Source organism: Rhamphochromis longiceps, linkage group LG22, assembly GCF_057381845.1.
Source record: "Rhamphochromis longiceps isolate RC_006_pf linkage group LG22, R_longiceps_female_GT1.1, whole genome shotgun sequence".
In the NCBI taxonomy this organism is placed as follows: domain Eukaryota; kingdom Metazoa; phylum Chordata; class Actinopteri; order Cichliformes; family Cichlidae; genus Rhamphochromis; species Rhamphochromis longiceps.
Window position 1 is genome coordinate 2,425,636 of NC_140577.1, and position 72,089 is coordinate 2,497,724.

Consider the following 72,089-nt stretch of genomic DNA (forward strand, 5'->3'; position numbering starts at 1 on the left):
CACTCCTCAACAAACACTCGTAGATTACTTAATTTAATAGACTACTCATACGATAAAAACATCGAAACCATAATATTATCTCTAGATGCAGAAAAAGCATTTGACAGAGTTAATTGGAAATTTTTATTCGCAACTTTACACAAATTTGGTTTTGGAAACTCTTTCATAAACTGGATAAGAATATTATACAATTCCCCAACGGCTCGTATCAGAACAAATGACCAGACATCCTCCAGCTTCTGTCTCCTGAGGGGCACCAGACAGGGATGCCCACTCTCCCCTTCACTTTTTGCAATTTTTATCGAACCTCTAGCAGCAGCATTTAGACAGGCTACAACAATTAAGGGCAAAAAATGTAAGAACATAGAACATAAAATCAGTCTCTATGCGGATGATGTGTTGCTTTTTCTGCAAAACACACAAACCAACCTCTCTGAGGTAATTACTTTAATAAACTGGTTTTCAAGAGTTTCAGATTATTCAATTAACTGGCCAAAATCTACAGTTCTCCCCATTAACTGCTCCTTCCATAATTCTTCCTCTGCCCCACTGCAATCCGGAAATATTAAATATTTAGGTATTAATGTCTCTCCTAAGCTTTCAGACTTAACTAAACTAAACCACATCCCACTTCTAAAGAAAGTAGAAGGCGATCTGACTAGATGGAAATCTTTACCCATATCACTCATGGGAAGGGTCGCCACTATAAAAATGATGATCTTGCCAAAAATAAATTACTTATTTTTGATGATCCCTAACAAACCATCACAAGATTGGTTCAGATCTCTGGATTCATATATTTCCAAATTCCTTTGGAAAGATAAACCCCCGCGTATTAGCTTAAAAACGCTACACAGAACCAAGGATAGAGGAGGATTAGATCTGCCTAATTTTCACCAATACTTCTTAGCCAACAGGCTTCAGTTCATCTCAGAATGGTTAAAACATACCTTCTTAGTTGAGCCCTGGCTAGATGTTGAACAGGCACTATGCAAGGATCTAGAGATTTCAGACCTACCATTTATTAGCTCAAACATCAAAAGACATGAATGCTTTAAAAGTATCAACATCAGCTTTTCTCTAACAGCATGGTGGGAGTTTCTAAAAATAACGGAGTCTTCATTAATCCCATGCAAACGTACACCTATCTGGAATAACCCTGACATATTACAAAACAATAATATGATTAATTTCCCAGAATGGAGTTGTAAAGGAATTAAATACTTAGAACATATATTAGAGGGAACAGAATTTATTCCATTTGACAGACTAGTTGAACAATATGGGATCAACAAGACAAGGTTTTTAGAATATCAACAAATTAAATCCATAGTAAAAAAGAAATTTAACCTCAGTCAAGTTGAATTACAAACACCACTAAGTGCGGCACATTTTCTTACTCTTAAATCCCCCAAATTATTATCTAAAATATACAGAACACTTTCTAAATTAGATGAATCAATATCCCTTCCTACTGCAAAGTGGGAAGCAGATTTATCAGTCAACCTAGACCAAAACTTCTGGTCTCAGATTTGCTTAAAAACTTTTAAATTAATTAAAAATCCCAGTCTGCAATTAATACAATACAAAATACTTCATAGAGTGCACTATACAGGTCATCGGATGTTCAAGATGGGCTTTACATCTTCCAACAACTGCTCACACTGTCAAGGCAATACACCAGACAATTACATCCACGCTCTTTGGTTCTGTCCACCAGTGCAAAAGTTTTGGCGCGAGATATGTGAAGACTTATCAAAGTGTCTGAAATGTAACATTCCAACTTCCCCCTTAGTGTGTTTGTTGGGCAGCTTAGATAATGTCACTTCAGAAAAGAATATAGCCCATATGATTTTCACTGCCCTATGCATAGCCAAGAAAACAGTCCTCATGAACTGGAAAAATAAAAATAATCTTAATTCTAACCAATATAGAAATTATCTATTAGATTACATTAGTCTTGATACAGCCTCTGCCACCACATTAGATCAATTGCTCTGGGCCCCTTTTATCAGCTCCATCACCTAGTGGGGGTGGGGGGTCATAGTTTGGTCCCGCCTTCACTGTTGTGATTGGTGAGGGGGTAGGGACAGGCTTAGGGCGTCGGGGGGTTCCCCGGAGGCATCTTCCTTGGGGGGCTCAACCCGGGGTAGCGGTCACGTCCGGTTGGGGGCTCTGTTGGCTCTCAGGTGACTGTTTCCTCGCGGCTGCGTGCAGCGGGGCTAGGGGAGGGTCTGTGCTGACGGACGTGGGTTACTGACCTGGCAACCTGGCTGCCCCTGGGTGGGTCCGGAATGGGCGTGAGGTTCTGGGGGCGCTCCGTCTCTGGGCTGGGGCCCGGGCCGGGCCTCGGGGGCTTGGGTCCTGGTTGGTGTGTTGCCGGGGTTGTGGGCGGGTGGGTGCATGGGGGCCCGGCCCTGGAGCAGGGTGCCGCCGGTGCGTCGAGCCGCCTGGGGGGCTCTTCAACTGGTGGGGGAGATTGTCACATCTTGCAGGAGCTTTCTTCTCTTCAGGAACTCTCTGCAGGAGGGGGAGATACAGGAGAGGTGGAGGAAGATCTCAGCCTGGGCGTTTACCGTCTTATGTAGTCTGGAAGATGTGTGGATGGTGGGGTGGGTGCAGTTTTCTCTGTGGTGGGGTTGGGTGGACTGTCCAGGGCTCTGTGGAGCCGGGGGGCGCTACTGCACTGGGCCCCGGTCTGATGGGCCTGGGCCCCCCTTCCCTGGCGGGTCGCAGAGGGTGGGAGTGCCTACTGGGGTCAGCGGGGGAGCTGGCCCCAGGGACGGGTTACCTGCCCCTCCCTTCCTTCCCTCCCCATCTCCAGCTGCCTCCCTCTTCCCGCTCCTCCACAACCACCCACACATGCAGGGCCTTGGAGTGGGGGTATGTCACCAGGGTGCAGAGGAGGCTACCCCCCCCCCCCCTGTCCCCTTCTGGCTGCCTCTGCCTCAATTTTATCCCACAACTTAGACATTCACATTATTCACACTCTCATTACACATACATATAGGATCTTGGGGGTGGGCACAATCACGGAGTCCAAATCACCATCAGGGTGTACACCTCACCCCTGACGTCGTTGCCCACCTCTCAATTTTAAATACACTTAGTCATTGAGGGCTAGCAGGAGGGACTATGCGCTTACCTGCTGCTCCTTGGCAGGTAGCTCCATGCCCTCCTGGGTTTTAATTGCACCTTAGAACACATATGCATCAACACTACAATGAGCGGGTGGAGGGAGGTTTGGAGTCTTCTCCCACCCCCGTTCTCTGCGGCCTGCTGGAGCGGGAGGGCTAGTAGGAGGAGTTGGCCGTCCGACTGCGGTCTGGGGTGTGGGGCCTCCCTGCTGCTGCGGAGTCGGGGTGGTCTGCCTCTCCCCACCGCAGGGAAAAGGGTAACACCACCTGGGTCTGGGTGCAATTCCCCCCTCCAGGGGCGGGGGCACCTAGACCCGGTTTGTAGAGTACGCTTGGGGAGTGTGATTGTGTGTACAGCGTCTCTTTATGTCTGTCTCCACGTTGGTTGAGTGTGGAGTGAGTGCATATGAGAGCATGAGGGTGGGAATGGATGTTTGTGTCTGTGTGTGCCTGTATGTCTGTGTCTATATGTCAGGTTGGATATCAGACGCCACCTCTCTGGGGACACCTCAGGCCCTCCAAGGTTTGGAGGCCTATCTCCACCCACCACCACTTCCCCTGCCGGTGGCGGACTCCCTCAGGTGTCGGTGTGTTGGTGGTTCTTTGTGTCTGGGGGTGGGCGTCTGGGTACACACCGGCTCACTCCTTGGCGGCCGCTTGTCGGGGCCTGGGGCATGGGGCTCGCTCGGGCCCCTTTGGAGGTGGGGTGCCCCCGGCCTCTCGGCCTGGGGCTCGGTCACTCAGGCACAGCTGGGGGCCGGCGGAGCTCACGGGCGCGTCACTGCAACTCCCCCTGACTTCTGCTCCGCGGCTGCTGGGCGAGCCCTCATCTGGGACTCTCCTCAGCTCTTACTGGAACAGTGGCGCGGCTGCCCCTCTGTTGGTCTTCCATGGTCTCTTGTGTTCTGGGGGCCTCTGGATGTCTGGAGTTTTGATCTCCTCCATACCCGCTTCACACCCTGGAGGACGGGGCTGTGGCCCCCCCACACTCCCTAGCAGATCATTACATCGAGAAACCTTTGGAATGCAAGCATGCTGATCCACACAGGTATGCACACATGGGTATTCACAGACGCGGACTAAAGCTTTCTTGGCTGCTGCCTCAAAGCACACTGTGCGCTGTCTATCTTGCGTGCTGCACAATATCGTTTATTATTTAGTAACTATTGATATCTATGACTAGCTAGTTTATTGTGATGGTGCTTTGTTTTCTCTATTATTATGTTGCTCTTTGTTGTTTGCTGTCTCCTCTGTTTGTTTTTTTTGTTTGTTTTTTTTTTTTTTCTCCATACAGGTGACCCAGGAGTTCTTTTTTTTTTTTTCTCTCTCTTCCCCCCCCTTCTCACCGTCTCTTCTCCCCTTTGGTTTTCTTTCTTTCTCTCCCCCTCTCTCTCTCATTCATTCCCCCTGTCCTATTTATTAAAAAAAAAAAAAATGACAAAGGATGAACTGAAGCTCTGCCATCACGTAATGTCGCATACTGCTGTTTCTGATGTCATTTAGAGAAAAAAAAAAAAAAAAAAAAGCATCAAGGTTTCTGTGATGGCTCAACTTCAACTTTATTTTGCAAACAGATTTCCTTGTAATTTATTGCTCATGCTTCATGTTAGCCAATCAGTGTGCCCTCATGGATTATGTTTTACATGCACCTTTGTCCCCTAAATGATTAGAGCTGGGTCACATTACCTATGAAGAGCCCAGGCGTTCTTTCACCTGGGTGACTCAGCTGGAGGTGATCGGGCCCCAGCTTGTGTCCAAGCAGTGCACTACACCACGGTTCCCTTTTCTTGATCCACAGCCATCTGGAAGCTTTCCACTCCTGCAACCCTCTGATGCCAACAACTGTAAGTGTGTGGTACGGAGACCGACCCAGGAACCTCCTGTAGCCCATCTCAAGGGTTCATAGCAGATCCTCCACCCGTCAGAATTCTACAAGCTGCTGATATTTTGCCACCTTTAGCTCATGGGTGTCCTCAAAATGGTTCTCCGAGGGGGATTGCGAGTTCAAAGGTCAACAAGCCTGTAAAGCCTGTACAGGTCTTCAGCTAGTTCAGAGGTTTAAATCAGTATCTGGTAAATCTGGCGTTTGGCCTGTTGATTCCCTGTAGAGATCGCATCAGCTACTGTGTTCAAGACCTCGGTGGTGCCATATATTTCTCCCCTCTACCAGGGCTTTAGGGGAGCAACTCAAAATATGTGCTCACTCCAAAGCCTCCAAAGCCTGCCACATCTGTTCAGTCTTCACAGCAACACCTGCAGAGGAAACTCCAATGTCTGCTGAGGCTCCAAAAAGTAGCACCTCCCTGGTTCTGATGACCTTGAACTCCTCCGTTAGGCTGGTGAAGGGAATAACTTGTAGCTCCATTAACAGTAGAATCAGTTTGAGGTTCTCAGGGTTGGTGTATAAAGTGTGTACCTCTTACAACAGAGACAAGGGTTTACATCCAGCTTCCCATCTGCGGATACACCACAGGCACTTTGATTAGAGTCAGGAATGAGTCAAGAACTTTGTGTCTCTTGTCACGGTGAGTCTGCAGTAGCTTCAGTCATATTAATATGATTGTGTTTACTTTACATTTCTTACATTTTATTGCATGACTGGATATTTGTTTTTAATATAATAGCCGGTGTGAGTGTTTGGCTCATGGTTGGCACATAATTGGCACACAGCTTCTTTCTCTCTTTGCTTAAGTGGCTCAGTGGTATGCTTTTCTTAGCAGAATGACAGTCTTGTTTTCTGCTAGAAGGAGTTTTTCACAGGTTACATAAGCTGCATAATCATGCAGCTTATGTAACATCATTTAGATCACACTAGGTGTGTTTATGCATCTGCAGTAACCCCAGCCGGCTGGCTCCCTTCTCACATCACTCGTGAACAAGACCCCGAGATACTTAAACTCCTCCACTTGGGGCAGGGTCGCGTCCCTGACCTGGAGTGGGCACTCCGGGTCGCCTTCGGGTCAGGGAACGGGTCCTGACTGTCATCTGTGCTTATGCGCCGAGCGGCAGTTCAGGGTACCTAGCCTTCTTGCAGTCCCTGAGTGGGGCACTGGAGGACGCTCCTCCTGGGGACTCTGTCGTCCTACTGGGAGACTTCACTGCTCACGTGGGCAACGACAGTGAGACGCTACATCCAGATGAACAGAATAAACTTTGGGGGATACACACGATAATGTTTCATCTCCTTAATGCACGTGTAGTGTCTCTTCATTTTTCCCAACTAGCATTCTTGGAAATTACGCATTGTTCTATGTTAGGACACAGGTCAGCTGTTTTCTACTACCATACATTTGTAGGGTGGGCATGGGCAGTGTGAGGACCCAGGAGCGGACACAGACGTGGAGACAGCGCTGAACTTGAAACAAAAAGCGAGCCTTTATTTTGGCTGGATTAAAGGTGGCAAACAAAGCAGAAAGCTATGAATAGCTGACTATGATGAGTCTGTGCTGGAAAATGAAATAACTATAAAACGAATACATGAATGAGCAACATGAACATGACCAGCACGCCTGAAACCAGACACAACATGAACCCAAACACTGGGTTGCATGACCCAGACCATGACAATATTCAAGTGGTAACACGAGTCAGTCCCAGTTAAATATGAAATATGAGCTAATATGCTACTTAAAGCGAAAACGATAGCAAATCTCACAAAAGTGAGTAAGTTGAAGCTGGACTCCCTTAGGGTGGTGTCGGGAGGATGTTATCCAAGATAAGAACAATGCAGGATAACACCTCCTACCCACTCCATGACCTGCTTGCCAGTCACAGGAGAACGTTTAGTGAGAAACTGAGATTTCTCATGATGCACCACGGAACAGGACATGACGGCTGCCCCGTACTCCTCCATCGAAAGCACAGAACACACTGAAATAGTTACAACAGCCTGGCTTCTGCTCAATCAACAGCCTCCACAGGCTGATGACCTGTTACAGTTAGAGTCAAATGTGAGTCATACATATTTAATCTGTAATATTCTTGATATTTATGATTGATATTAGAGCTATTTGTAATATGTTGGAAATCTCACCTTCTTCTATGGGTGGGACCATTTTGATGCTTCAGTCTGTTTATTTCTCGCTACAGATAAGGTTATTCTACTGATCTTCATGTTTCTCTACACTGTAAACCAGAGAGATGACGCACATAAAACCCCCTCTGGACATCAGCCGAGTCCTGTTATCACACTGCATCATAGTTTCATGAGTGATTTATAATCAGGGGCACTTATGTAGAAATGCTTCTCAGTTAGGTTGACTCCTTTTCTGTAATATCCCGGCTCTCCTTGGACAGAGTTATATGTCATTTACAGGTTTTTGTTTTTTTCAAACACCTCTGTAATGGCACGATCTGATATCGTCGCGTTGGTGTTGATCCTGGAACAACAGATCATCCGCTCTAATGCATGTCAGAAGTTGGCACCAACACTTTTGTTTCACACTGAAAATGAAACATAAAAAATCTAAATGAAATTCCTGCCCCGAGAACTATAATGACCTGAGACGTTTGGCACCACAAAAGAAGAATATTGTTAAAGCAAGACTGTATGAAAGAATTTCCTTTTCCTTTGATTAGAGATAATTTCAATGGTAATGCGTCTCATTATATTTGACCTTTCTGCAGAAGCCTCGTGTGTTCTTTTGTCACTAGTTTAACTGGTTTTAGATTTCAACGAAAGAGCTTTGGTTTTATTTTAAAGGCCTTAAAAGGCAACGGTTATGCACTGTTAGAAATGGGAAGACATCCTATATGACAATGTTCGGATCGGAAATGTTTACTTTGTGAAAATTACTTCACAAAAAATAAAAGTTTCAAGGTTTGCGTGCGCTCAGGTACGTGCTTTGATAAAACTGTCGGCAAAATGTGAGTCAGCATTTCACATCATTACAAACGTCTTTAAAAGTCCATTAACAGCTGTAGTTGTAAAAGTAGTAATTAATTTTAATTCAATAAACCAATAAATTGTTTCAAGCTGTTATCAATCATTGATAACAAGAGAAATCAAAAGGCCTGACACTGAAGGTTTGCATCTCGATTCTGATCTTTACTCCGTGGCTTTATCTTTGTACCTCGCAGGCACTCCAGTAAGTTTTAAAATGTGAGCAAAGGAGCAGCAGCTGTGGCTCCACAAAGGAAAAACGCATGAACACGAGGTTATCTTTTCATTCTGACAATCATTTGCTTGCCCAGTTCTTGTACTTGGTCCAGAGGTCACTGCAAAGATATCTTTCTTTTATCCGCATAAAGTAACGTGCGTCTCTTTGTGTACGTCTGCCGGACGTCTCTCTGTCTCCGTGCAGTAAGAGACATATTCGAGTAGCTATGGATTGGATAAGCGAAGCAAAGAGAAACAAGAAGAAGATCATAGTGAGTACAGATTTTTGTTTTAATTATGTGGTAACTGGAGAATTTAACGAGACACATTGAAGGCCTTTGTGTCATTTTTACTCAAAATGTAAATGAAAGTTTATGATAATGAATTCTTACCAATGGCTGGAATGACACCAGCGAGCAGGCCTCCGATCAGCCTGATTTTAAACGTGTGCTCTGCTCTATGTCAACATTTAAACATTTCCAAAGCTTGCATTAAACAGGCATCTACCCAAAAACCTGTCACAACTTCATACGTGACTAACTGAATAATAACAAGCAGTTGTTCCTATCACACATGTTTGTCGAGAAGATTACAACAATTTCCAGACATTTGCGCACACGTATCGTCTGGGAAAGCTTTGAATGGGCGATTATGAGATCCAGCTGTTCACCTGATGATAAACACCCCTGTGTAAAGTCAGCGTGAAATAATGAATACAAGTCTGATTGATGGTAATTATTCCAACAATCAGTCCAGAAGCCATAGTCTGTAAAACTGCACGTCTCCTCAATTTAATGTTATAAACTGGTTGCTCTAAGGCACTGACTAAATGCAGCTGATAAGAGCGCCTATAAAATAAACTGCTACTTTTCTGTCATAAAGAAGAAACTGCAGTGGCATCTTGTAAGTAGAAGGTAATAAAAAAACACCACAGTGAACTGCAGCTGTATAAGTTTCTGTTGCACTCTCGTTTCTGTCATTAAGCCCTTTGCTGCTTATTTTACAACTCGTTTGGCAACAACAAACTGGAGAACGTGTTTCCACTCACCGATAGAGCCTGACCGTTCTGTGCTTTTGGTTGTGTTTGACTTCATAAGAAAGGATTTGTTGCTAGGTTCGCTTCATGTTTGCATTTGTGTCGCACAGATTGGTATCTTGGCTGTGTCGATTGTGACTCTAATCCTTGGCCTTGGACTCGGTCTCGGACTGGATTTGCAGAGATGTCAAAACCAAGGTACATTCACAAACAGCCACACACACAAACACGCAAACGTGTCTCTGCAGGCTCAGAAACTTCAAACACTTATATACAACAAATACTTTCTTAATAAATTGCATTATTTTCCCATATGGCTTCATCGTCATGACTCGGGTGAGCGTATGCTGACGATTTAGGTTCATTTAGAACCGTCAGAGTGAGTCAGGCACCAAATCAGCATCTCATGTCAGAGAGAATTAACTTCCTCCACTCATTTTAAAAACGTCATTTAAAAAGGAGAATGTCCTCCTACAAATGTTTTCCTGTGGATGAAAAAGGGATTTCTATTCCTCACAACTCATTAAGTTGTTATTTTTTCCTGTTTAAAGTTCATTTTTACCACTGAAGACCTGGCGGTGACTTATTTTGTGTCTTTTCCACAAATCTCAATTACTTAAAGGTCAAGTGAACATTTATTAAAGGGTGGAGCAACTTTGACATTTATGAAGCGCCTTGAGGCGACTTTTGTTGTGATTTGGCGCTATATAAATAAAATTGAATTGAATAGTACCTGATTGTACTTCTAACGGTCGAATAAGCTTTAGAAACGAAGATGAAAGATGAACTGAAGTGTTCACCTGTCAACAAACATTCTGGTCTGAATGTTGAAATGCTGAAAGCTTTACAGACAGAAATGCTGAAGCCTAAAGACTAATGTCAGTCATGTTACACTCGGTTCTGTGCCTTTGTCAGAGAAGGTGCTCTCCATTAAAAACACCAGGCTGTTTCCTCAGGGTCAGAGTTTTAGTCTGTACATTGTAACACTTCTTTTCCGAATGACTTGGCTGCCGGGAAATGTTACCGGTGGTGAATCCAGCCAATATTCTTTTTCACCCGCACAAAAAGATTTTTGGTTACATAACAGAATAAGCAGGGGAGCAGGGGCACTGCTGTTTTTAAGCCTGTAGAAACCAGAAACCTAGAAATGTCTCTAGGAGCTCAAACCATCTAGCAGCCGACCAGAAACAGCATCATAGATCCGGGCCTGGAAACACATACACAGCCTTTTATAAGCACTGGAGGATGCATTAGTGTTCCAAAAGTGATCATAATTCACAATAAACAATGCAAGAGTATCAAATGAACCACACAGGTTGATAGGACTGTGGTTGTTTTGTATTAAATGTGCATTGTTGCATACCAGCATGGCTAAAATCCAAGAACACAGCCAAAATACTCAAATAGTTTCACTGGACGCTTCCCCTACCCTGCAGAGAGCAGCACTATTTCCATTTGTCTTGTGCGGGAAGTTTTTGTCTTGATGTCTAATAGAAATCACATTTAGTGTCACAAGTAAACTGTACAGCTGACAATGTGACACATGAGTATATCTCATCTCATATCTCACCTGATGTCAATTTCCAAATCCCACAGAAATGCAGAAAAAAGCAAAAGCTTCGCAAAAAAACAAAGGTCTAAAGAAAAACAGTAGGCCAAATCCATGACCAATCTGGTGCATGTGACTGTTTCACTGTTTTTCAAGCTTTAATACTCATCAGCATGTGAATAAACTGACTCAAATGATCAGGAAATCAAGTTTCTCATGTGAAAATCAGCAAGACTTGCAAGAAACAAGTAGAGACAAGAACAGATGGAAAGCTTAACTTACTGAAAGGACAATCTGGAAGCTGAAGGGAAAATGGTCCAATTATGCAAAAATAAGTCCCTCTATTAAAATATGTGAGTCACATTGAGATCTCACGTCCATTGGATGACAGGGTGGGGATTATTAATGCTAACATCTCAGTGTATTGAGGTTATAATCACCTGATGTAAGGCGTCAAATTTCAAGAAAGAAGCTGTTATATTTGCAAACATTACTTATCGTAATCCTGGAGGACGTGAAGAAGTGTTGCCTGTGTATTCCCAGATTTAAAGGCCAGAACTGCGTGCAAAGAAAGAGCTGTCTAGCAGCTTATAGGCGTCACTGTGCTGTGAAAACCTAGCATCGACTTGTCTGAAATTTCACATGAAATGTTTTTTTCTTCCCATTAATCAACATGTGTGTCAGAACCAGGTGCGCTCTGATTCATGAGGCTACATCCTCCAGTCAGCAAGTAATTAAAAAAGATGCAAAACACATACTTTCAGACATCTGAGCAAACAATGAGGGGAAAACACTCTTTTGCTTTGCTGTTCAAAGTGCTGTTAATATGTTGGAAACCAGATGAGAACAGCCATCTGTAAAACATGGTGGAAGCTCTGGCAGGGTCTGGGCTGCAGCGATGTCGGGCTCAAAATTCATGAAATTACAAATGGATACCCACCCTTGATCCACCATGCAGTACAATCTGGGAAGAGTCTGATTGCGATCATTTTTATTTTTCACCATGATCTCAAACAGTAAAAGCATGCTTCAGTAGAATAGAGACACAGTGCAACACTAAGGGTCGTGAGTCCCGATCATCCTGACACAACACAACCAAAGGCAGCCAGCATCCAAAGCAGAGCTTTGGATGTTTCTCATGAAGCCTGGAGAACGATTCCTGAAGATACTTGAGGAAATTACAAGAAAACGTACCTACAAGAGTTCAGGCTATGTTGACTTTCAGGCTCGGTAGAAATGCACAACATTTCCAACGATGTCTGTGAAATGAAGCCGTGACAATATAACAATATTACGTAAATAAAACAGATTCCATTTCATGATCGGCTAGTTCATTTCACATATTTTGTGTAAACTGTAACTAACCCGAGAAGAGACCACGTTTCATTTGCTTTGGTGGAATTTGTCTGGCTCCTGTCTCATCCATTTTCACTGTGGTTATGCAGCCTCAGCTGCTAATTTAAGGTGGGACTCAGTTATTTCATGACTGCATAGATGAGCACTGCTGAGGCACTTCACAGTGCTTATTAGATCCAGAGTGTCATTGCTGTCAGGACAGATAACAGATTACTTACATGTAGACAGATGTTCTTCCCGTACTGTGGTGGAAAATCTTCAGTACATTGAGCTCATTATATGTCTGAGTATAAGAAAGCCATGATGGGAAATCCTTCCCTTGGTTGTTTTTGTAATGATGAGTCACCAGTTTAAGATCTGAAAATGTTCCGTTTGTTTTGAATGAAGAAGAAGTGTTATGCCCTTGAGTCAAAAGTCAGCGGTTGGTGTGTGTGCTGATTGAGCCACATAAGCAGAGTGATAAATAAGCTCAGAGTGAGACATCATTGCCACAAGAGATCTTTGTATCCTATGTGCGGAAATGGAGCGAGGGAGCGCTCTGTTCACTAACCTATCTTTGATGTACCCTTTCGTTTATGATGTCGTGAAAAAGTGCTCCGGCAGTTATTAAATAGGGACTAGTTCATGTCCACGCTAAGAGTGCTCTACATGTTCGTCTTTTTACATAAAAACAAGAAAGTCAAGCCTTGTGTGGAAGACCTCTTCTATTTGTTCGCTAGCTGTCTAACCTCACAGGGTCACGTGTCGTGAGGGCAGCATAAGAAGAACATAACGTCTTCTCCTTTATAAAGTTCAGCTTATCAGTTTTTTTGTTTTGCAGCTCTCTTTGTTTCCTTAAATGTCTCTTTTCATCTTCATTAATCGACTAACTCTCCGCTCCTGTTTTGTCTCTGTTGCAGTCACGCCCCTCACATCCTGCAGGAATAGATGTTATGAGCCTTTTGACAACGAGAAACCTGGCTGCAGATGTGATGAAAACTGCGTCGCCGCCAACAGCTGCTGCTTTGACCACTATGACATCTGCACTGCTCCTAGTGAGACTTTGTTTGTGACTTGGCTGTAGCTCAGGTGGCAGAGCAGGTCAGCCACTAATCAGAAGGTCGGTGGTTCGATCCCAGGCTGCCTCCTGGCTGCCAAATATCCTTGGGCAAGATACTAACCCCATGTTTGCCTGCTGGTGGTGGTCAGAGGGCCCGGTGACGCCAGTGTCTGGCAGCCTCGCCTCTGTCAGGGTGGCTGTGGCTACAATGTAGCTGCCATCACCAGTGTGTGAATGTGTGAATGACTGAATGTAGTGTGAAGCGCTTTGGGGTCCTTAGGGACTAGAAAAGCACTGTACAAATGCAGGCCATTTACTTACACGTCCTTCACTGCTCACCAGCTGAACTGAGTGTACTTCTGTACTTAACTCCATGACCGTTTCCTTCAGCTGAGCAGTGGGAATGCACAAACGTGCGCTGTGGCGAGAAGAGGCTGACGCAGAGCAGGTGCCACTGTTCAGATGACTGTCTTTCTGCTGGAGACTGCTGCACCAACTACAAACACGTCTGCCACGGTGAGGCTGCAGGGACATCGCACAGGGTGCAGACACAAAAGAAATCTGTAAAAGCCAGTAACGTTTCAGGAGACCTGTTTAGCCATGAGAAACACTTGTAGATCTTACTGTGAATAAACAGAGAAGCTTGATGAGAGAAGGCGATTTCTAAAACTGGTTTATTGTTAGAATTTCCTCTTAGGGTATGAGTGGCTCCCTCAGTGTAAACCCCTCTGTATACGTGGTTCATCTTAAGGACCTCTTAACTGGAGTGGTGTAAGAGTTTGAAAGCAGGGGTATATACAGCACATTAAAGCTGACCCAGTTCTGTAGCTTTTCTTGTAAACAATTGCTTTCTAGTTTAAACCCTAACCCACAGATATTTATCTAAGGAAAACATTTAGCAGCATTTAGAGGGAATTTTCTCTCATTACATCTCTAGAACCCTACGTGCACTTATTCTGCCAGCTTATACATACAGCTTGCAGCAAAAAAGGCAAAAACAACAGACGTTAGGAAGTGTATTCAAAAGTCCCGTACCATCAGATGTCACTGGAGACATAAACATTATGGTCTCGCCGCAGGAGAGAAACAGTGGGTTGAAGATACGTGCGATGACCTGTCAACCCCCACGTGTCCCGCAGGGTAAGAATTTATACCAAATATATTATAATCCCTTTGGAAATGCAATAAACTGAAGATTGATTGAAAACTGATTGAAATGATCTTTGATGAGCAACTCCATGCATGCTTTCCAAACAGCTGTATTTGTAACATAGCCTTTCAACGATTATAATTATTCTTATTATTTTAAATGAGGCCTTGCTATTTCTTATAATCGCAGATTGCATTTAGAAAAGTAAAAGTAACTACAATCTTTGGATGATAGGGAGTATCAAGCTAACCAACACAAGCTAGCGTAGCTATAAAGGTGTGTAGACAGTTTGGCTGTGAGCAGAGTGAAATGATCTGATCTGTGGTGGACACACAAAAGTATTCCTACTCATAAATCAGCCAATTTTTGTCCAGCTTGGTATGTTTATGTCAGTATTTAATGTTTCAGAGTTTCTGCTACATTTGATGGTTGTTTTCTCTCCTCACAGCTTTAAGCAGCCGCTGCTCCTTGTGTCTTTGGATGGCCTCAGGGCAGAGTATCTGCAGACATGGAGTGCACTCATCCCTGTCCTGGATAAACTCAGTCAGTGTCAACCTTCTGTTTTTAAAGAAACATGCTTACCCTCATACATGAACAAAACCTCTTACATGTCTGTTTATTGTAAGAAACGTGTGTCTATAAATCGCCTGCCTTTAGGCTGCCTTTGGGCTGTTTGATGACAAATTGAAAGCTAACATCATCATTCATAAGAAATCAAAGCTTTAAGATGAAACATGCCCAGTTATCTTATCAAAACAGATACATATTTAAATGCTTTCACACAAAGGCAGCTTCCACTGAATTTCCTGCTTATCAAATATAAATTAGTGTGTTCAGGGTTGCATCTTATGCTTAATGAAGTTATTCAGCCTGCAGGCAGGGCAATGACTCACATGGTCATATTAAAAGGAAGTCACATGGAGGAATTAATTTGGCACCATTCCTTATTTATTCACAGGAAGGTGTGGAACGTCAGCTCCATTCATGCAGTCCGCATTTCCCACAAAGACTTTTCCCAATCACTACTCCATTGTTACGGTACAGACGCACAGCACTCACACTGCTGCATACATTAATACGTCTTTTTTACAGTAAACAAACTTGATCTTTGTGTTTGTTAGACGTAGATAACGTGCATGAACACAAAATGCAGATTTTAAATAAAGATGTTTATTATTAAAGGCCCTGAGTGGAAAAGAGTTTGTCCCCTAAACATAACTGGTTGGGCCACGCTTAGCAGCAACAACTGCAATCAAGCGTTTACGATACCTGGCAGCGACTCTTTCACAGCTGTGGAGGAAGGTTGGCTGAATTGTTGTAATTCAATTCAGCTGTGTCCCTGGTCATGTGCCCGTTTGTCTGTTCTCTGTCTTCTGTCTTCACGTCTGCCCCCAGAGTCTAAGTGTTTTCTAGCGTTTCCTGGTCTCTGTGATATTTAGTTTCAGTTCATGCCTAAGTTTTGTATTCCCTGAGCTCTGGAGTTTCAGCAATCAAAGCTGTGGTCAAAGGAGCTTGCAAAGAAAAGCGTCTGGACTTCTTTAAGTAGTTTAAACCCACTGGGTTTAAATCTGGGACTCCCCACCATTTGACCGTAGAACTGAAGAAGCTTCTCGGATGAGAGGTGAAACGTCTTCAGGCAACTTAAAGAAGTCCAGACGCTTTTCTTTACAAGCTCCTTTGACTACGATGACCTGGATGACTGAGAACCTTCACAGAAATAAAAGCTGTGTTTGAGTTTGAGTCATCTCCAATTCCTGCATTTGGGTCCTTGCCACCACCGCATTTTACTGTTGGTATTCAATTCAATTCAATTCAATTTTATTTATATAGCGCCAAATCACAACATAAGTCGCCTCAAGACGCTTCATAGATACAGAGAAAAACCCAACAATCATATGACCCCCTATGAGCAGCACTTTGGCGACAGTGGGAAGGAAAAACTCCCTTTTAACAGGAAGAAACCTCCAGCAGAACCAGGCTCAGGGAGGGGCGGGGCCATCTGCTGCGACCGGTTGGGGTGAGAGAAGGAAGACAGGATAAAGACATGCTGTGGAAGAGAGACAGAGGTTAATAACAGATATGATTCAATGCAGAGAGGTCTGTTAATACATAGTGAGAGAGAAAGGTGACTGGAAAGGAAAAACTCAATGCATCATGGGAATCCCCGGCAGCCTACGTCTATTGCAGCATAACTAAGGGCGGATTCAGGGTCAGGGTCTGATGTTCCTTTTCTAAATTGAAGGGTTCCAAAAGTTATACCTCTATCTTGTCCATCCAGAGAGCATTTTTACAAAAATCTTGGGGCAAAACTGAGACGAGCCTTTGTTCCTTTGGCTCAGCAGTGGTTTTTGTCTTAGAAGTCTGCCATGCTGCCTATTTTTGCTCAGTCTCTTTCTTATGGTGAGGTCCTCACTGACCTTAACAGAGACATTGACGGCTGTATCTCAGGTGGTAGAGCAGGCCGCTAACCAGAAGGTCAGTGGTTCGATCCCAGTCTGCATGCCAAAGCAAGATACTAACCCCATGTTGCTCTCTGATGCACCCATCGGAGTACGACTGTTAGATAGTGGTGTGGTGTGATTGGTGAATGAATTACAAGTATAAAGCACAAGAACCAGTCCATTTGCTATTTTAGTTCTTTGGATGTTGTTCTGGGGTCTTAAATGATCTGAAACATTTAAGTGTTTGGCTCCTTTTTACACACCCTGCACATTTACGTCTGCCTGAGCATGTCCACACACACCCTCCCCAGCGTTGTACTACACTGTGTTATTCCTCAATATTTCTTGTTCTGGTGTCATTTTTATGCAATATTACTCAAAAACTTTACTGGGTCAATTTCTGTGAAAGCTCGGGGGCATCAACAAAGGAAGAACCACAAAGTTCTGGATCAAATCTGGGTCATTCTTCTCGGTCAGTTGCAGATTTTGGTGACTTGGCGCTGGGAAAATAAAAACAACTTTGTGACACCTTCAACCTAATAAATGAATAAAACAGCCACAGTGATCTGTTGTGGTAATAAAGCATTCTGTACTGACTCAGAATAGTGTGTAGTTTAAGAAACATGTTCAAGTTCAAGTTGGAGTTTCTTAAGTGCCAGTTCATCACTAGAATATAGTAATAAAACTATACTCTCTCTGAAATATAGAAGCATTTATTACGATTATACTTGACATTAAGGAGAGGAAAGTTACAAGAAATAGCCTGGAGTTTTCATCTCTCAGATTCCAGATAAAGGTCACTGGGATTTCTGCACCAGCCTGCTGCTGAGGCCCTCGCGATGCAGCAAACAACTCGTGACAGTAGACAACAGAACACGGATAGTTCCTCGTGCCTGATCCATATCTCACATGATAAAACACACCCAGTTCTTGCTGAAACTCTTACAAGGAGTTCCCTTTCAAAACAAGCTCGTTCATCTTCTTAGAAATCACGTAAGGGAATCCCGACTCCCACGCACTAGAAGTTTCCTTTCAAGGTCCATACAAAGCACATACTTGTGGTATGAAGACACATGACCCAGACTTAAGGATTACTCCTCTCTGTTACGAAACAAAGAATGCTCAAGTGTCCCGCAGGATGCTTTCATACAAGATTGATATATTCAGTTAAACTGAATTATTAATTATCTCCTCACTTCCTTCCTTTTCCTCCTCCCTCAGGGTCTCTACCCAGAGTCAAATGGTCTGATTGACAATACCATGTATGACCCGGTGTTCGATGCCACCTTCTCCCTGTCCAGTCCAGAGAAAAATAACCCCGACTGGTACCTTGGACAACCTGTGAGTCTTGATTTACACACACAAACTGAGCGACCTTTGGTCAAATTACATTTAAATTACATTTAAAAATTAAACGTTAAGGGGAAGGTGACCTTTTAAAGCAAATAAGATGAGAGTGAAGATCTTACAGGTTGAGATCATTTCTGTCAGTGTAATCTAATGCAAAAATGCCAAATAAAGTTTTTGGTTTTGGATTGTTTTGTTTTGTTTTGGGCTTTTTTGCTTCTGACAGTTTCACCTAAGGAAAAGTCCCCGGGCACTTGCACATTCCTGCTCTGCATTGCTGCATGCAGCAGTTGTATAATATGGAAGAAGCTTGTATGGCTCTGTTGGTTTAAGATGGTTAACATTGTTTTGATAATAAAGATTCCACTTTGACATGCTGCTTCTGAAAATGGACACAGAGCACATTCATTTAATGTCAGTGCAGCAGCGTAGAAACATTGCATCTTGTAGAAAGAGACACTGCAAGTAACTTTAATAACAATAATATCAACTCTTATAAACGTTGTTAAAAAGAAACTTCAGAATCAGCGTTGAGCATGTTTCAGTCAAGCTCATACGTCTTCTTTGTTTTTGGAGATTTGGCACACAGCAAAGTCCCACGGACTGAAGTCTGGGACTTTCTTCTGGCCTGGATCGGATGTGAAAATCGCCGACAGTTTTCCTGACATCTACGTACCTTATGACGGGTGAGACCATCGTTTCTAGTTTAAAAAAATCACTTTAGAACTGAATGATGCATGAGAGCCTCGCATCCCCCTGGAGAGTAGTTAACAAAATCCCTGAGACACAGATATTCAAAGTTTGCTGTGTAAAAAATTCCCCGTCTACTTTTCATCCGCTACTCCAGAAACAGCAGCTGAATGTCAAACACTTTGCTGTTCCGCCTCCTCTTTAACCTCCCTCAGTGGCCTATTGTGACTCCCAATGGATCATTTCATGGACAATCGGTGTGCCACCCCATTTGACCGTGCAGTAACTTAAGTATATGAAGCCAATGCAAAATGATACCATAGTAGGTTAATGAATATAAGACTTAGGCAACTGAAAAAATACATTTAAACTGTGTAGAAATATAGTAGCAGTAACTCGTCTTACACTGTGATCCCAGCTCTCTTGCTCGCACCACATCAGAGCTAAATCATATTGCATCAGGTCCCACTGTTTGATTTAAAAGCCATGGAAAATCTGCCAATCAAAACAGCAGCACCATGCTGGTTGCACTCGGTATTTTACAGTAACTTAACAGTGAATTCATAATTAGGCTTTTATGTAATCTGATTATTTAACCCTGGGAGTTGATCTTTGAGCCAAATCACATACTGGAGTCCATGAAGCAACATCAGTAAATGTGCAGTGTGTTGGAAATATTCCGATATGTTGCACGAGCTCTTATCAAGTAACTATTGTCATAAACACTCATGCAGGATGATGTACTTTATGGTTGGCTGGGAGACTTTGGCTCCAGAGAACAGATGGCGTCAGAGCTGATTGGCCCATGCTCTAAGTTAAACATCACATGTGAAATGTTTTCCCGCTATTTTCAACACTCTGGATGACGATTGTCGCCACATTGAAGCCTTTTTTGTCACGGTGTGGGAAATGATGGTTCACACAGCAACCACCATTCCCCCATTCTCTCACATCAATCCATGATTAGAATAGAATAGCATAGAATAGAATAGAATGTCTTTTATTGTCACTATACACCTGTACAATGAGATTCAGAGCATCTTCTACTCAGTGCAGACACGTGGGAGAAGAAAAGGGGCGGGCTGCACAGTTCTGCAGTACTTTATACATATGAACAGTCCCAATCCATTATCAACGATACAAATATCAGGGGAAAAACAGTATTATTGTCACGGTTCTGGGTCATGTTGACCCAGCTTTCTGTTTTTCATGCTTTGGTGTTTTTCTAGATTATGATTTGATTTATCAGTGATACTGTTTTGATTATGATTATTATTTAGTAGGCTTTGGTCAGTGTCTAGTCTGTCTCTCTCCGTCTAGTCCGTGTCTTAGTAAAGTGTGTTTTGTTTCCTGTTTTACTTTGAAGGTTCTTGTTCCTGTCTGATGTCAGTGTTCCGGCTTTGCCCTCCCTGTCTCATTAGGTCTTATTTCTCCCAGCTGTGTCCCCCTTCTGTCTCTAATTCCTTGATGACTCAGCGTATTTAAGCCCAGTGTGTCTTTGTGTCAGCGTCACGTCGTTAACGTCTGTTCACCCTCACTTTCTGTGTGTTCATGATTTCAAGTCCTCCTGCATCTCAGTTTAGAGTTTTGTTTGCTTTTGTGAGTTTTATTTTATGTTGAAGTTTTGTTCCAGCAATAAAGCTGCATTTTCAGTTGAAAGCTTGTTTCCTAAGAGTCCTGCATTTTGGGTCCACCACTCCTGCCTGCCTGCCACACAGCCGACCATGACAATTATATGTTTACAGTGTGGGTTTTGGCAGGTAAATTAAATATTGCAGAGTGGTGATGGTAGTTTGTATAGTCTGTGTATAGATTAGGGGGTGAAACTGTGTCATCAGTGCATGTGTGGGTTCAGGGTGGTTATGGCTTTTGGAAAGAAACTGTTCTTGAGTATTTGAGTCTCTGTGCTGATGCACCTGTAGCGCAAGTTTAACAGGTCAAAACCAGTGTGGGAGCTGTCCTTGATGATGTGTGCTACTCTGCTGAGGCCAATAAATAATTTTTCAGTTACTATTGCAAACAGGTGTATTTTAACCAAGACCTCACTAAGCACATACTAAACCAAAACAGTGAGTAAAAACAAGACTTAATAAAACCAACAGACCGATGGGAGGCGAACTGCAGTATCTGACTAATGAAACCTCTTACGTGTTACTGCCACCAGCGTCAGTGCAGTCAACGCACTGATGATGCAGACGTACACGACTAGTTTCAAAAGTGCTAAAGCTCACTGGTAATGTTGTAAGCACGTTCGTGAAATTAAAATATTTGGAAACTTGGATAGTCAACTTCACAGTGATACGGGCATGTTTTTCAAAATTGTGCATCAGCCAGGGTGGCTGTTCGTTAATGGTGTTCAGCAGGAGGGACTGTTCTGTGTTTACAGTGGTGGAATATACACAGCCGTGATGATCACTACTGTTAGCTCTCTCTGTAGAAAAACATCAATATCACTATTTTTACACTGACCTTCTACTTTCTATTTGTTTTTATTCTTTTAGTACCGTGCCGTTTGAAGAAAGAGTATTCACTGTGCTGAAGTGGCTGCAGCTGCCGGCTAATAAAAGGTTGTTTGTTTGTTTTTTCAAAACAAAGACTTCACAAAAGGAAGATAAAAAAATATAAATGTGAACTATGTTTGCTTTGACTCGATTCTAAGTAAAACAACTCTTTCCCGCCAGGCCGGATTTCTTTACGCTGTATCTGGAGGAGCCGGATAAATCTGGACACAGCTACGGTCCTGTGAGTGGAGGGGTAAGGTCACTCGACTCATTTAGATAAGAAAGAGATGAAGGGAGAGCTGCTCTGCTCTTTTGGTTCAAGAAACAAAACAAAAGCTTGTTATATTGGTGACTGACGTTTGTCGTTGCTAAATATTGCGGAAGTTCTGATAAAGCCCATGGGACAATGATTAAATGAATAATTGTAACATGTTTAAGTAGCACAGAGAAAGCTGACCTATGCCGCCTTTCTGGCACTGGCTGGAAATGCGAGAGCGATGTGCAGATGTTATTCTGTTGTAGCCCCTCTGGCCCAGTGCTGAAACAAGATCCTCATGTTGAAACTACTCGTGCATTATCCACACCAGTAAAACACCCTGCAGTGAATGATCACAGATAAGTGAGCATAATAACAAAACTCTAAAGTCCACTGACGAGGCTCATAAATCTCCATAAATATTTATGACACTTCTAATTAAACAATTAAAATTGCATCTGTCAAGTCAGGCTTTTGGGAGACCTTAATGGATCGCGTATACATCCATGTGGTGACTTTTGGGAACGGGCTAGACAACTGATGACAATAGCATCAAAAATATGGATTTAGTGGATCAGTCATAGGATTTGGCCATGCAGACAAATTATGAAAGAAAAAGCATATTTTTTAGGGACTGTGTGTTGGGTCTGGAGATAACGCTCAGCAGAGTTCTCCTGAATTTCATTTCAAATAGTTGTAATCATTAGATGTGGACGTGGTTGGTTTCAATGACAAAATAAAATCAACATGCAGATTTTAAAAGGGAATCAACCAGCTTTACTGGCTGAGTGAGTGATGGGGAAATGCCTGAAAAGCACGAGACTCACATGTGAAGAAGTGATTCATGCTTTCACTCATTAACGATGAGTGAAAAAGGAACGACACAGTAGACAATTTATAGTGTTCCTCTTGGAAGGACGGCTTGAAATAGAAACAAGGAAAACACATCAATGGCCAAGATTTGAATTACGTTTTTCTAACGAAGTTCGTCATTGCTCGGTCATGGATACTTCTCTTCCACTCTCGTATTACTTTGTTTTCAGTAATTTAACCTTTTCAGGCATAGTGGTCACTACAGTTACAGCTATTCAAAGGCTGTTTCCTGTGTCAGTGTTGATGGCACACATGCACATAAACCACTACATTGGACACTGATGAGTCACTCCATACCATGCCACCCACTGGCCGGTTAATGTTACTATAGGTGTATGATGTGCTTCATTGTTATTTAACCCTGTCATGCAGGAATTATGACAACCTCAATCAGGATTTTCTCGTTTTTATTCCTATTTTCATTCCTAAAGATGAATAAAAATTCTCAGACAGGTTGTCATAATTCCTGCATGACAGGTTTAAAGTACAACAACATCATTTGCGTCATATTTATTTGAACATTTAATTTGCTTTCTCCAGATTATTACATCACTCCAGGGTGTGGATAAGATCATTGGTCAGCTCATGAATGGACTGAAGCAAATTAATCTACACCGCTGTCTCAACATCATTATTGTGGCTGACCATGGTAACAAAGCACTCAGAGTGATGTGGCTCTGAAAACACGTCTGTCACATGTGTTCAAAGAAATCAGTGTCAATAGAAATGTTTACATGTGCTCTCTTTTTACCATGCATGTAGCTTTACAACAATCCTTGGCTTGCCTCATAAATTTTATAATGATTTAAGCAAATTTTATTTTTGGGAAAGTCCAACATGGCTACAAAGACCAGAGCATTTAAAACAGTACTGGGAAGTAAGAAGGCATCGTCTTCACCTGCCTTTATCCACTTTGATCTTACTTTATCTTTGTGGAATCTCTTCACTGGAATCTTACCACTACATAGGAAATAAAAGCAAACACACGTTCCAGCAATTGGACATTGATAATGCAGTAACACTACCACCATCTAGAACGGGATCATAATGCTTCATGAGTATTCCACATAAGGAATAAAGCATTCCAAAGTTTTTGTTCCACTGAAGAAATTAAGGCTGTAATGTAACAGCTGAATGTTGCTGCAGGTATGGAGGAAACAAGCTGTGAAAGAAAGGAAACAATGAAGGAACTCGTGGGCGATACCAGCATGTATGTGGTAACTGAGGGTCCCATTGGACGCATCAGAGCCAAGAGCAAAGACGCACTGTGTAAGTAAATGCAACAACAAAGTGCTCTGCTGCTTGTCTTTGATCACACAAAGAATGAGGAGGTGGGGTGAGTCGTTGATGATAGGTTTCACCAGCTTTTTGACGTTGTGAGCAACTATATGGTTCCTAAAGCATGTGAAATCTGCGAGATTACCTAGGTCTCTTTTGTGTTTGAACCTGGTCATACTTGAATGTTCTTGGGTTGCAGCCATATCAGTACAACATCAGGGCATGGCTGTTTCAGAGACAGTAAGGCTGTAAAAAGGCTTGATGCCTGATGCATCAAGCACAAAAGGCTTGGATGTCTATCAGTTAGTTTCACCTGTCCATGGCTGACCCAACATATCTGATTTACTCTTGATAAAATGCTTGTTTTTAGTTCTTAAATTTGGAAGATTATGATGACTTGATTTTTAGTTTCTATTGAAAATGCATCACACAACATTGTAGATGTAGATGCTCTCAGAGCTTTGCTAAAAGACAGACATTGAAAAAGAGGCAACGATGCCAAAAGGATAAAGAATCATACAATATGTTTCCACTCCTGCACAGACGAGTTGTGTCTCTCTAAGACTCTGTAGTTGTGTTGGGACACAATGCTGACTGAAAAAGAACAAATCTGTCGATTACAAAGCTATTTGTGATATCTCACTAACAAACATATCGCACAGGAAAATTCCTTCAACATGCCATTTAAATTTGAATTTTAAACGAAACACGATTTAATTGCCGTGCCTTGGCTTTGAACTTTCAGCAATGACATAAATGTTTCCCTTTCAACAGGGGACTCTGCTGGACTTGTTGCTAATATGACTGTGAGTATTTTTTTTTTTAATTTCTTACCAAAATGTACCGTGAGGAAAATAATTATTGATCCCTGCTGAAATGGACTGCCTTTTTATGGTAGTTTTTTCTTGACCCACTTCTTTGTTACCTTGGTGGTATTTTTGGGTCACTGTCGTGCTGGAACACCCATCTACGATTCATCTTCGTGGTTAAGGTTTTACAGTATATGACACCATCCGTTGATAGTCATTTTATATTTCTTCCATTTCTTAAAACTTAACACCAAGTGTTGTTACCCTCTCACAAAACCTTTTCTTAATGGTCTTAGAGCCCATTCATTACATTTTTGTGCAGGCTTACAATCTCGTCCCTCACATCCTTTGACATATCTTTGGTCAAAGGATGTGAGAAACATGATGTTGGAAAGGAAGAAACTGATTCCCTGGAGAAATGTGTTGCATATAACAAGTCGAGAGTTGTATGTAGTTATTTGTAGTCAAGTTGAGAGTTGAAGTAGCTGTAAGTGATTGACACAGTTAATTAATGGAAGCCAGAATTCTGGCTGGGTTATAGGCAAGCCAATACTTATTTCACTCAATGGTGAACAAATCATGTTATAATTTTTATGTCATTTCTTTCTTGTTTTTTTTGTGGGGGGAGGGCGGGGTTTTTTGCAAAGGCACATCAGCTCCATGTTCACAGACGGAAAATGAAGCATATCAAGAAAAGAACACTGTCCCAACTGTGAAACACGGGGGAGGCTCGGTTGTGTTCTGGGGCTGCTTTGCTGCATCTGGCACAGGGTGTCTTGGATCTGTGCAGGTACAATGAAGTCTCAAGACTATCAAGGGATTTTGGAGAGAAATGTGCTGGCCAGTGTCAGAAAGCTTGGTCTCAGTCGCAGGTCTGACAATAGGAAATTGACCCAAAACACAGCTTAAAACACCCAAGAATGGCTGAGAGGGAAACACTGGACTATTTAAAAGTGGCCTTCTCTGAGCCCTCACCTCAATCCTATTGAGCATCTTTGGAAGGAGCTGAAACATGCAGTCTGGGAAAGGTGCCCTTTAAACCAGAAACAGCTGGAGCAGTTTGCACATGACTGGTCCAAAATACCTGCTGAGAGGTGCAGAAGTCTCATGTTGTGTGTACCATCATTTTTGTCCAGGCCTGTTTCATGCATTTTTTAAAAATAATTCATTTGAAGCTTGGTTGAAAAGCAATGTCTGACTTTCATTGGTTAGGATTTATAGAATTCTCATTTATTATTACTTTTGTCAGATTAAAGTTATTTCTGTGACCATTGTTAGTTTTTCTTTCATTGACCGAAGGGTACCAACAAGTTTGTCCACGTCTGTATGCAACAAAAATGTTCCAGGATTGGATCACGAATGAGTGTCTTTCATGATTTCAGTGTAAGAAGCCAGACCAAAAAATCAAGCCGTACCTGAAGGCGAACCTACCAAAGCGCCTTCACTTTGCCAACAGTCGTCGCATTGAAGATGTCAGCATCCTGGTTGACACTAAATGGCTGTTTGAGAGGTATTTATGGTGCTACAGTCTTAGACATTCTCTGTAACGGTTGTAGCCATGTGCTTTAGAGTACAGGGATTCATAATGTTAGCCAGAAACAAAGTGCTTGTTCTATGGGTTTCAGACTTTTATAGTGTGTCAAACACAGTTTCCCTCAGTTTAATTTCTTCCAGAAGGGTATAAATGCTTTTCCCCATTTAATGGGCATGAAGTCATACTCTCTAAAGGTTTCTGGTACACTCTTGTAAGGCATAATATCCTGGCACTTGAGCTAAACTCTAGTGGGGTGTAATTTTGCCCCTTTATCGCTTCATGGGACTCAGTAATCATTTAGGTCTATATTCAGAAACTTATATGATTGATTACAACTGGCAAACTCTTCTTTCCTCATAGGGATCCAGGCTCTCTCACATTCTGCTCTGGTGGTAACCACGGCTATGACAATGACTTTGAGAGCATGCATGTAAGCTATTACTCTGTTCTGTGTTTCTAAATTGGAAAAACATTTTCCCAGTAACAACACTCACTTTCTTAATCTCTATTGTAGGCCATGTTTATCAGTTACGGCCCCAAGTTTCAGAAGGAAAAAGAGATTGAGCCTTTCTCCAATACTGAACTTTACAATCTAATGTGTGGTGAGTATTTTCCCCTCCGCAAATCATCACCACTGTACACCACTCGACCGTATCCACTCAAAATCTGCTGAACATAAGACACTCATAACAACTGCATATAAATAATAATAAAAATAAATAAATTAGAGCAATCTGGGCTCCAGCAAAACCCTGAATAGTTGAAAAGAGTTTCAGCTGATTTCACAAAGAGTAAAATCAGCTGAAATTTGTAGACAAACCATTTTTGTACACAGAACGTTTAGTGCTGTTGCAGTGCCACAAAATGTTATAGGACTCTCTATATAATAATATGAGATATAATGATCTATATAATAGTGGCTGGTCTACTGTTCTGTCACTGGGACAAAAACCGCATCGTTCTTCCTGAAGTTCAGCTAATGGATGACTCTCCTTTCCAGCACCCTGGGATAGACTTTCTCGGGGAGGCAAAGGAGTGTGATCCCCCTGTAGTTGGAGCACACTATCAGAGCCTACATGAGCATTGAGTCTCCCAGGAGGAGGACAGGGTCCCCCAGGTGGGGCGCCATCAAGCTCACCACCCAGGGACTCCAAGAATGCGGGGTACTCTAAATTGTCATTCAGCTCATAAGCATATACGACAGTCATCCCCCCTCCTGAATGTGCAGGGAACAAAAGATCATGCAGACTGGGACCTTGTTCAGCTTGCTGTTATTCATTCCTGCATTTTGAACTACAGTACATCTTATAAGAATGTGAAGTTTATGCTTCCAAAATCCAGGGCTATGAATTCTTAAATTTAGCTGATTTAGCACAGTTAACACACAGTATTATGGTTTTTGCGTATTAGTTTCTTTGGTGATTTTTTTTTTTTTTTGTTACTGTAAGAAAATCGTATCTTTAATCCTATAATTAAAGATATAAGTAAAGATAATGATTATGGTAATTCAACAGGAATTTGAATGACAACACGTCTGCTGCTCTGGTAATATTCAAAGTCTCCCGTATGGAATCTTTAAAAGCATCAATCAAGTGAAGAGTTATTAATTAGTGCCAGTTAACATCCAGTAGCACAACAGCCAATTGTTGATGCTTGTAATTTAACGGTTACACAGCAGACACTGATCCTTTGGCCGCAGGCATATTGGCTTCTGAGAGACAGGATAATAAGTCTGTTTGGATGTTAGGTTAGGTTTAACCCTTTAAAACTATTAGGGTTAGGAAAAGATTGTGGTTTGGGTTAAACCACAGCGCCTCACAACACCATTGATTAAGCAATGCATGTGGGAATAAAACATGTGGCCTTGTCTGTAAATATGACGTGAGAGCAGCTTTGTTGAGATTTGAATATTTGTTGCCCTGACAAGGGGAACAGACTGACTAATTGCACACATCAGGTACTCAACAAACATCAGGGGCACAAAAATAAATTCATGTTTGTTTAATGCAGATGTCCTCGAGGTTTCTCCTTCCAGCAATAATGGAACTCACGGCAGCATGAATCACGTATTGCAGCAGCCCTACTACACACCAGTGCACCCCGCTGAACAAAGTGAGCCCGCTCAGTGTCCACTGGTCAGCCTAAACCCTGAAGACAACCTGGGATGCTCCTGTGGTGAGGTGGTGGGTACATCACTGTCACTCAAAAGCATATATATAAAATGATATGATCATTATTATTCTGTGGGAATTAAGTCTGTGGAAAGCATCCTAACATTTTCAAAAATATGACAAGAAATACAGACTGCAGCTCAAGACTGGATGAAAGCAAACTTCCATGGTAACAGTCAAAGCAATAATAGTTCACAGAGCAGCTGTCTGCTTTTTTAGCAATGCACTTTCATGCAGTTGGGGAACACAAGAAAAAGCATCCAGACTTCTGGAGAAACGTTCTGAATGGGTTCTCACCTTTGGTGGATATAAAGGCATTATCCTGTTGTAGAAGCCACCAGCCTTTTTAGGGCTACTGTGATGCATCTACAATTTCCTTGTATTTCAAATCTGTTATTCACAAATTATTAGAGTCAAACTTGCTGCACCACAGCCCCTAAAGCATGATATATGGCCAACTTTTAGAAATACTTTTATCTGAATGGAAATCTGTTTTTCTATTTTGCCTACCACTGAATCCTGTCCGAGGTCTAGATTACTGCCAGCAGTCTACAAGTCTTGTTTCTGAGATGCTATGAAGTTACCATGAATTCAATCTTTGATGTGTTGTTGTGGTTTTGGTGGAAGTGATTTATTCTTTTAAAAAACCTCAATCTGTTTTCTATGACCAATATCCAACTAGTCACCAGTGTACTTGATTTGGTCTGCATGGTTTGTTGAAAATAGTGAAAGCTCCCACAACCAAACCTTGAATCACTGAAAGTAAAATTCTGTTTCTGTCATGAATCGCTGTGCGGCAGGCAGGAGAAGGACCCAGGATGCAGACTCACAGACACGGGGATAAACTTAAAGAACACAGCTTTAATGCTGGCACGGCAGAATACAGGAAATACAGAACTAACTGGGAAAAAGTAAACTAACATTCGCAGGAAGGCACAGGAAGATCCACACAACATGAGGGACGACGTCACGCTGAACAGAGGGAGACGCAGACAGAAACACACAGAGGGTTAACGAGGAAAGTGGGAACACATGGGGAACACAGGTGACACTGATAATCATAACGAGACAGGGCGGGGTGAACTGAACATGACATGTACGGGCGTGAGAGTCACAAAGTAAACAGGAAGTGCACAGAGGTTCAGACAGGAGGAGAGAGAGCACGGGGAAAACACAGACATAACGGGCTGGGAAAACATGAAACAACCACAAAGGGAAACGAGGGCTCATAAATACATAGAGGGCGCACAGGGGGAAGAGAGAGCACGGGGAGAACTTAGACATAATGGGCAGGGGAAACATGGAATAAAACATAAGGAGAGACGAGGGCTCACAGATACACAGAGGGGCACACAGGGGGTAAAAGCCATGAAGGGAAAACACTTAGGGAACAACACAACAGGGCAACTCAGAAAACATGGCCTAAGCAAGGAACAAAATACAAACATACAAGAAAACTAAGAACACTGGGCCAACATGGCCCAGGACCATGACAGTTTCACTTCCTCTGAGGTGCAAATGCCAAATCATCCACCAAGTTAGTTGGTGAGATTCAAATAACCGTCTGCTGTGACTAAAGGGAGGATTTCTGGATCAGCGCTCAAACTAGAAGTCTTGCTGGACTCTCTCACCAGCTGAAACCTCAATGCTGCTGACTAAGCATCTGCAGCGCATATTTAAAAATAATAGCTTACCACAACTAAAAGCTGCTACTGTTTTGAAAGAGGTATGACAAATGTTTGGAAAAAGTAAGAAATGGAAGCTCAGCAGTCATATGGTGGAAAAATCTTCGGGTTTTACAAGAAACCAGCAATAACAACATAGTCGTGCTCTTCAAGTTTGGGTGGCAAGGCAGCTCTAGTCACAGAGTAAAGATGTGTTTTCAGACAGGATTTAAAAATGTCAAGTGTTGGAGAGATCCTGCTTTGAAGAGGCAGACTGCTCCAAAGTTTAGCAAAAGGTCCGTTCTCCTCTGTTTCAGTCTGCTTCTCGGAACAACCACAAGCAATTAATCAGCTGACCTGGGCGTTGTACTTGGAGTATTTTTTGTTAAAAGATCAGAGAAGTACGAAGGAGCTGATCCATTTAAAGACTTATGTGGCTGTCACGAGTCGGGCTGCAGCATTCTGAACAAGCTGAAGACGAAAGATCGGAGCCTGGCTTATCAACAGATCGACACGTCCATCACAAAGATATTAACCATGTCTAAGGGCTGCGATTTGTAACTGCCAGCGGCTCAGTGTACTGATATTCGCGGTAGCTGTAGCTCAGATGGTAGAGCAGGTCACCAACTGGAAGGCTGGTACTCTGAGCCCAGTCTGCAAATATCCTTAGATATTAGAAACACTTAGAAACAGGGTAGAAAAAAAGTGCTCGTGCGAATGTACAAATTGTGTAAAGTGCTTTGAGTGGTCAGAGCAGGAACACATTATATAAGAACCAATCCCTTTACCACTACTATCTTTGAATCTTTGTTTCACCTTCCAATCATGTCAAAGTAGAAAAAAGTGTAGCAGCATTACAGGTTAGACTAAAGGAAAATGTTGTCTTCCCTCAGGATGAAACTGATATCAACAAACGACTGAATCTGAGTGCAGAGGAGGGTGAGACATTTCTACTCGCTCCCGACTCCACGATTCTCTTCTCTACTACGATCTTTTTTTTCTGGATTTTTGATTTACATGACAATTTTCTTCAAAGGGAGATCTGATCAAACTAATCACATTGGCATGTTTTACTTGCATGCCTCCACATTTTCTGCCTTGTTAAATTCCCCTGCATCTCAATGCTGCCTGTGAAGGTTCTCGGTCACCCGGGTCATCATAGTCTAAGGAGCTTGGTAAGAAAAGCTCCTGGACTGGGTGTTTCTTGAAAATGTAAAGGGCTTAAAGAAGTCCAGGAGCTTTTCTTACCAAGCTCTTTAATTTAAATTCTGATTTGACCCCTAACTGACTGGAAAAGCATAAAAACACAGTCTTAATGAAAATGCTCTTACTGGTGCAGACATCATGAAGACAATTATTCTTCATTTCTTTTTCAGCATCCGCTGCAGAAAAGAAGCACGCGCTTTTTGGTCGACCCCGGATGCTGCAACCTGACCAAAGTTATTGCATCCTCTACCAGGAGGGATTCATCAGCGCCTATAGCCACAAAGCCCTGATGCCCCTGTGGAGCTCTTTCACCATTGACAAGCCTGTAAGTCCATTGACTGGTGATAAGATGTAATGTTTTGGGTTGTTTTTTGGGGAGGAGGGTAGTTATCTGATTACAAGTTTAGGCTTCAGATTGATATAAAAGTTCAATGTGAAGACACATAGATAATCAGTAGCTCTATAAAACTCCATCACTCTTTGAAAAATCTTATATGACAAAAAAGAATTACTGACTCACAGTGAATAAGATTTATGCAGTTTCCACATGAATCATGGATGGTGTGAACATATGAGGAGCTTGCAGCATTTGAAATTTCCGACTCATTCCAAGGGGGGGTTTAGAGGAAATGTGTCTGATTATTGTTTCCAACTATTCACTCTTATAGAATAAAAATCTGGATACACTCACCATTTTATAATTGTGATTATTTTAGGATTAGGATGAGATTTTAGCTGATGTTTCTAAAATGTGAAACCGCCCTAAACTAAATATTTAATATTTTAATGTGTGAACTATTGAATAGTTAGTTATGAACAAGTGCTAAGTGCACACTAGTAGTCCTCTAAAGACATCCAAATTTAATTATGTATTTACCATCTCAACACATAATTTGGCGGGTAGTTATTTATTAGTTGTTGCGGCAATAATCATCACAGTCTTGACCTATCAGGTTATAAGCTGTGAATCACGTTGTTAAGTGTTACTGCTTGTTTTGTTTGGGCATATTTCTTACCTTAAACCAAAAAGGGCAAAGACACGTGTATAAAGATTTAAAATATGAAGTCAACTAATGCAATATTCAAGAAACATGATATCACTGCAGTTACATAATTGTAACCAATAACAGATGCAGAGGTGCCTCTTTGGCATCTCTTAGAAATACAGACAGCTACAACATTATACACTATATAAACGATACATGATGTATGATGCAAACAGAAAATTAAAAAGTGATCTAATAACAGAGAGAAATGTTTCATTATTTTAATGATAATGATGCACAGATTTTGTCACCTTAAAAGTGATGATTTAAACAACAGTAGAAATGCAGCGTGGATGAAGTTTGGCTAATGATCTTCCACTCGGACTGTTCAAACATGAAGCGTTGGATTTCTTCCTACCACAGTCCAGTTTGACACATACACACACACACTGTGTTTTCGTATCTTTGTGGAGACATCTAATTGACATAATGCTTTCCCTAGTTCAGGGGTGGGGAACTCCAGGCCTCGAGAGCCGGTGTCCTGCAGGTTTTAGATGTGTCCTTGAGCCAACACAGCTGAGTTTAATGGCTAAATTAGCTCCTCAACATGTCTTGAAGAGGCGCTGCTCCTTCTGTGTGAACCCTAGCATGCACAAGTTGAAAAACTGGCAAAGTAAAACCCTCACAATTTACATAAATTTAAAATACATGTTCCTGAAATAGAACTGTGGGTCACTTTGTGGTTGTACTCCCTGTGCTTGGTTTGCTATAAAAGACTGAAGCAGCAAAGTGTTTGTGATAACCAGTTTTTAGACATGATTTCTATTTTTCCTTTGGCAGAAATATTTGAAAATACCGTATTTCCCGGACTACAAAGCGCACCTAAATATTAGCCGCACAAGCTAAAATCAGGGGAAAATCCTGTTTTGTACATACATTAGCCGCACCTGACCAAAAGCCGCAGGTGTTTCAATGTTGACTTATCATATGTAAGAGAATATGCACAAAGGGAATTGTCAGGAAAGAGATGGCTGTTTGGAGACATCACTTTTATTAATATTTTGAAAAACAAGTTATGGGTACATATTTGCACATGTAGTACATAACAGTAGCCTACAGCACACCAGAAAAATAGATTCGGACTACCTTTTAGGCTCAGGTGCAGTGACACAGCTTTAACAAGAAGAAAAGTCAGTCATTCACCATCTTTCTCTTCTTCCTGCGCACTAAAACCACCAAAGTCCTCTTCTCCAGTGTCGGATACAAACAGGCTCAGGATGGCTTCGTCATCCACTCTTCTTCTCTCCTTCGTTGTCACTTTCAAAACCAAAGAAATCCTCATTGTCAGTGTCAGAGTCGAACACCCTCAGAAGGGCCGTGGCGGTGTCCTCCTCTCCATCATGCAGCAGTCCAGCCCTTCAAAATCCGTTGGTGATCGTGGATGTTTTCACACTTTTCCACGCTGTCAGAATCCACCGGTGGAGTTGGGCATAACTTGCTTTTTGGGCATAACTTGCAAGTTTATCGCCGCTCATCATCCACGCCTCCCGCTGAACGCGTAGCGCTACTTTGAAGTTTGTTTTTCGCGCTACTTCGTACGGCACTACGTTGCCTGGCGGACGGACATGTGACTAACATACCACTCTTGAACCCCGATCCTTCCGCCAGGCAACGTAGTGCCGTACAACAGCGGAACACACAAAACAAATCGTCTTACGATATGACAAAAATCATGGACAATCTATAGAAAAGCCGCACCTGACTAAAAGCCGCAGGGTTCAAAGCTTGTGCAAAAAGTAGCGGCTTATCGCCCGACATTTACGGTAACTGTTAATGAAATGAAATTGTAATTGAAATGACTAAAGCATGTTTCATATTCTTGTAGAATAACCTGGACCCGTTGCCTTCAGTCACACCAGATTGTTTTCGGGCTGATGTGAGAATTTCAGCATCTCAGAGTCCCAGATGTGATCAGTACCGGTATACTGCTGCTGGAAACCTGCATTCAGCCTTTTTGTACCCACCCAGTACGTACCCATCCTCACATAAATCCTAACTGACACAACAAGCACGCTAACTGACCTCCAGTCAACCTGGAGTCAGCGTTGAGGGACCACATGAGTACTCACAGAGTCACTACCCCAGTAATGTTCTGTCTAAACATTTTCTTATAGATTATAATAAGATGGGCATTTCCATCGCAGTTACACTCTTTCCAGACTCCCCCACACATCATTCCCCACAAATGTGTCTATAAACCATTTTCCAAACTCGTCTAAACTTGGACACAACGATCAAGCACACACTGACTCACTCTTGATGTCTTGATCATTGTGTGCTGGATCCTGTTCTACAAACCAGGTTCAACAAAGTCTGAGTCTAACCATAAACCTTGATTAACTCAACTCAAGGTTTAAGAATTCGGGGGGGGGGGGGGGGGGGGGGGGGTTACTGGAAAGGCTGACACAGTGCTCACCATGAGTGATGACTGAAACCAACAACAATGAGGTCTACAAACCATTTTAGCGCTATTATCACTCTGGACTGAGAAATGTGTCACCGTGCTGCGACTGTGGAATATACAAGTTAAGCATTTATAGGACACTCATTAATATACATGCAAATTCTAAATTATTATGGGAGCAGCACTTTACCCGTGTGACTTTTTCTAAATGTTTCATTTTATTTAGGCACCATATTTGGTTCTTCGCCCATTTAGGGTTTATGTTTTTATAAGTGCGTACATATTAGAAGTATATTTAAAAAAATAGGAAAAACACAAACTTAAAAAAAACATTTATGAATTGTTACTGACACTGTTACATTTCTGACACTGGCACAAATATAATACATTGTGTGTAACATTGTGATGATGTCCAATAAGACCAAACCTGCAGAAATCTCGAGACGAGGAGTAAAACTCAAAAACGACTTCGCTTGAACTCACAAACAAATAATCCAAAACTACAACTCACAAGGAAAGACACAGCCAACACGACAAAGAACACAGAGACTCGGACAATATGTACACACCAGGCGATTGCAGAGACAGGAAACGCCAGGGAGCACAGCTGAATCTGACAAACAAGACTACAGGAAGCAAAAACTGAACATAGGCCTGTTCCAGGGGTCGGCAACCTGCGGCTCTTTAGTCCGTATAGTGCGGCTCCGCGTGGTTTGGGAGAATAAATTAGAAGTATTTAGCTGAAGTGTATTTTATTTATGTTAGTTCTTTTTAACTTGTAGTGCTAAATTGGAAGATTACTGTGATTTTGAAATATAAAAATAAAATTATATTTTATTATTTTTCATCGCTCAAAATAAGAGTCACACTCGCTGAAGCCGGTGTACCCGCCGAAACGCCGTGCATTTATCGAGACTTTCAACCCCAGGTAGGCCAGTTATGGATCTTCGGATCCACATTATGTCAGCAGCTGTTCTCCAGCGTTACCTATGTTACAAACAAACACCGCTCACGCCTCACAGACGACAGCTTACAGTCCTGCGTAAAGATGAAAGTGACAGCCCCGACCTGCAGACGCTGTGCGCAGAGCCCCAGTGTCCCAGGCTCCTCCCTGAAAAGAGTGTCAGTTGCATGAAGGGACCAGTTGATCAAATCCATAATTCCTCTTTAGGCTTTAGAGAGCAAGAATGAGACAGAGGCTTTCTGAGGCTTAGAGATTTACAATAGTAAAACTGCTTTATGGTCATAAAACAAACAAATCTACATATTTACAATTTCTAGTCTGAAAATGTCTAAAAATGCTTTAAACTGAATTACTATAAAGTGATATAGAAAACTGTGGCAATATCCAATATATTGTTGCTATGTTTGTGCTACATTTTTGATGATGTATATTTTTTAAGAAATAACACAAGTAGATCTCACTAGATGCATTTGCTGTCTAAAAATTTACTTACTTTTAGTTCCTCTATAGCTTTTAGGTGAACTGGGTATGTCACCATTTTTATACAACCAATTTCACTCATTTCAGAAACCCAACAAAAACAATATTCATCTCAGCATTTAGAACAAATCCTGAACTACACAAACCATCAACGTGTCTTTTAGACCCCATTCCTACAAAACTGCTCAAAGAAGTCCTGCCATTAATTAATGCTTCGATCTTAAATATGATCAACCTATCTCTAATAATCAGTTATGTACCACAGGCCTTCAAGCTGGCTGTAGTTAAACCTTTACTCAAAAAGCATCTCTAGACCCAGCAGTCTTAGCTAATTATAGGCCAATCTCCAACCTTCCTTTCATATCAAACATCCTTGAAAGTGTCACGTTTTAGTTAACGGACTCAGGCGCAGACCGGGAATCTTTACAGAGTTAACAATCAGTTTATTGACACAACGACACCAGGTGATGCTATTTACAACATGCTGGAGGGAGGGGAGGGGGGTCCAGGGTTCCGGGGTATGTGAGGGGAAAGACGGGAACCAGACGCCCTCCAAAGGCTCTCTCTCTTCACTCCCCACACTGGGGAAACACAAATCCACTCACTCGTCCACGGGATGACAGGCAGGCAGGGAAAGGGCCGGGAAAGATCTGTACAAGGAAACTTTAGTTAGAGGCGAACAGACGGAAAGAACTCACAGATTCTGATTCACAAACTACTGAGCGACTGACGCTGATAGCTCAACGATCCAGCGACGAGTGACACAGTGCTGCTGTCTTAAATCGGCCTTGTGATCATCCCGATAGGCAGCAGGTGCGTGGGCCAGGGGCGGGAGCCCATAATGAGCACCGCCCCGGCAGGTGTGTGAGAGAGAGAGAGAGAAAACATGTTGCCTAATACAGGATCAGCTGGTGAGGCACAGGGACCATGACAGAAAGAGTAGTTGTCAAACAGCTAACAGATCATCTGCAGAGGTTTATTTGAAGAGTTTCAGTCAGGTTTCAGAGCTCAGCACAGCACAGAAACAGCTTTAGTGAAGGTTACAAATGATCTTCTTATGGCCTCTGACAGTGGACTCATCTCTGTGCTTGTCCTGCTAGACCTCAGTGCAGCGTTCCATACTGTCGACCATAATATCCTATTAGAGCGTTAGAACATGCTGTAGGTGTTAAAAGGGAGTTTTTCCTCCCCACTGTCTCCAAAGTGCTTGCTCATAGGGGGTCATATGATTGTTGGGTTTTCTCTGTATGTATTATTGTAGGGTCTACCTTACAATATAAAGCACCTTGAGGCGACTGTTGTTGTGATTCGGTGCTGTATAAACAATATTGAATTGAATATAATTCAGGGTTTCATCAACTTACCACAGTTTTGATGTAATGACCACAAGTATGGGAGTAGATGGGAGTGAAAAACACAATTTTCCAAGTGCAGTGGAAGTGCAGTGTCCAATGATAGTTTACTCTGCTGTTACATCAGTAACATTGATCATACAAGTGGTCAATTTAAATGTAAAAAATTAAGAGAAAGACACAAAATTCTTCAAATTAGTGTGATCGCACATGTGCTATCATGCTGCAAGGATCATACGAATGAGGAAATGAAAGAAAGATGGAATCAGTTTGTGGGTGGACAGAGAGGAACTCAACATATATTAAGAAAACCTGTTTAACAAACTCTCTTACCAAAGTAACCGACATATACTTTATAATAGTTCTCGATACAATGTAGCTATGGCTCAGGAGGCAGAGCCCTAACAAGCTAAATACGAATGAGATGGTTGGTGGTTCCAGTGTCCATATCAAGTAATTTTTTGAGGTTATTTAATAGAAAAAAAGGACACTGTACTCATAAATGTAGACTGAATATTGTAGTCACATCTTCCAACAACTTGATGCACCTTCATTCTCAAGGAGGAGGCATCAGACCTGTTTTATCATCGGGGAAGGAAAACCCAGAGGATAGAGACAGCACTCACCTGCTAACACATGAAAACGTGTATAAACATGCTTGTTTATTCACAATATTGTCAGAATTACTTATTGTCACGAGGTTAGACATGTGACCCTCCCATTTCCAGACGGTTGAAATAAGCTGGTTTGACAACAACAGGTGGTTAAAAGCCAACATTATGCCAGCTAATGCTATGTTCTAAAACCCACACGTTCGCTCTGATAAACAGTCTGATTACATTCTCACATCCTGTGAGAGTCTGTTCAAAGAAGGTTGAAGTGGCTCTAATGTAGGGTAACAGTTAAACTGAATGGTTGTTTGATTCTCTCTGTTGGCCCTGCAACAGACTCAGGGTCACTTGTGTGCTGCCTCTCACCAGATCCTCCTGAGAATCAAGGAAAAAAGAATCTTTCCATTGAACTTTTTTGTGATTTCCTTCCTCTTTGGAGATTAAAGAGGCCACCCAAACACATGAGATATCAATGGAGAGCCCAGGATATCCTCTATTTAGTACTTGGTAGGGTGGCCCAAATAAGTCAAAAGACGTAGACCAAAAACAAATGTCCATTACACAGGACATAAATGAATAGGCTGCTTCTCAGGAGGATATGACAGCTAGGATAGGCTCCAAAACAGGAAGCCGGTAAAGCATGCAAACCCAGCACGAACTGGAGGAAAACAGGCTGATGAAGCAAGAGGGAGACATTTAGAGAAATCATTTTTTGTCTGGTCTTACTTCCACATACCAACCAGATGTACTTCTCTGTCCAGCTGAGTGTAGCAGGAAGAGGTCATTGTTTATCTCATTAATTCCAGACAAACAGTATCTGATACAATGTGTGAGAACTCGGTACAGCTGCAGTGAATTAATAATTGCTTAACTGCTCCGACAATGGCAGAGACTGTCACTCGGCCATCCTTATCATCATTCTCTGCAGGCCGGGGGATTAGCTCAAAGTGTTTTAGTCGAGTGATGATCTGAATCAGGTGTTTTGTTCTTAATGTTTGCATTCTTAATGCATCACTGGCATCAGAAACATATTCACCAATATATTTAGTGAAATGTGAAACTTTACATTTAGAGTTTCCAATATGTTTAGACTCATTTTCCTCTCCTTTGCCCAGAGTTTGGTTGCATGCAAGGAGTCAAAGTGAATGCAGAGCTGTCAGGAGACTGAACTATTTACAGTACAGCAAAAACTCCAAATGCCAACAAACTTTATTAGAAATGATAACAAAAAGAGCTGAAACAATGAAATGGAACTATTGAAGTGCTTTAGCTTTCTTGTTTTGCTCTAATTGGCCCAAGAACACAGTCCACAAACATTAGTTAGGTCATTATGTGGCCTTCACAAATAGACAGAACAACAACCAGGCACTGGCTTCAGTGGAAACTACATGAGTCATCCATTTCCTGAGCCAGATGCATTGACTTCTGTAAAACAGTGGTTCTCAAACTTTTCACAATAAATACCACCTCATAAAATATATGGCTCTCGAAGTACCACCCCTATGACGGACAATAAAGTACAGTAGTATAGGCCTATTTAACACCATATACAGTTTACACAAGACAATTTTCTTATATAAATGTTATTTATTTTAACTGTCATAAACAGGTTGTGACATGTGATGATAATAACACCTGTACTGCATTAAAACATTCACAGCAGGTGGGATATCCGGTCTTTTAGTGATGACCTGATGAACCCTGCTTCTGGGTCCAAACTACTCTGCATTTATCGAGGCTGTTGTCTTTTTAACATGTTTTAATACTTTGTATCTTGCTCTATTTAATCTGAACAAGTACCTAAAACAGTCAGTGATCCCTGATCCCTGTTGCAGCCTGGTTCCAGCTGTAAGCATCCTTTATTCTACTGAGCTGTGAGTGAGGGTGGCTAGCGGCTGCATGTGTAGGCTTGCCACTCAAATCTGTTAAAATCACTTTAAAAATATTGTTTTCTCCCCAAAATGTCATATTCTACTTCTACTGTACACAGGAAAGCTTAAGATGATCACGATTTCACTGTTTGGTAAACATGATAATTCATGTTATTACAGAAAGGCAATTAAATATTAAGAACACTTAGCTACATCTTCTGAAATTTGGTAGTTGTGTGAAACTACTGAACCTCACGTTGTTTTACATGCAGGAGTAGGGCAACCATCATCATTACTGCAACAGAATTTCTCCAGGGATTCCTATTGAAGACTGTCTGAATTATGTCTGATGTGGTACTGCCTCTCACCTTCTGTTACCCTCTAAAAGTCCTTATTTCCTTTTGTGTTTTTGCAGATCTTAATACAACGACGGACCAGCAGTATGATGCTTTACTGATGAGTAATGTGGTACCAATGTACCCCGAGTTTAAGAGTAAGTGCAACATTAAATGTTACTGAAAAAGCTGTAATGCACAATATTATTGGAGGTTGTAAAGAAAACATGTGGCTGTGAAAAAACACCAACAAAACAACTTCATTGCTGAACATAAAATTATTGCAAAATAATACAGATCAAAAAGACATGGAAGGGAAGTTCACCTGAGTCAGAGGGTCCTAAGAACATTTTGTTAAGGTGACAGCGTGGAAGGCAGAGTGCAGCTGTTCTGACTCAGGACTCCCCAGGGGGCCACAGCTGCAGTCAGAAACCACTTTAACACGGGCCATCTCTAAAACACCGGACAATGTTTGATTTGTGGTCTGCGAGACAAAGCACTCTGTTACTTTTATTATTGTTCAGCTCATTCTCCAAAAACTCTGTTGTCTCAGGAACAAAAACACAGTCTTTAAAGTCTTTGGAGTTGGAAACCAAAGTCTCTGCTTTAATCTCTTCTGCCTCGTAGAGAGCACCAGAGAAACAATTCTTTTCATTCAGCCTTTAACGAGATCTTGTGTAGCTGCACATGAAGTCCTGGAAATCAATAAAAATCTTCTAAGAGGACAGACAAACAGAGTGTAGACTGCATGGGTTCACAGCTGGGGATCATTACAGATGATAAGACAAAGGAACAGAACTACGCACAAGTTACAAGGAAGAAAGAGAACACAACACAAAGACATGAAGATAGCACGCAGCGACAACAGACAGACAGAATACATGTACCGGTGTTACATAATTAAAATACAAAATATGAGTAACTGAAACCGTTGCATTTACCATGGTAATATTCATATGTTCGGCTATGCCCTCTCTATTTTTGGTAATTCCACGCTGGTGGAAACCCAAACAAAACACGAAAAATCTAGTTGGTATTGGTAATAGTAATAAATCACACAGCAATAGTACATTCATGTGCTCGTAAAAAGCATGATAATATGTTAAGTAATACGTTACAAAATATATATTCTGTAATCTGTAGTGGAATACATTTTAAAGTAACCTTCCCAACACTGCAGACACGGACATACGGCTGAGGTAACAAATACACATTACATAAAAGCAAGACCCTTGGATGCATCTAGAATATAAACAGAGTAAATTAACTTAGAATACGAGCCGACTGCTGGAGGAAGTGATAATGACAAAGGTGTCATGGTCCAGGGTCGGTGACCAAGCGTTTTGACTTTATCGTTGTTCTAGTTTCTTCTGCTTTTGTATTTGTTGTTGGGTTTGGTTCTGGTGTTCAGTGTTTTAATTATCCCACCTGTGTTCTTCCCCCTCGTGGACTTTGCGTCCCTGAGTTTGTGTTTGTAAAACAGTTTGAGTTTCCTGTTTTACTTTGAAGGTCTGTGTCCCGTCGTGTTTAATTAGATTCAGCTGTGTTCCCCTCTGGTGTGTCGTTCCCTCCTTACCTTCTGTGTATTTATAGGCTGTCTCCCAATTTAGGGTCTGCAACCTTAAAGTACGCAGCCTCAACGATCCTCAAGGGCCGCGTACTCAAAGACCGCTAAGGCCGGAAGTGCGAGGCTTGTGAAATGGGACGGTCTAGCCTCCGTTGCGCTGCCCAGGTTGCCTAGCAACCATGTTACTAACAGCTGGAAACGTGTCATACAGCTTTGTTTGACAGAAATGAAGGAGAAAATCTTTTGTTTGTTTGTTTGTTTCTACATGAGCTTTGATCATTCTCTGTGAGATGAAGCTCAGCTATTGAACGCCGTATATTTTAAAGTAAAGGCTTTAAAACCAAGTTAGTACAAACGTCACTAATGTCACATGACTTTGCCGACATGTGGCCAACAGTAATGTTTTAATGTTCTTCGTTATTAAACATTTGCACATAAATAAGTGACATAATATTCAGTACTTACTTAAAGTTTACTCTTTGGCCGCCCCTCATCCGCCGTTTTTTTCAGGCAAAATTATCCACACCCACCGCCGCGCTATGCATTCTGGGATATGTTGGGCCACGAAGTCTACACTGCCACAGCCTTAAAATTCAGGGAAATGAAGGACGCATTTGAGGGCCGCATTTCGAGCAGCCCTTGAATTGGGACAGCGTTCGGCGTGCCGCTGTGACGTAATCGGCCTTGAAATGCGGCCTTTAAGGCTGCAGACCCTGAGTTGGGATGCAGCCATAGTGTGTGCCTGCCTGTGTTCCTTGTCGCGTCGTCTGTGTAACCTGGTGTAATTTCTGCGTCTCTCTGCCATATTCGCTCCTCATGCCGTGTGTGTGGTTTCAGGTTCTTTAGTTTTCCCCAGTTTAGGTTTTGTTGCCCTTTCTGCTTTTGTACTCTGCTTTCACTACAAATAAACGCTCGCTCGCACCCCAGCCAGTACCTGCATTTTGGATCCTTTTCTCACCACGCCACACGACTGCTGCAGCCGTGACAAAAGGAAAATAGCAATCTTAAAATATTTCCAAAGAAACCCCCAAACAAAGACATAAGTCATTCAAAAACAAATCAATAAACAAAGAAACAAAAACAAAAGAATCTCACAACGACCACGACTAAGAAAAAACGACATTTCCTCCTTTTGTGCCTTCACTTCTCTATCTTCTCTTCTTTTTCAGGGATCTGGGACTATTTCCACAACACACTGCTTAAGAAATATGCCTCCATTTACAATGGCATGAATGTGGTATTGGGTCCAGTGTTTGATTACAACTATGACGGACAATTTGACACTCCAGAGCAGATCCAGCAGTAAGTTTTATTTCTAGTCCAATGATAATATTTTCTTTTGAAAATTCCATCAATATAGACTGAGTTGTGATATTGTGCAAATATCTTAATGCTTTTTAACAAAAAGACCAAAACCAACTGGCCTGGTGCTAACCCACACTATCCATCCCAAATAAGTAAAGAAATTAAATGGGAACTCTGTCTTTTTTACCCTTTTCCACAAAATTAGAAATGAGAGCGAATCTGAGGGAGGACAGTAAAAACGGTGTGTGTTTCTGAACAAAGATGCTGAAAGGTTTTAACCCTCGTGTTGTGTTCGCTTCTCAGGAACACCAATTTGACCCGGGGCATGTTTACTTATCTAAAAGTGTCAGAAACCAAAAGAATCCCATTAAACACTGTTTATCTCGTCATTAACTCCATTACTCACCATTCCAATCAACATTTGGTGTAATGGTGTTCTTCACACAGATCATGGTTCAATCAGGATAATTCCCTTGTTTTTCATTTAAAAAAATGCATTTTAAAACTTTTTGATGTACGTTGTAATTATATTATTAGGTTATTGTTTTTGGTAGTTTTGGTTTTCTTTAGTTCTTCCTGATTGTAGTCCTTCCTCCCTTAGTAGTTATCTTAGCCTGTGTTTAGTCTCTGTTCCCTGTATCCCACCTTTCATGTCTAGTCACCCATGTCGCTGTGTTCCCTATGTCTCCCCAGTTACTGTGTTAAGCTTGTGTGTCCTGAGTCTGTGTGTTTCCTGTTTTATTTTGATAGTCCACGTCCTGTGCGCAGTGTGTCTGGTTTTGCTTCCCCGTGTCTCGTTAGGTCTGATTTGGCCCAGCTGTGTTACCACCTGTTCCCCATCCTCTCGTTGTCCTGCTTGTGTATGTAGGTCCTGTGTTGTACCCACTCTTTGCTGTGTGTCTCAGGATTATATTGGAACTTGTTAAAGTCTTGTGCTCTGGCTTCTTTGTTACTAGTTCTGTTTCCAAGTTTAGTTTCCAGTTGTTACGCTCTGTTTCCTGTATTTTGGCACCCGAGTTTTCACAGCTCAATAAAAGCTGCCTCTTTTAGTTCATCCCTCTGCGTTCCAAGTCGTGTGTTTGTGTCCTACATTCTGCCTGCCACAGCACAAACATGACAGTTTGTATTGAAACGAAACTTTATTGAAGCGCTGTTTTTGATCTAGAAATGAACAAAATAAGAGATTAGCAATATGATCGCAGTATGTGTCCGTGTGTCTCCACCAGTGTTGGTCAAGTTACTTGAAAAAAGTAATCAGTTACTAATTACTGATTACTTCCCCCAAAAAGTAATCCCATTACTTTACTGATTTTCAAAAGTAATTAATTACTTAGTTACTTAGTTACTTTTTAAAAGCACGATTTACAACCTGAAGAGGTGATAAAGCGATAGATCTTTCAGCCCAATTCTACTTTTTCTGCATAATCATCATACAAAATGTAATCAGATGGAAAAGTCTCTTTTTAAAACTTGTTTTATTAGTTTTAATCTTTTAACTTTATGCATCAAGCAAAGATTTAATTATCTGCAACATTCTCTGACTGGAAGAAATTAGTTTAACATTTAAACCTATTTTCTGCACATTCCAGCACATAAAATAAAATATTTTGTGTGTTTACACTCAGTCTTTCAAATAGATGCAAGTAAAACACAGCAGAAAATAAATAAAGTCAAAGACTCAGCGGTCCTGTTGCTCTATTTTCATCTGTAAAGCAGGAGTGGGGTAGGCGGAGGGTTACCCTGGTGCAGGTGTGCCGCGGTCAGTGGAAGAATCCGCGAGTTTCTCTGTGAGTTTCCCATTACGTCGTAGCTACTCGGTGCTTGTTGGAAGTTTAGGGGTTTTTTCGCTGTAAAAAGAAGTTTTCTTCCCACGCACAGCGGACACTAATGTTTTTGTCACTCTTTATGGAATCAAACTCAAAGTAAGGTCAGTACTTCCACGCTTTAAACGCTGCACACTCATACTTTCTCCCGCACTCCATATATTATCCATTGTTGATCTGCACACAGCTGTTGTCACCAAAAGCGCACTCGCTTACGTCACTGTTATGAGACATTCTTGCAAAAAAATCATGGTTTTAGTAACGCAGTAACGCAGCGTTCCTACGGGAAAGTAACAGAAATCTAATTACCGTTTTTGCAATAGTAATCCCTTACTTTACTTGTTACTTTAAAAAAGTAATCGGATTACAGTAACGCGTTACAAGTAACGCATTGTGGTCCAGGATCATAGTTGGCGTTTGGTCCTCTCGTGTGCTGATTTCAGCTTTTTTGTGCAAAGTGCTCATGAGCACAACATTTTTCCCCTTTCTGGGGCAATAGGACACCAGCGCTGTAGTGTCTCTGAAGGCAAATATGGAAGACTGAGGGACCCTGTTCCTGGTTACCAGCAGCTCAGCAGGGAGTTCAGCCTGTTCTTTCGGACTGTTCCAACCATCGTGAGTTTTCTCTTTGGAAGCTCCTGACCTAAGCTGTATCTTGTGAAAAAACACAGGTTATGTTGTGAGACCTTGTACCATATCTAGCACAACCCTTGAGCCCTGATTCTTCTCTGGGGCTCCTCCAACCAGCTTTCCAGTGTAAACTTGCATTTCCAGTGCATAGCTGGTGTCTGCATCACATGCTGCCCAGATTTTTATGCCATATTTGGCTGGTTTGGAAGCCATATTGCCTAAATGGGCACCGACCTCTGAATCCCACTGTGACATTGGGGCCTGGGTTATAGAGTAGGGGAAGTTGCTCTATCCACTGGTCCCACACTGTCCTAACAGCCGCCAGCTTGTCTTGCTCCCGTCTGACAGCTTTCGTCTCTCGATTATCAAATCGGATTACTCTGGAGAGAATGTGAAAAGTCTCCAGAGACATTGTGGCACAAAATATAGCCCTGCCTGTCTCTGCATCCCACAGACTGGCTGTTGATTCATCCTTTGATTTATAGACCCCGGCCAGGACGAGGACTCCCAAATATGCATGTAAATGCATTTTATCTAACTCTTTCCACTTCTCCCCCAAATGATGTCTGACTTGATGTCTGTCACGCGGGTCACTGCCACCCTGGTCGGCCCTGGCACTGTTCTTATTATGTTTTCTGCAGAAAGTTTTGCCACTTTTTTTTTTAGATTTTTCACATTTAAAATGGGTCAATTGAACCTGCAGCATAACAGAAGGGTTAAGGCAAATATAAAGTTATATCAATAGGGGATGAAACATAGGACTTAAACAAAAAAACAAGAACAAAAAAAATGAGCATCTAAAAAATTATCAAAATGTTTCAAATGCAGTAAAACTAAAGTCACATAACGATGAAATCAAGGCTCAATGTTAGCAGTTTGGCTGCTGCCATGTTCGCTTTTCTTCTTTGTGGCCAAATAGCTGAACAGCTGGAATCAAAGATACTTGAATAAAATATTTTAAATGTTCCTGAAATGCTCTCGGTGTGGGTCTTACCTGATAAACCTTGGTTCATTGAAAGGCAGGCAAAAGCAAATAGTAACTGAAAGGGATGAGTGGTTTCAGTAGAGGGAGACACATCAGCTCTGCCTGTGAAGATCGATACTGTTAACTGAGGTCCAGGTGAGAAGAATCCGTGATTGTTGTTCTTGACTGCAACAGTCTCATTTGTTGGAGGCACACAGAAAAACTTTGGTGGAATGTGAATTTCCAAATGGGAATCCAGACGGAGAATCTGCAAATAAGAATAGAACAAATAAGTCCTTTCAAGGAAGACACACCGGAGCTGGTAAGAGCAGCCAGATGATCCCACAGTCCTCAGGTTAGATGAGTTCCACACAAGCAGGGTTCCAAGATGAAATCCACACTCATAACTGGAGAGATCAGAGACAATATCAGTTAAAGACTGAAGAACACTAATACGAGCATGTAACAAAGGAGGTCTGACAATCACCATGTGGTGATGTGATCTTGTTGGGGAGTGTGACACCACAAAATACAGACTTGACTCAGACACCGTATGGGATGGATATAACAAAGACGGCTTGATAAGGAAACCACAGAGCAGAGCCTCTGTTCTGTCGGTTAACTGATCCTGGGCATTGATAACGTGCTGGTGGTAATTCAGAAGCTGGGAAAATGTTTCTTCAAACAATGTTTCTTTCCTTGCTTATGGGTCATAGGTTAAATGAGATAAGACCCACCCTGATAGATCATAACAGTAAAGTATTTGTTTTTCCAGCCATCATCCGTCCATCGTTCTGGTGTTCAGGCACTCTACACTGACTTGCTGCAAAGGAAAAAACAGTGCTGCTATGTTCAACTTATGTATTTATTTATTTTAATTTGTGCATTTTTTAAGCTTGAGCACCTGCCCCCCATATGTGTATGGCTGTGCCTACTGGAGTTTATTAAAGACGTGCTTTTGGTGTAGCTGGCTTTCAGAGCATTTTCAGGCATCTAAGAAATGGTAATAAGTTGATAGCTTAGCATTCCAAACTGACATGACAGCACCCTAAATGCTAACGAGGCTTCAAAATGACTTCACAAACTAATGGGTGTTGTCATGGCAACTAAAGCTACAACCACGTTTAGTTATAGTTTAGGTGTAAATAAATAAATCAATTCAATTTTATTTAAACAGCGCCAAATCACAACAACAGTCACCTCAAGGTGCTTTATATTGCAAGGTAGACGCTACAATAATACATGCAGAGAAAAACCCAACAATCCTATGACCCCCTATGAGCAGCACTTTGGCGACAGTGGGAAGGAAAAACTCCCTTTTAACAGGAAGAAACCTCCAGCAGAACCAGGCTCAGGGAGGGGCGGGGCCATAAAAAAATAATAGACTTAATTAAACAGTCACAACAAATGAAAATGACAGTAAAAGTAACACAGCTTCTTGTTTGATCTCTTTTATTTTTTCCTTATGACTTATCATTCTTCATCTTTTGATCTATAATATACATGTCAATATTTTCAGTGACTCGGATATTAATTTCCAACAGCATCAGTAACTTAGAAATAGCATAACCATGAGTTACATATAATGTAACTTAAAGTTACATTATATGTAACTTAGGATAAAACTGCAAACATAGCGTATATTGCAGTGGACTACATACAGTAAGCGCCTGACGGCCTAATAGGTTTTCTTGCAGTAACACCATCTACTCATTCTGCAGTAGGATTTTGTGTTTGTTGTTCATAGATCAGGCTTGTATCTGAGACCAGGAGTTCAACTGTAATTTAAATGGAATTCAGTAATCCTGTGTGACCACCACATCTGCACCAACAGAGCTCCTCTGTGTCACACTGCTAAGGTCAACAGTGACTGTTAGAAAATCAGCTTGCTAATGACTGTGTGCATTTCTGTGGGACTCTAGGTTTCTTCCTGGTACAAACATCTCCATCCCCACACACTACTTTATTGTGTTGACCAGCTGCAGGGACTCTGCTCAAAGCGTGACTTCCTGTGACAGCGAGCTGCAGACTGTATCCTTCCTCCTCCCTCACAGAGCTAACAACCTGGAAAGTTGCAAAGTAAGTGTCCTGATGTCATAGTTTTTCAAAGAAAAAACAGTACTCACTTTGAGTGACCACAGCCTGACAAATGACTGGAACACTTTGTATTGCTCAATGTGAAACTGACTCCGAATGATAGTCTACTATTCCTCACTCAACCCATTCACAAGGCTCCATTGTCTTCTGTTCCCATATAGCGATAACACTTTGCTATGGCAATACAATTCATGTCTATTTGTAGACTGAGAGCATGGTTGCAGCAGGTTGAAACTTATTGACTTTTTTGGGGGTTTTTAGTTCCCTTTTCTTCCTTGTTTTTTTTCTTCTTCAATCGTTTCCATTTATAAACATTTACCAGTCTTGGCCAAGATACCAGGAAACTGTTGTTCGCTCCCACATTTCCTGCTGCAGGACAAAATATCACATTGTTTGCCATGAAATAACCCTTATATAACACTCAATGTGTGTTTCTGTGATAAACTAAAGTATAGTCACATATAAGTATATTTTTAATGTTTTGTACATGGATTTGTTATATAATGTAAGACATATACAGTGTTTCAAATAACGTACCCTGGTGCAGGAAAGGTAGAAGAATAAGAGGGTAAACTGGATTACATAAGTCAGACATACTGTAATGTAGTGGTTTACATATTTGCCTGACGGGCAAAAGATCTAAAATGCCTCGACTTAAAAATCTGCCTAGTGAAATATGCAGCTCTACCTTTTGAGGCGATCCCTTGATGAGAAAGAGAAGCAGGAAGTAGCTCACGTTAATCAGATGTTCTGAAAAAAGAAACAAGAACACACATCAGACAGATGTTTGATTCCAGCTGTTCAGAGTCCAAAATTAGCTAAATATCAAGAACTGGCTTAAATATTCCTTTATGCTAGTTAGCTGGCTAACATGAGTTCAAGCAGGTCTTGCGCCTCGGAGGAGTGAGGGACTTTGTGATGGAATAACATAATGTGTTACAAGCTTTTATCTCCCAAAGATAATAGAAACTATTTGTTTGTTGTATTGGCAGAAATGCTCCCAAGTTGTGTGGATGTACTTTTTACTGACAAGTCATATTCATTCAATTTATGTTGAATTATTTTGAAAACCCACTAGCTATGGACCATGAACACAGAAACCTACTCTAAGATTGTTGTAAAAAAAAAATGACTGAATGATGACTGAATGAACCCAGAAGTGTCCAAAACACTCAACCCTCTAAATAGCTTGAAAGTACTAACTACTTTCTTTTAATTCAATACAGTAAAATAGTGCTGATCAATTACCATAATAAATTAATGAAGATATAAGACATTGTTGCCAAAGATGTCCATCGTCATCATGGCTCACTAAGCTTTAATCAACTTGTATAGCTGCAAAAACGCTCTGTTGAGACAGCTGGTATACAGCTACCGCAAACAACATTCAAAACAGTTCCACTGTTCATAAACATGGTGAATGGCATCCATACAAAGTTATGATTTTTAATTGTTTTGCCTTTTTCCTTCCACAGAGTACAGAAGCAGAATCTCAGTGGGTTGAAGATCACATGTGGTTCCACCAGGCACGAGTCAGGGATGTTGAGTGGCTCACAGGGCTGGACTTTTACCAGGGTAGCAACCGACCAGTCCCAGAGCTGCTGAGGGTGAAGACCCGCCCCACAGCAGCCATTTACAGAAAACAATAAAATAACCCATAAGCACTCCTTTAGTTATGTCATGACACTGGTAGCACTGGTCATCAGTTCATCAATGAATAAAGTAGAAGTTGAAGGAATTAACATTGTCATTGGGTCTTCTCAAAACAGAAAAAAAACATCCATACTGATCCTAAAAGAAGTTATTTATAATATACAGTATTATATTCTCTCCTATCGCAGAGATTTTGGGTTTGTTATTGGATAAACTGACTGCCTGCTCAGTCATTCAGGCAGGGAAATCCCCCAAGAAGGTGGTTCTGTTGATCTGGAAGTTTTCAGTGCGAGAAACCTTCCATTGCTCATCCAAGTGACTTGTTCTGTCTCCACTGAAAAAGGAGACTAAAAAACTCAGACTTTTTACTCATAATTCTGGGATGGAAAAAATTAAATTAAGTCTGTCTTTAATTAAAATTAAAGACGTTCAATTTAAAGTTTCACACAGAACACCTGTGTTTCCACACTCTGGGATAGAAGTAGAGATATTTTTGCAAATATGTAAGTATATGTGAGTAAAAATCCAACGAGGGTGCAAGTCACAAGTCCTCTCAGTAACGTTTCATGGGTGGGTCACAGTCTGCCTCAACCGTTTGGAAGAGAATAACCGAAATGGAGAAGATGACACATTATCTACTAGCACAAACAGCATTTTTGATTCAGAGACAAAACCCTTACTGTGACACACCTCGAATACCACACATGTCCAACTTGCACCAAATTCTACAGGAAACACAACCACAGCATGAACATTTTGCTGCTGATGCTCACAACATTTTTAAATGTTTGGCTCAGGGCAAGCATGTGATTAGTGGTCTAACAAGAGGAAAAATCACACAAGTAAAAACAAAGTTACTCACTGTATTTGTGGGCCAAAAACTGCAGAATGGATAAAACTGGCGTTCAGGATAAAAACTCTGGAGCCCGGTCCCTTGCTGATGACACATTACAGTTCTCTTGGTTTGGATGTTTATTCACCTGCTACATCAAAATGAAGGGGTATTCCTGCCTGAAGGGGTCATCCAAATTCCACTCTTCATCGGTACTGACACAGGGTAATTTCCTGCTCACAGACTTATAAGCTGTTCTCAAAAGTACAAGGACAGTCTTCTAGTGAAGGGCAGTAATGTGTGGAGGAGTGACTTGAAATAACCTTTACTGGTATAGCATACATCAACAGTCACCTGTGTGGTGGTCATTATTATTATTGCCGTTGAAGCAGTGCTACTGTCATCACAGTGGATTTCTCTGGAAGATGGATTACTCTACAGCTCTGTGAATGTGTGAATAAGACTGCAAGTAAAAATGAAAGTAGTTACTGAATGACTCATGCAGTAAAATAACAATTTACAAAAGCCCAAGCACCTTTGAAAGAAAATTACAGTGGACAAGGTAAAATGATGCCGCGGTGACACTTCCCTGAGGACTCATCTTATGAGTCCCGAGAGCCTTTTGCCAGTAAAAAAGCCATATTGTTATGCAAGCATGCTTCGAGAACAGTAAAATGTTGTGTAACATTTTAAATTAATGTATTCATTTACAATCCCAGAGTGATCGAATACTGTACACATAATATTTATGGATTATTCTTGTAATGTTGTTTATATTTAAAATTTGTGATTTTTGCGAGATTAAACAAAGTTTGTCTAAAAAGTAAGACGAGAGGAAAGATTTTGGAGCAAAACTATACCGTCTCCATAGGTGGATCTAAAAACCACGGGATCAATAACCTCAGATCCTAACTTGCACCTCTTCTTTCATCACCTCTGATTCTATGATTTAGATGTTTAGCTAGGATTCGAAGAGAGCTCAAATGACCTGATTTATTTTTGGTTAAATAAGTTCAACAAGATGAAAAAGGAGGTTAAATACACAGTGGGCCAAAATTCAAAACTGGAACAAAGTCGCAGCCTAACATTAATATTTATTGAAAAAAAAATCTTCCTCCAGATATAAGAATGAATCTTCTCTTATGGACTCAAACAGGTTTTGCTGAAAGACTGAATATGGAACAAGCAAAGCTTAATACTAAACGATATATATATTAGCTGTATAATACCAGTAGGCCAGCTCTAGTAATTTGGTATGGCTTCGCGGGCCAAATGTAATTAGGCTGGCCAGAGTTTGACACTTATGTGCTAAGGTTTAACAGATCCACTGAGGCTCAAAATTGATTGTCTTTAATATTTGGATGGAATTTTTTTGTATTAATCGCTGCCCGATTTCTAGAAGCCAAGCCTGTGTCGCTAGCTATCACGTAGCACATCATTAAATACCAGCTAGCCTAACTTCAGTAACCCTACAAACGTCACTGCTGTTTAGTTTTCTGTCTTCATTTGTGTTGGAAGTGATAGCAGAGCTGTACATTCGAATTTTTCTCGAAATCTCAGTCAGAACATGCTACATCATGTTTAGCTGGAAACTGAAGAAGGCTTTCCACTCTGTAAACCATCAGATATTGTTGTCCAGATTGACTCAGTTTAATATCTCCAGTCAGGCTCTTCAGTGGTTTGCCTCATATCTCTCACACAGGAAACAGTGTGTGGTGTTGGATGGGGTTAAATCTCCATATTTAGACTGTGATACAGGGGTTCCTCAAGAATCTGTTCTAGGGCCCTTATTGTTCTCTCTTTTTATCAATAACTTACCTGAGGTCTGTCCAAATATATTTACTCAAATGTATGCGGATGATGCAGTTATATATACGCAAGCAAATAGTGTCCAGCAGGTGGCAAAAGATCTTACAGCTGCTTTAGCATTAATGCATAGCTGGCTGGAGGACTCATGCCTAATGTTGAACACCTCAAAAACTGTCGGTATGTATTTTTCAAAACGCTCCTTAAACTTGAAGCAGTCAAACATATTCCTGGATGGAGCAGAGCTTGAATTAGCTCCAGAATTTAATTATCTTGGGGTCATTCTAGACCCAACATTATCCTTCAAGAGTCACATAAATAAAGTGTCCCAGGTACTTAAATTTAATAATCGAAATTTTATTTTATTTTATTTCATTTTTTTTGGCCTGTCCCGTTTGGCTCTTTTGCATCAGAATTGTTGTCTAAAGGCAAAGAAAGATGCCCAACGGATTTACTTTACCAAATTGACCATCCCAGCCTTGCCATAATGGTCCATTTGATTCACCTTTTATTGTTTATTTTATTTTCACTTACTGAATACGGGACAGACTTGACTGGAGGAAAGAAGGGGAGAAAGAAAGAGGGAAAGAGAAACAGCTGAGAAGAGGGACGGGGGAGAAGGGCAAAAGACAAAAACCAACAGAATGGGCAGAAAAAAAAAAGAAAAGAAAAAAAAAATGCATATATCAATCACCTGGATCACCTGCTGAGAAAGAAAAAAGAAAACAAGCAGAAGAGAACAAGAGTAATAGAATAAACAACATCACAATGATATATGGGAATATGACAGTAAATACTAAATATTAAACATTATTGTGCAGCACATAAGATCAACAGAACACAGTGTGCTTTGAGGTAGGAGCCAAAAAGGGTGTAGTTTGTGGGTGTGATCACCCATGTGTACACCTGTGAGCATGGACGCGCTTGTTTTTTTAAAAGGTTCCTTCATGCAATGATCTGCTAGAGGGTGTGGGGGGGCCACAGCCCCATCCTCCAGGGCATGAAGCAGGTATGGAGGAGATCAAAACTCCAGACATCCAGAGGCCCCCAGGACACAAGAGACCAAGGAAGACCAACAGAGGGGCAGCCGCGCCACTGTCCCAGAAAGAGCTGAGGAGAGTCCCAGATGAGGACTCACTCAGCAGCCGCGGAGCAGAAGCCAGGGGGAGTTGCAGTGACGCGCCCGTGAGCTCCGCCGGCAACCAGCCGTGCCTGAGTGACCGAGCCCCAGGCCGAGAGGCCGGGGGCACCCCACCTCTGAAGTGGCCCGAGCGAGCCCCAGGTCCCAGGCCCCGATAAGCGGCCGCCAAGGAGTGAGCCGGTGTGTACCTGGACGCCCATCCCCGGACACAAAGAACCACCAACGCACCGACACCTGAGGGCGTCTGCCACTGGCAGGGGGAGTGGTGGTAGGGGGAGATAGGCCTCCAAACCTTGGAGGGTCTGAGATGTCCCCAGAGAGGTGGCGTCTGATACCCAACCTGACATATAGACACAGACATACAGGCACACACAGATACAAACATCCATTCCCACCCTCATGCTCTCATATGCACTTACTCCACACTCAACCAACGTGGAGACAGACATAAAGAGACGCTGTACACACAATCACACTCCCCAAGCGTACTCTACGAACCGGGTCTAGGTACCCTTGCCCCTGGAGGGGGGAACTGCACCCAGACCCAGGTGGTGTTACCCTTTTCCCTGCGGTGGGGAGAGGCAGACCGCCTCGACTCCGCAGCAGCAGGGAGGCCCCACACTCCAGACCGCAGTCGGACGGCAAACTCCTCCTCCTAGCCCCCCCGCTCCAGCAGGTCGCAGAGAATGGGGGTGAGAGAAGACTCCAAACCTCCCTCCACCCGCTCATTGTAGTGTTGATGCATGTGTGTTCTAAGGTGCATTTAAAACCCAGGAGGGCATGGAGCTACCTGCCAGAGAGCAGCAGGTAAGCGCATAGCCCCTCCTGCTAGCCCTCAATGTCTACGTGTATTTAACCTTGAGAGGTGGGCAACGACGCCAGGGGTGAGGCGTACACCCTGATGGTAACTTGGACTCCGTGTATCGTGCCCACCCCCAAGATCCTATATGTATGTGTAATGAGAGTGTGAGTAATGTGAATGTCTAAGTTGTGGGATAAAATTGAGGCAGAGGCAGCCAGAAGGGGACAGAGGGGGGGGGGGGGGGGTGGCCTCCTCTGCACCCTGGTGACATACCCCTACTCCAAGGTCCTGCATGTGTGGGTGGTTGTGGTGGAGCGGGAAGAGGGAGGCAGCTGGAGATGGGGAGGGAAGGAAGGGAGGGGCAAGTGACACCTCCCTGGGGCCAGCTCCCCCGCTGACCCCAGTAGGCACCCCCATACTCCGCGACCCGCCAGGGAAAGGGGGCCCAGGCCCATCCAGACCGGGCCCAGTGCAGCAGCGCCCCCCGGCCCCACAGAGCCCGGGACAGTCCACCCAACCCCACCACAGAGAAAACTGCACCCACCCCACCATCCACTCATCTTCCAGACTACATAAGACAATAAACACCCAGGCTGAGATCTTCCTAATCTAAATTTTAATCATATACGTAATAATTTAAATATGAATGTTGCAAAAACTTACTTTTACTCAATGATCATCTCTCATATGGACTATTGTTTGACGTCCTGGTCACTTGCATGTCCAACAACACTTAAAACTATTGAAAACATTTATAAAAGAAGTTTAAAACTACTTGACAAAAAACCGACTTCCCACCACCACTGTCATGTGTTAAAAAAACATAAATTACTGAACTTCAATAACTTAGTGAAACTTAAAAGAGTGTGTTTAATATATAAGGTCTTACACTCCCTTGCTTCACCACCACTAAAGCAGTTCATTAAAGCAGTTCATTAGGCATAAAGAAAGCTCAGACAGGACCACTCGAGCTACAATCCGAGGAGACGTGTTTATACCCCACAGACGGACAGCATTTGGGCAGAACGTCCTTTCTGTCCAGGGTGGTCATCTATGGAACAGTCTTCCTCAACCCATTAGAGAATGCTCGACATTCAATTTGTTTAAGGCAAAGGTTAAAAACTGGTTATGGACAAATCAAGTGTGTGATCATGTATGAGTTGTATAGTTTTAATGTTTTATTTGGGAACAGAATGGTGTGTATGTGTAAGTTTGGTGATGGAGTTTTTATTATGAATGAATGATGAATTTTTATGAATTATTATGTCTATTTTTTATGTTTAAGGACAATAGATGGAAATTAGCCTTTGGCTATAATCTGGCATGTTTACATTCATGTAATTTTTTTTTTTTACATTTATGTTCATTGACATGCACTGTCCTAAATAAATAAATAAAATAAATAAAAAACTAGCTAACTTCCTGCTAACTGCTCTCAGTGATGCCGCAGTGCTCGTTTGACTTTGGGATCTGGGCTGGACGGACTTTAGGACCCAGATTACTCCACAAGGCTCCTGACTACGGCAGCCGTAATGCTCCCACAATCCCTCAAGCGGTGCGGCTCCATAGCTCACCAAAGTCGTACTAAAACATTTTTTTGACAGATTTTTGAGTGCTGTGTACCACATAAAATCGGTTCGAGGTCAGTAAGCACAACCAGAATGAATACATAAGGCGCACCGGATTATAAAGTGCACTGTCAATTTTTGAGAAAATTAAAAGATTTTAAATGCGCCTTATAGTGCAGAAAATATGGTTTTATATACTGTCAAATCACAACAACAGTTATGTCAAGGCGCTCTATATTGTAAGGTAAACTATGAGCAAGCACTATGAGCAAGGCGACAGCGGGAAGGAAAAACCCCTTCGTGTTAAAACTTCCTTTGAAGACATGCTGTGGAAGAGAGCCAGAGATTAATAATAACTAATAATTAAAGCCAGAGTGGTGTATAAACATGGATGATCTGATATTGTCATGTTGGTGTTGTTCCTGGAACAACATTGCAAGTAACCAATCACATTGTTGTGATGTTATTCTTTGGCGCACCAAGCCATTCGTGCATTTATGAAATTCCAATGTTGCAAGGACAATATCAATTCTGCTTAGCGTTTATTAAAGGGTCAGGGTCAGGGTCCGTTGATCGGTGGACAGAGGCACTTTCTCGCAGCTTAAGTACAGTTTTTTGTTTTACGGCTTTTTTTCCTGAAGTCGCAAAAGTATGACATCACAACATTCTGATTGGTCACCTGCAATGTTGATCCTGGAACAACATTTACTATGTTGTTCTAGGATCAACAACAACACGACGATATCAGATCGTGCTATAAACACATGGTGGGTGAAAGGTGGTGAGAGAAGGACAAACGCTCAAGCATTAGCAGCCTAAGTGTATTGCAGCATTAGGGAGACTTCAGGGTCACTCGATCCATCTCTAAATATTAGCTTTGTTAAAAAAGAACATTTTAAGCCCAATCTTGTAAGTAGATTGGGTGTCTGTCTCACAAGTTTAAACTGGGAGCTGGTTCCAGAGAAGACGGGCCTGTAAGCTGAGCACTGCCTCCTATACTTCTTTTGAATAAAATAGCATCCACCAGCCAGCAGTAGGAGAGCGCTCTTTTTGGGTGATATGCTAGTATAAGGTCATAAGATGGGACCTGACTATTTAAGACCTTGTGTGCAAGGAGCAGGATTTAAATTTTAATTCTGGATTTAATATAGGAGAAAAATGCTTATCACATTGTCTTCTACTCTATTCTAATTCTTGAGGCATTAGTTTTTACCGAATGCTGAAACTGAATCCTTTTGACTCAGTGGCCTATAAACAACGTCTCACATTTGCAATCATTTTTCCTAAGTAGTGTTTCTTAGGTTTCTTTCTAGGAAGGACTGTTTTCTATCTCATTACCTTTAAGCCACTCATACAGTTTAGACTTTAAGTGTACTGTTTAGCTAAATACACCATGACAACATGCAAGTGTCCTTACGAAGAGTCTATACAAAGTCAAAATACAACATCACACCCCCAGTAATTACAGGGATATTCAGAAACAGGTCCAAAGCTCCTTTTTTGGCGTTGTCACAGCAACAGTCACATCAGTTTGCCTTAGGTTATAGAGTAAGGATCCTATAATGATAGAGAAAAACTGCAGCAATCACTCATCCTCCCATGAGTTGCCTCATTGCTCATGGGACAGCGGAAAGGAGAAACTCCTTTTCAACAGGAAGAAACCTCCAGCAGAATCATTTAGATAACCTCTTGTCTTCTGTGTTCTACTTTATTTCCTTTGTCACCAGCTTAATTAGCTGTTTCAGCTGCTTCTTGTCTTCCAGGTGTTTCCTTTCTCTCAGATTACTCCATTTTTGCTCTCTTCAGTCTTTGTTAGCATTTTCCCTTCCTGTATGTCACCTTCCTACTTAGGATTTGTTTTACACTTGTGTATCTCACTACATGTTTTCAATGTCTGTTATCTAATATATCTACTATTTTCAAATATTCTCGTCTTTTTTGTTTGTAATACTGTAGACTTTGGAGGTGGGGTGCCCCCGGCCTCTCGGCCTGGGGCTCGGTCACTCAGGCGCAGCTGGGGGCCGGCGGAGCTCACGGGCGCGTCACTGCAACTCCCCCTGACTTCTGCTCCGCGGCTGCTGGGCGAGCCCTCATCTGGGACTCTCCTCGGCTCTTACTGGAACAGTGGCGCGGCTGCCCCTCTGTTGGTCTTCCATGGTCTCTTGTGTTCTGGGGGCCTCTGGATGTCTGGAGTTTTGATCTCCTCCATACCCGCTTCACACCCTGGAGGACGGGGCTGTGGCCCCCCCACACTCCCTAGCAGATCATTACATGGAGAAACCTTTGGAATGCAAGCATGCTGATCCACACAGGTATGCACACATGGGTGTTCACAGACGCGGACTAAAGCTTTCTTGGCTGCTGCCTCAAAGCACACTGTGCGCTGTCTATCTTGCGTGCTGCACAATATCGTTTATTATTTAGTAACTATTGATATCTATGACTAGCTAGTTTATTGTGATGGTGCTTTGTTTTCTCTATTATTATGTTGCTCTTTGTTGTTTGCTGTCTCCTCTGTTTGTTTTTTTGTTTGTTTTTTTTTTTCTCCATACAGGTGACCCAGGAGTTCTTTTTTTTTTTTTCTCTCTCTTCCCCCCCCTTCTCACCGTCTCTTCTCCCCTTTGGTTTTCTTTCTTTCTCTCCCCCTCTTTCTCTCATTCATTCCCCCTGTCCTATTTATTTAAAAAAAAAAAAAAAAAGACAAAGGATGAACTGAAGCTCTGCCATCACGTAATGTCGCATACTGCTGTTTCTGATGTCATTTAGAAAAAAAAAAAAAATAGGATTTGTTTTACACTTGTGTATCTCACTACATGTTTTCAATGTCTGTTATCTAATATATCTACTATTTTCAAATATTCTCGTCTTTTTTGTTTGTAATACTGTAGACTTTGGCTTCCTGCTTTAATTTAGGTTAGTTTTAAGTTTATTTCTGCATCTGAGTCCTCTGAAAATGTATTTCTCCTGCAAAATAACACAACTCACCTTTAGCAGGTTTAAATACCACATGTTATTAAGTCATCTCTGTCTCATCTCTTTGTTTTCACCTGCTACAGCCTGCATTGACCCTGTCAGGTTACAGGCGAACAGTTTGGTTTGGAGCTCAAATGTAAATGAATTCATTCATTAAATTATGGATTACTAAATAGAAGATGACCAAAAACAACCACTCTTCATTATTTATCCATTGCCATCATGACTCCTAGGATGAAACTACCACTGGTTGTTTTTTCAACAGGGTGAGTTGATTGAAATGATTCAATTCTAACATGGGAAACTCAGGGAAGTCAGAGTTTACAGCTCCTTTCTGTCACAGAGCCCAGGATCCCTGGTGTAGTTAGAAATAGCTGCAACTATGGTAACGCATGAAATCATCTTCAGTGAGTGAACGCAAAACAGTGATTATGATGGAAATCCTTCCCTTAGGAACAAGCCGTAGTCAAAAACACAGAGAATAAATTCATTTGTTTATTTTTCCGAAGACGGTGACAGAGAGAAGAGGGCATGCAGCTGTACGAAGTGGATTGCTAAACCGTGGAGGAGACAAACAGATTTGTTTCTAAATCAACATTCAGTGGGGAAGTATCTGTTTTCTCAGGATTATTAGTTGTTGGTGAGGAGGCTAAGAAAAACAAGACTCATGGGGGGTTTGTGGTTCATTTAGGCAGGTCTGGCACTTACAAAGATGAATGGAGCTCCTGTGACATCATCCACTGGTTTCTGAAGTCTTGTTACAGAGACTAGTGATTAATGCTTTCACTGTCACCAACTGGGAGATTTGAAGCCACATACCATAAGAACTGTCGGGACTGACTGGAATACCGGGAACGTCTTGATGTTCACCCGGATTAGCTGGAGGACAAGTTTTTTTTTTGTTTCTTTTAAATGGAGAAAGAATATCAACCAAAAAATAAATAAAACTCTTTTCATTGTTGTGACTGAGGGAATGAGGGTCTCATCCAATTCAATTCAATTTTATTTATATAGCGCCAAATCACAACAAAAGTCGCCTCAAGACGCTTCATAGATACAGAGAAAAACCCAACAATCATATGACCCCCTATGAGCAGCACTTTGGCGACACTGGGAAGGAAAAACTCCCTTTTAACAAGGCAAGGCAAGTTTATTTGTATAGCACAATTCAACAACAAGGTGATTCAAAGTGCTTTACAGAGACATTAGAAACAAGAACAAATAAAAAGCAGGATTTAAAATTGATTAAAACAAGCAAATAAACTAACTAACTAATTAACAAACAAACAAACAAACAAACAAACAAACAAACAAACAAACAAAACAGTATATAAAATCAAAACAGATAAAATCAGAACAGTAGATAAAATCAGTAGTTAAATGTAAGTTTTGAAATTTAAGCTTAAAGTGTGGATTTGGTGTTTTATTCAAATGCAGCTGAGAACAGGTGAGTCTTCAACCTGGATTTAAATAAACTGAGTGTTTCAGCTGATCTGAGGCTTTCTGGGAGTTTGTTCCAGATATAAGGAGCATAAAAGCTGAATGCAGCTTCTCCGTGTCTGGTTCTGACTCTGGGAACTGATAAAAGACCGGATCCAGATGACCTGAGGGATCTGGAAGGTTCATACTGGGTCAGGAGGTCATTGATGTATTTTGGTCCTAAACCATTCAGAGCTTTATAGACCAGCATCAGAACTTTAAAGTCTATCCTCTGACGGACAGGCAGCCAGTGTAAGGACCTCAGAGCTGGACTGATGTGGTCCACTTTTTTGGTCTTAGTGAGGACTCGAGCAGCAGAGTTCTGAATGAGCTGTAGTTGTCTGACTGATTTTTTAGGTAGACCTGTAAAGATGCTGTTACAGTAATCAAGCCTACTAAAGATGAATGCATGGACTAGTTTTTCCAGGTCCTGTTGAGACATCAGATCTTTTATCCTTGATATATTCTTGAGGTGATAGTAAGCTGACTTTGTTATTGTCTTAATGTGTTTTTCTAAGTTTAGGTCTGCATCCATCACTACACCCAAATTTCTCGCCTGGTTTGTGGTTTTTAGATGTATAGATTGAAGTTCTCTGGTGACCTGTAATCGTTTTTCTTTGGCGCCAAAGACTATTACCTCAGTTTTGTTTTTGTTTAGCTGGAGAAAATTGTGGCACAACCAGTCATTGATTTCCTCAATGCATTTACCAAGAGCCTGTACAGGGCCTCGGGCTCCTGGTGACATTGTGATATATATTTGTGTGTCATCTGCATAGCTGTGATAGTTTATTTTGTTGTTGTTTATAATCTGTGCCAGTGGGAGCATGTAAATGTTAAACAGAAGGGGTCCCAAGATGGAACCTTGGGGAACTCCACATGTGATACTTGTCTGCTCAGATGTGAAGTTACCTATTGATACAAAGTATTTCCTGTTTTCTAAGTATGTTTTGAACCAGTTTAGTACAGTTCCTGAAAGACCTGTCCAGTTCTCCAGTCGTTTGAGTAATATGTTGTGGTCTACTGTATCAAATGCTGCACTGAGATCCAGTAAAACTAAGGCTGACATTTTTCCACTGTCTGTATTCAGACATATGTCATTAAACACTTTGGTCAGAGCGGTTTCAGTGCTGTGGTTCTGTCTAAAACCTGACTGGAAGGCATCGTAGCAATTATTCTGTTTTAAGAAGTAACTGAGCTGTTGAGAAACTGCTTTTTCAATGATCTTACTTAAAAACGGGAGATTTGAGATCGGCCTGTAGTTGTTCATTTGTGTCTTGTCAAGATTGTCCTTTTTCAGTATAGGTTTGATTACAGCAGTTTTTAGTGATTCTGGAAACACACCTGATAATAAGGAAAAGTTGACGATCTGTAACAGGTCTGACTCTAAAGTCTTTGAGACCTTTTTGAAAAAACTTGTTGGCAGGACATCTAAACAGCAGGAGGAGGAGTTCAGTTGACCTAAGATGTCCTCCAGGTCTTTGCTGTTAATAGGTTGAAACTGTTTCATGGTGTTTAAACAGTTTTTTGGTGGACACAGTACATATCCTGGATCTGCTGTTGATGTACCAATTGCTTGTCTAATTTTTTGGATTTTTTCAGTGAAGAATTTGGCAAAGTCATTGCAGGCCATGGTCGAATGAAGTTCAGCTGCCACTGACACAGGAGGGTTTGTTAGCCTGTCAACTGTAGAAAATAAGACCCGAGCATTATGGCTGTTTTTAGTGATGATGTCAGAGAAGTAGGACCTCCTTGCATTCCTCAGTTGTAAATTATAATTGTGAAGTTTCTCTTTATAAATGTCATAATGAACCTGGAGGTTTGTTTTTCTCCATCTGCGCTCAGCTTTCCTACACTCTCTTTTTTCATTTTTCACCAGTGTGGAGTTTCTCCATGGAGACAGGAAGAAACCTCCGGCAGAACCAGGCTCAGGGAGGGGCGGGGCCATCTGCTGCGACCGGTTGGGGTGAGAGAAGGAAGACAGGATAAAAGACATGCTGTGGAAGAGAGACAGAGGTTAATAACAGATATGATTCAATGCAGAGAGGTCTGTTAATACATAGTGAGTGAGAAAGGTGACTGGAAAGGGAAAAACTCAATGCATCATGGGAGTCCCCCAGCAGCCTACGTCTATTGCAGCATAACTAAGGGAGGATTCAGGGTCACCTGGTCCAGCCCTAACTATATGCTTTAGCAAAAAGGAAAGTTTGAAGCCTAATCTTGAAAGTAGAGATAGTGTCTGTCTCCTGAATCCAAACTGGAAGCTGGTTCCACAGAAGAGGGGCCTGAAAACTGAAGGCTCTCCCTCCCATTCTACTTTTAAATACTCTAGGAACAACAAGTAGGCCTGCAGAGCGAGAGCGAAGTGCTCTAATAGGGTGATATGGTACTACAAGGTCATTAAGATAAGGTGGGGCCTGATTATTTAAGACCTTGTATGTGAGGAGCAGGATTTTGAATGAAGGGAAGCCAAAACAGGAGAAATCTGCTACCTGTCAGGACTCTTGCTGCAGCATTTTGGATCAGCTGAAGGATTTTCAGGGAGTTTTTAGGACTTCCTGATAATAATGAATTACAGTCGTCCAGCCTGGAAGTAATAAATGCATGAACTAGTTTTTCAGCATGACTCTGAGACAGGATATTTCTAACTTTAGAGATGTTGCACAAATGGAAGAAAGCAGTCTTACATATTTGTTTAATATATGCGTTGAAGGACATGTCCTGGTCAAAACTGACTCCAAGGTGCCTCACAGCGTTACTGTGGGTTTTACAGTACATGGCCCCATCCACCGGCCGCTCAGTGTGAAAAACAGCCCCAAATTCTTTATTTCAGAGAAAAAAAACACATTACATGAAAATTATAAACTGATTTGCATGTCAGTGATTGAACGATTTATTTGATCCCCTCCAGAATGGCTGTGTGTCCATGTGGCTCACATACTGCAGTCCATCAGTTACATCAGGGACAACATTATACAGCTGCACACAGCTGGAAGGGCCAACAAGACCATCTGCACGAAGCTTGGTGAGAAGGTGACAACTGTTGGTGCGATTATTCAGAAATGACTGTCAGTCTCTCTAAGTGTGGCACATGCAAGATTATTTAAACATAGAATTCATATTATTGCATTCATTTTGATTTCATGTTTTTCCTTATTAAGAGATTTATTGTCATAATGTGTTTAATTTATTATTGACCTACGTACGACTATATTTACCCTCCTGTTGTGTTCACCCTCACCTGCCTTACTTTAGTGTTCTGGTCACAATTAAACAGTTAGTTTTAACAGCTCTTAAATGATCACAAGAAACATTCTTCACCACCAAATTCAGCTCAGTGGGTCATTCAGTAGGCCTCCAGGGGGCCAGAGGCCAAAGGGCGGGACTCCCGTTCATTCACGTTTGACCGGGAACACCACAGATGTAACAAAGTTGACTAAAACACTCAAAATTCAATGAAAGACACGCTCATCACTTTTATATGTTCAAGCACATAGTGTGGAGGATGTCACAAGGCCTCGGATGTAAAACTCAATATTTATGAGGTTTTTTTATTTGTAAATCGCTGAGATTTTACTTTTACTTTTACAAATCTAGACAGGTGTGCAGCTTAACTGAACCCGCCAGCCTCTCTTAGTCGTCAAGACTCCAGTTCGACCACATTCTCTGTTAGTTAATAAACAAATAAAAACCGGTCTGTGCTATCTCTAGTTTCATTAAGTCACTTTTATATACACACACTGGAATGTATGTAAGTATCAGCATGATCTCAGGTCTCTCACATTCCAGTGAATCGAGACATCTGAAAAAGTCTCTACTTATTCGTGGTTTTAATTAAAGATCAAACGATTCATATCTTTAGGAGCAAGATGTAAAACAGAGCATCTTTAGTCCACAAGGTGTCATCACTCACAAAAAAAAACGAACAGCAACAGGATCAGTGTTCTGTGGTGAAAGTCAGTCTTACTGCAGGAGATGAGATCAAAGTAAAGAGCGATGTGAAGGTGTAAAATCTGCCTCTTGTTTCCCCGAGCAGTCTGATAACTAGTCTCAGCAGCAACCGCACTCTTGGATTAGATTTTAAAGACACTTTGAACATTTTCAAGGAAAGAATTTGTGGCCTTGTTAATGACTGCTGTGAGTTGGAATATTTTCAAATACTGAGGGAGAACAGTTTTTTTTTTTTTTTTGGAGGAAGGGTGTTTGCATGTATTCCCTGTGTCTGCGTGGGTTTTCAGTCCAAGACAAGCAATTAGTGGGGTTAGCTTAATTGGTAATTCTGAATTATCCATAGGTGTTCATGTGGGTTTGGATAGTTATTTGTCTTTCTGTGTTAGCGTATCCAAGGTGCTCCCCGCCCTACAGCAGCTGGGACAGGGTTCAGCCCCTCCACAGACACCACAGTGAGTGTTCCCACCACCCAGCTTGTAATTTTTATTTAAACCCACTTTTATACCCGGCAGCTTGGACTGCTTCCCTAGTATCGTTTCAACGCATGATGTATCATCATTAGCAAAGCCAAAACATCATGTGGGGTTAACTCATCGCACCACAGTTTCAGGATCTACCACATCAAAGCACCTGTCAAACCGCACCGTGGGCTCAGTGTTACCCAACACCAACCGGAAAGAGAGAGAAAAACAACTGAACAGTAAAAAAGAAGAAGAAGAAGAAGAAGAAGAAATAAAGAAAATCCGAGGAGCAGCTTTATTTTATTTAAAGGTTCTTCATTCTGGTGGGAGTCCAGTCAATGCAGCATCCCGCAGGATGGATAGGTAGTGTTTATACAGACATCCCAAACCTGTATGATGATATAAAAAATTTTAAATGTAGGCTGTAAGAAGTAATTAAACTGGGGATAAATACAAGCCTTTTTTAAAATACAAATTAGCTGGAGTCATGCGGTGATGATGACGCATCCTAAAGTTGTGTATTGATTTTTTTACGGGGGCGTCATAGCTTAAATAGCGAGGAGAGGAAGCCGAAGCCAATCCTCCTGACAGAGATGAATCCTGCTGCAGCGCACACACCCCAGCTGTTTGCAATGGTAGGTGACGTCGTCAGCGTCTGAGGGATTCCCTCCTCACGCTAATCATTGTAGAACAAGCTCGCGTGGACGCATTTATTCGTTTAGTAAAGATTTTTGTTTGAGTTTGGTAAAAATGTGAGGTAGACGTTTTTAGCATGGAGACCTACAGTTTTCATTTATTTTGACTACTTCTAAGAGTAGCCAATAAGAGAGAGATTCATCTGTTCCACGTGTCTGTCGGACGCTTCTGTTTTCCTTGAAGTTATTTTCTTATTTCCTTCTTGGATTTTGCCGGACTTTGATGTTTCCTTGCACTCACCGTTGGTACTTTTCTCGTTTCTTTCCAGATGACGTTATCGGTGCTCCCGGTGGTGCTGCTCTCACTGCACGTCGTTCGAGTCGACAGCGTGGCCATGACCTTTGAAAGCAGAGACCCCATCACCGGGTCGCCGGTGAGCTGTGACCGCTGTCCCCCTGGGACATACCTGCGATCTCAGTGCTCGTCCGAGAGGAAGAGCGACTGCGCAAATTGTCCGCACGGCTCCTTCACTGAGGTGTGGAACCACATCGGGAGGTGCCTGCGCTGCGGAGTCTGCAGTCACAATCAGGTGGTGAAGACCCCGTGCACAGCGGACAGTGACTGCCAGTGCCAGTGCAAACCGGGGTACTACTACAAGACGCAGTACGACATGTGCCTCCCACACAGCGCGTGTCCACCCGGACAAGGAGTGCGGGCCAAAGGTAGAGTGCGCAGAGCTGCTGCATGAGCTCAGAGCTTTTCATCATAGGGAAATGTGTTTTCTGCAGCACGTATTTTGAGGTGTCATAGCAGTGCTGTTAGGTTTCCTCCTATGACGCATCGAAATTGCTGCCGCTCTGCTGTGTAAAAGGGCAACAACAACTCAAAATAGCCTGCTTCCTGAATTATGTGCCTATTTATATATTACAACAATGACGCTGTTTCTTTGGCACAGATGACATCATCAGAACACTAAGCAAATACAAACTGACAGTCTTTATGACACTGTCATTCTTCCCACACTGCAAACATTCTGTGCAATTTAAATTTTGCCTGCAACAGTTGTCTTGGCCATCTTACAGCTTTTGGTTTTTCTACTGAAAAGCCAACACAGCAACAAAGAGCAGGATTGCTTTAGGAAGCTGTAGGTGTTGCTTTTTTGTCAGCATTGGACTGAAGCAAGTGCACAGTCTCAGTTTGAGTTTCAAGACTGTAGTTTGCTGACACACAGGGGAAAAGACTGCAACTACATGTATTCATTCAGGGTACAGCGACACAGAGTCTTAGCAGGACCACTGTTACACCTACTGCATTTTTAGCACATTGAGCCGAGGGCGATTTCACTTAGTTCAAAAGGGTTTGGTTTTATTCCTTTCGATTAGTATGTTAATTGTTAACCTATCCCAAATAATATTCCATTTGTTACACGACTGATCTCAGGTGTCTTCATCAAAGTACTCATTACCTTTTCCAGGTACACCTGATGAGGACACCGTGTGCCAGACTTGCTCTGACGGCACCTTCTCAGAGGTTTCCTCTGCTCATCACAACTGCACAGAGCACAAGAGCTGCAGTGGTGCAGGACTGCAGTTGGCACTGAGGGGCTCCTCCTGGCACAATAATGTATGTGCAAACTGCGCAGATCTCAAAGGTGAGATGAGCAGTTTAAAAAGGCAAAAGGATGCATACGAATTTATTAAATCTGAAAAGAAACAGAAAGGAAGAAAATCTGAAAATGACGATGATTTTACGGGTGTTTATGTCAGCTCTTAGCGAGTGATCACAGACTTGGCTTTTGGTTATCAGAGGGAGTAAAACAACTGTGTTCAAACAGCTTCTTTCTTCCACCTGGAACAGTTCCAGTAAATACAATAAACAGTTTCATTTTCATATCTCAAGGTGTGGAAATCACCTATAACCATAACTTTGCATTAGTCTAAGAATATCTGATGGCTTATTATCAGTTTCTATAATAATAAGAATGGCTCTTCCACGCAAAATGTTTTATCTGAATGCCTTGTTACCATCTTGCTGTCAGAGCATTGCTCCATTTCTTTATCAGCTACTGATTGTCTGTACTTTTTGCAGATGGTGCCGACTACCTCAGAGAAATCCTCCCAGCTTTTTTTGTGCACCATAACATAAATATCAAGCGGCTGCGTCGAATTGTGCACAAGCTCCCATCTCAGGATGGGAAGAGACAGGGAAGAAACACAGAGCTGAACTCCTCAGAGCTTCACCAACGGCTCAACGCCTGGATAGCATCCGCGACAGCAGAGGAGATTCGGAAGCTTCCATCAGTACTGACGAACGCTGGAGCAAGCGGCGCTGGTGAGAGGTTAGACCAAAAGCTGAAAAGAGTTGACAGTCAGCTGAAAACTGAGTGTAGAGGGAATGAGGTGGAGATGGTTAATGTGCCAAAGTAGGTTGAGATTAAGAGAAAAAAAATAAATAAATATATATATATATATATCATGCACAGGCACCAAAGAATTTTCCTTGTGTATTGTTTGTATTAAAATCTTTTTGTATTAGAAAGTTGCTTCGTTAGTTTAAATGCACTGAAGACAGGCTTTGGCACTTTTTTGTTACCATAAACATTGGTTTCATTTGAACATTAAGATTGTTTTGTCATTCTTTTTTTTGGGCCAATTTAAAAAAAAAAAAAAAAAAAAAAGTAACCTCACTTTAGTTACAAAATGTTACATTTTTTTAAATCCTTTGTCAATGATGTGCTGCTAATAGTACATTGATGACTTATCTGCTACTTCTAGGATCTACTTGTGTCAGTTATCACTTTATAGGTTCCCAGCAAAGTGACAATGTTTCACCTGTGTTTCTAAACTAACAAGCACTGAATTTAAAAACACCCATTTTTATTTCTGGAAGTGAAAACAGAAATATGCTCCAGACTTAATAAAGAAATGCTGGTATTAACCTTTACAGGAGAAAAAATTGACCTACCTCTTTCTTTGTTGCAACGGTTCTGCTCATTTCAAGGCTTTTAAAGCTTTAACAATGTGTAACAGCTCGATGTGTGAACTTTGTAATTTATTTTGCTATTTATAAGCCCGAGACAAGTAGAAAGAGAAGATGGTGTAGCCTGTTAGCCATCTTTATTTTTATATGTAAACAATGAGTTCAGTTTATTTTGAGCTCTTTTGGCTATGCTAGTCTACCTGAAGCTTTGTGTAATGCAAAATAAAATTAATATATCAAACATAAAAAGTGGCAATTTATTTGTTTAGTTAGTTTTCAAGGTCTCTCTAGTACCGAGAGTCATTTTTGTTGCAAGCCTGGCTTCAGAGACTGTAAGAAGAAAAACTGACCCCCACCCCTTCAAAGTTTACAGATCCATCTACAGTGCCAGTTATGCCAAAAAAAAGTGAAAGTGTCACTTAACCAGTGTGTGAATGTGAGAGTGAATGAATAGTGGTATTGTAAAGCGCTTTGGGTGCCTTGAAAAGCGCTATATAAATCCAATCCATTATTATTATTATTAAAAATGTAACCGAGTTGGGTGCCGGTTTAGCTCAGGCGACCACATGTCATACAACTCACAGCGGTCGGCCCGGGGTTGAGTCTGCCCCACGGCCCTTTGTCACGTCTCTCTCTGCCCCCACTTTCCTGTCCGCTCCACACTTTGTTTATCTAAAGTTGGGAGAAGGCTGGAGAACTGGAGCCCTCACTCGTCTCAGTTTAGGTTAGAATTCATGATTCAAACAAAAGGAAGAGGACGGGAAAAGTTCAATTCTTCCAGAAAATTCTGAAGCAGACTGTCCGTCCATCAGTTTGTGGCCTGAAGCTCAAACACAGTTGTGTTATGTGACAGGACAGTGAGGCAAAACACACCAGCAAGCCTGCCTGTGAAAGCTTTCAAAAGCAAAAGAGGTTTTAGATGTTAATCCGATCGGGCTACTTTGGAATAACCTTGAATGGGATATTCAGTCTGCAAAAAAGAGTTTGCCAAAATCCCCCCAAATAGAATAAAGACTCCCTGACAGTTATTACAGACACTTGATTGCAACTCTTGCTGCCCAGTGTCCCATATGGAAAAGATATATATAAATCTTATAAAGTTTGTATCTGTCTTGTGTGAAACTTGTATGAAAAGCATATAAGTGTGAAAACAGATATAAGATCCGTTGAAAAATTATATAATGAAACTTGTATGTTTCTGATACTTACTAAAACAATGTATGAAAGTAATGAGAAAGTGGCCACTTTCATGAGTAATCACATAAGTTTTTACTATTTCTTTTCCGTATGGGGTGGCACAACCAGTTATTAGGGTTTAGGGGGAAATTACATTTTCACAGAGGGCCGCGGAGCGTTGCTGCACACTACCTCATTACAATTAAGAGACTGGAAAAGCCCTCCAAGTCTCCAAACCACAGCAAAGACGGGGATGTCATCAGATGGTCTGAGCTTCATTACAGAGTATTGCAACCCACAGGAGGATACACATGCATTATTGGTCAGCCAGTGTCACATGTTTGTCAGCCAGTAACATTCTCTTGTGACCTTTAAATGTACTTCCCATTTCTGCTTCCAGCTTCCTTTTTTCTGACAGGTTTACAGCAGTTAAACACTAAAAACTGCCACCCAGGGGCCCAGCACAAAAAGTGTGCCACAGCATGTCCATCATAAGAGTCCACTCATGCTCACTGGAGGTTTTTTAGTCATGGATCACAACAGAAGCTTGAATTCCACTGAGGAGATTTCTCCACTAATCCAAACACACACACTGTGGTTAAATAACATGCATGCTTACGTTTGGTCAGCCACAGTGACTGCGTGTACTGCTGTTCAGATTATTTTGGGTCACTGCAGAATGGGTTCTCCGTTAGCAAGTGATATGGTAAAGCATGAAAGCCGGTGAGCTCCATAGCCTGTGTCTGTGCATGTCTGTGTTTGCTGAGATAAAAGCTCCAGTGGCTAAAAGGTTCAGATTATGACAGAGCCCTGTGTGAAGGAGCAAAGGAGTGCAAGTAGTGCCAAAGGAGGTGGTTGGTGTAGAGCAGGGGTGTCGAACTCCAGGCCTCGAGGGCCGGTGTCCTGCAGGCTTCTGGAGAACTTCAAGACATGTTGAAGAGGTAATTTAGTCATTTAAATCAGCTGTGTTGGATCAAGGACACGTCTAAAACCTGCAGGACACCGGCCCTCGAGGCCTGGAGTTCGACACCTGTGGTGTAGAGAGATCAATCTCTGACTGGAGAACTGCAACTATAAAACTGGTTGAACCAGCATGCTTTATTCTCCCAGTAACTCTGAAGTGTGATTTGTAGTTATTTCTTTTCTCCTTACTGTTGTTAGCTTATATTGCACCGCGAGCTGGAGCCAAAACTCCTCGGTTGAATTCCCCCGTCAAAGAAACATAATGAAGGAAGTCCTTTTGGGTGAATAATAATTGTGCCAGTAAAAAAATTCAAATATGTTCCTGGCAGGAAGACCAATATTGTAATTTATCTTCACATAATTGTCCATGTGTTTCGAGACTTTTATCTGAGATTAAATTTATTATCTACAATACTACTGGAGAGGCTTTAATAGCACTCTTGTTTGTCTTTGATGTCCTCAGTTACTTTGTGTCGTGACCTTGCAAATACCAGGAAAGCACGTTTGCAATTCTGTTGCAGGTGCATCACGTTCACTAACCTTGACTCTGTGTTGCATGACCAAAACAGCAGAATGCGGTGCTCAACCCTATGAGTAATCGGGACAAGAAGATTCCCATAAATGTTTTTTTTCCTCGTCCCATTGAAAGGTTATTGGTTACAGTAATGAGCCTCGAGGGAAATTCTTCTGGCCCACAATGCCACAGTAAGATGGAACGGACACTTGACTGACAGACACAAAGTGAGTGTTGAATCGGTGTTGGCGTAACTTTGGAGAAGGAGATATATAAAGCCAAGAATGTTTTTACCTTCGCCAAGGAGGGTCCATTTTTGCGCACATTCTGTCTGTAAGCATGTAGCTCGAAAAGTTTCGAGGGGATGCTGATAAAATCTTTGTAGGGGTGCAGAGTGGGGTCATGGTAACAATCCATTCGAGTGTGGCTGACAGGCCCCAAAGTCTTCAGGGTCAACTTAATGACTTATCCACTGAAAAAAATGAGAAAAAGCATGGTGGGTATTGTCAGCGTATAGAAAGCACCTCTCCTTCAAGGCCAATAGAAGAGCTATTGTTTGCATTGATGTAAGCAT

The 72,089-nt window shown here is 41.8% G+C and overlaps 2 protein-coding genes across 4 annotated transcripts; both read left to right on the top strand.

Annotated features, from left to right (window-relative positions):
• Positions 1 to 3,212: 3,212 nt before the first annotated feature.
• On the top strand, positions 3,213 to 51,803 carry LOC146643075 (venom phosphodiesterase CdcPDE). Its single transcript, XM_085395925.1, has 25 exons — positions 3,213 to 8,507; positions 9,382 to 9,469; positions 13,076 to 13,210; positions 13,606 to 13,731; positions 14,295 to 14,355; positions 14,814 to 14,908; positions 15,324 to 15,403; positions 18,028 to 18,147; positions 18,730 to 18,839; positions 21,345 to 21,410; positions 21,525 to 21,597; positions 23,014 to 23,122; positions 23,620 to 23,742; positions 24,526 to 24,557; positions 25,943 to 26,070; positions 26,455 to 26,524; positions 26,609 to 26,696; positions 28,105 to 28,277; positions 30,823 to 30,868; positions 31,306 to 31,460; positions 34,007 to 34,148; positions 40,279 to 40,356; positions 42,935 to 43,067; positions 48,410 to 48,566; positions 50,060 to 51,803. The coding sequence occupies exons 1-25, from the start codon at positions 8,463 to 8,465 to the stop codon at positions 50,231 to 50,233; spliced, it is 2,607 nt and encodes an 868-aa protein (XP_085252051.1). The 5' UTR covers positions 3,213 to 8,462; the 3' UTR covers positions 50,234 to 51,803.
• Positions 51,804 to 63,753: 11,950 nt separating this feature from the next.
• On the top strand, positions 63,754 to 69,098 carry tnfrsf11b (tumor necrosis factor receptor superfamily, member 11b). Of its 3 annotated transcripts, XM_085396362.1 has the most exons (5): positions 63,819 to 63,860; positions 65,173 to 65,238; positions 66,212 to 66,605; positions 67,358 to 67,534; positions 67,972 to 69,098. In XM_085396362.1, the coding sequence occupies exons 3-5, from the start codon at positions 66,212 to 66,214 to the stop codon at positions 68,307 to 68,309; spliced, it is 909 nt and encodes a 302-aa protein (XP_085252488.1). In that variant the 5' UTR covers positions 63,819 to 63,860; positions 65,173 to 65,238; the 3' UTR covers positions 68,310 to 69,098. The 3 variants fall into 3 exon arrangements, with proteins under 3 accessions (XP_085252487.1, XP_085252488.1, XP_085252489.1); XM_085396361.1 differs by lacking the exon at positions 65,173 to 65,238 and having other exon boundaries at positions 63,754 to 63,860; XM_085396363.1 differs by lacking the exons at positions 63,819 to 63,860; positions 65,173 to 65,238 and adding an exon at positions 65,770 to 65,882.
• Positions 69,099 to 72,089: the final 2,991 nt, after the last annotated feature.

Excerpts from the sequence above, each read along its gene's own strand:
- LOC146643075 (XM_085395925.1), top strand. The coding sequence starts at position 8,463 with ATGGATTGGATAAGCGAAGCAAAGAGAAACAAGAAGAAGATCATA. Across the intron at positions 24,558-25,942 it reads GACTTGTTGCTAATATGACT|TGTAAGAAGCCAGACCAAAA; the intron begins GTGAGTATTTTT and ends TCATGATTTCAG. Across the intron at positions 31,461-34,006 it reads CTTTCACCATTGACAAGCCT|AATAACCTGGACCCGTTGCC; the intron begins GTAAGTCCATTG and ends ATATTCTTGTAG.
- tnfrsf11b (XM_085396361.1), top strand. The coding sequence starts at position 63,762 with ATGTGGCTCACATACTGCAGTCCATCAGTTACATCAGGGACAACATTA. Across the intron at positions 63,861-66,211 it reads GACCATCTGCACGAAGCTTG|ATGACGTTATCGGTGCTCCC; the intron begins GTGAGAAGGTGA and ends GTTTCTTTCCAG. Across the intron at positions 66,606-67,357 it reads ACAAGGAGTGCGGGCCAAAG|GTACACCTGATGAGGACACC; the intron begins GTAGAGTGCGCA and ends TACCTTTTCCAG.